General features: G+C 39.0%; 2 pseudogenes; both read left to right on the top strand.

The window, feature by feature from the left end:
* The first annotated feature begins 35,306 nt into the window (after window positions 1-35,306).
* Window positions 35,307-36,985, top strand: LOC119525346 (annotated as a pseudogene).
* Window positions 36,986-65,216: 28,231 nt separating this feature from the next.
* Window positions 65,217-65,816, top strand: LOC119525485 (annotated as a pseudogene).
* The last annotated feature ends 6,273 nt before the right edge of the window (window positions 65,817-72,089 follow it).

The raw sequence follows: 72,089 nt of genomic DNA, 5'->3' as shown, positions 1-72,089 counted from the left end.
TTCCTACATTATCTTCTAGGAGTTTATGGTACTTTCTTTATATTGAGATCTTTGGTCCATTTTGAGTTAATTTTTGTGTAGGGGGTGAGGTAGGGGTCCTCTTTCATTCTTTTGGATATGGATATCCAACTCTCCCAGCCCCATTTGTTGAAAAGACCATTATGACTCAATTCAGTGACTTTGGGGGCCTTATCAAAGATCAGTCTGCCATAGATCTGAGGGTCTATCTCTGAATTCTCAATTCGATTCCATTGATCTATATGTCTATCTTTGTGCCAGTACCATGCTGTTTTGGCAACTGTGGCTTTATAATAAGCTTCAAAGTCAGGGAGTGTAAGTCCTCCCACTTCGTTTTTCTTTTTTAGAGTGTCTTTAGCAATTCGAGGCATCTTCCCTTTCCAAATAAATTTGATAACTAGCTTTTCGAAGTCTGCAAAGTAGGTTGTTGGAATTTTGATTGGGATTGCATTGAATCTGTAGATGAGTTTGGGTAGAATTGACATCTTAATGACATTTAGTCTTCCTATCCATGAACATGGAATATTTTTCCATCTTTAAGGTCCCCTTCTATTTCTTTTAGTAGAGTTATGTAGTTTTCTTTGTATAGGTCTTTTACATCTTTGGTTAAGTTTATTCCTAGGTACTTGATTTTTTAGTTGCTATTGAAAATGGTATCTTTTTCTTGAGTGTCTCTTCAGTTTGTTCATTTCGAGCATATAGAAACATTACTGACTTATGTGCATTAACCTTGTATTCCGCTACTTTGCTAAATTTGTTTATTAGCTCTAGTAGCTTTATCGTCGATTTCTCAGGGTTTTCTAGATATAAGATCATATCATCTGCAAACAATGACAGTTTTACTTCTTCTTTTCCAATTTGGATGCCTTTTATTTCTTTGTCTTGCCGGATTGCCCTGGCTAGCACTTCCAGCACAATGTTGAATAACAGTGTTGACAGCGGGCATCCTTGTCTCGTTCCTGATCTTAGAGGGAAAGCTTTCAGTCTCTCACCATTGGGTACTATGCTGGCTGTGGGTTTTTCATATATGCTCTTTATCATGTTGAGGAAGTTTCCTTCAATTCCTACCTTTTGAAGTGTTTTTATCAAAAATGGATGTTGGATTTTGTCAAATGCTTTTTCAGCATCTATTGAGATGATCAATTGATTTTTCCCTTTTGACTTGTTAATGTGTTGTAATACATTGATTGATTTTCTTATGTTGAACCATCCTTGCATGGCTGGAATGAACCCCACTTGGTCATGGTGTATGATTTTTTAATGTGTCTTTGGATTCGATTTGCAAGTATTTTGTTGAGGATTTTTGCATCTACATTCATTAGGGAGATTGGCCGGTAGTTTTCCTTTTTTGTAGCATCTTTGCCTGGTTTTGGTATTAGATTGATGTTAGCTTCATAAAATGAGTTAGGTAATGCTCCATTTTCTTCAATGTTTTGAAAGAGTTTGAGTAAGATTGGTGTCAGTTCTTTCTGGAAAATTTGGTAGAATTCCCCTGTGAAGCCATCTGGCCCTGGGCATTTATTTGTGGGAAGATTTTTGATGACTGATTGGATCTCTTTGCTTGTGATGGGTTGGTTGAGGTCTTCTATTTCTTCTCTGGTCAGTCTAGGTTGTTCATATGTTTCCAGGAAATTGTCCATTTTCTCTACATTATCCAGTTTGTTGCCATACAGTTGTTCATAGTATCCTCTTATAATTTTTTTAATTTCTTCAGGATCTGCAGTTCTGTCACCTTTTTCATTCATTATTTTGTTTATATGGGTCTTCTCTCTTTTTGATTTTGTCAGTCTAGCTAGGGGCTTGTCAATCTTGTTGATCTTCTCAAAGAACCAACTTTTGGTGATATTTATCCTCTCTATTGTTTTTTTGTTCTCTATGTCATTTATTTCTGCTTTAATCCTTGTTATTTCTTTTCTTCTACTTGGTTTAGGATTGGTTTGCTGTTCATTTTCTAGTTTCTTCAGTTGATCCATTAGTTCTTTGATTTTGGCTCTTTCTTCCTTTTTAATATATGCGTTGAGTGCTATAAATTTCCCCCTTAGCACTGCTTTTGCTGCATCCCATAGGTTTTGGTATGTTGTGTTCTCATTTTCATTCGTCTCTATATATTTAGCAATTTCTCTTGCTATTTCTTCTTTAACCCACTGAATGTTTAGGAGAGTGTTGTTTAACCTCCAGGTATTTGTGAATTTTCTAAGTCTCTGATGGTTATTGACTTCTAATTGTATTCCATTGTGCTCAGAGAATGTGCTTTGAATAATTTCAAACTTTTTAAATTTATTGAGGCTTGTTTTATGTCCCAGCATATGATCTATTCTGGAGAAAGTTCCGTGAGCACTAGAAAAGTATGTGTATCCTGGTGATTTGGGATGTAATGTCCTGTATATGTCTGTTAAATCTAATTCATTTATCAGATTGTTTAGGTTTTCAATTTCCTTATTGGTCTTCTGTCTGGTTGATCTATCTATAGGAGAGAGTGATGTGTTGAAGTCTCCCACAATTATTGTGGAAACATCAATTGCTTCCTTTAGTTTTGCCAGTGTTTCTCTCATGTATTTTGTGGCACCTTGATTGGGTGCATAGACATTTACGATTGTTATTTCTTCTTGCTGAATTGCCCCTTTTATTAGTATGTAGTGGCCTTCTTTGTCTCTCAAAACATCCCCACATTTGAAGTCTATTTTATCTGAGATTAATATTGCTACAACCTGCTTTCTTTTGGCTCTAGCTTGCATGAAATATTTTTTCCATCCTTTCACTTTCAGTTTCTTTGTGTCCCTGTGTCTAAGATGAGTCTCTTGTATGCAACATATTGATTGTTCATTTTTTTTGATCCATTCTGCGAAACTATATCTTTTAATTGGGGAGTTTAATCTATTTACATTCAACGTTATAACTGTGAAGGCATTTCTTGAATCAGCCATCTTATCCTTTGGTTTATGTTTGTCATATTTTTCCCCTCTGTCTATTAATATCCTTTATTGTACCCATACCAAATCTCTTTAGTACTGAACCTTTCTCCAAGTCTCTCTGTCCTTTCTTTGTTTCTCTGTCTGTAGGGCTCCCTTTAGTATCTCCAGTAGGGCAGGTCTCTTGTTAGCAAATTCTCTCAGCATTTGTTTGTCTGTGAAAAATTTAAGCTCTCCCTCAAATTTGAAGGGGAGCTTTGCTGGATAAAGTATTCTTGGCTGGAAATTTTTCTCACTCAGAATTTTAAATATATCGTGCCACTGCCTTCTCGCCTCCATGGTGGCTGCTGAGTAGTCACTACTTAGTCTTATGCTGTTTCCTTTGTATGTGGTGAATTGCTTTTCTCTTGCTGCTTTCAGAACTTGCTCCTTCTCTTCTGTGTTTGACAGTATGGTCAGTATATGTCTCGGAGTGGGTTTATTTGGATTTATTCTATTTGGGGTTCGCTGAGCATTTATGATTTGTGTATTTATGTTGTTTAGAAGATTTGGGAAGTTTTCCCCAACAATTTTTTTGAATACTCTTCCTAGACCTTTACCCTTTTCTTCCCCTTCTGGGACACCAGCGAGTCATATTTGGACGTTTCATATTATCTATCATATCCCTGAGGTCCATTTCGATTTTTTCAATTTTTTTCCCCATTCTTTCTTTTATGCTTTCATTTTCCATTCTGTCATCTTTGAGGTCACTGATTCGTTGTTCAACTTCCTCTAGTCTTGTACTATGAGTGTCCAGAATCTTTTTAATTTGGTCAACAGTTTCTTTAATTTCCATAAGATCATCCATTTTTTTATTTAGTCTTGCAATGTCTTCTTTATGCTCTTCTAGGGTCTTCTTGATTTCCTTTGTCTCCCGTACTATGGTCTCATTGTTCATCTTTAGTTCTTTGAGTAGCTGCTCTAGGTGCTGTGTCTCTTCTGATTTTTGATTTGGGTGCTTGGGCTTGGGTTATCCATATCGTCTGGTTTTTTCATATGCTTTATAATTTTCTGTTGTTTTTGGCCTCTTGGCATTTCCTGAACTTGATAGGGTTCTTTTAGGATTTGTAGACCAATTGAAGTCCTTATCTCTAATTTATCAGATCTACAGCTTTGTGGAGTACACTTTCTCTAACTAACCAGCAGGTGGCGTCCACGAGCCACCTGTTCTCCACAAGCCAGTTCTCCCCTGCTTAGCCTTTTTGGTGAGTGGGGGAGTGAGTCTTGTGGGGTCCAATTGGTGTACCAAGCTTGAGTGTGTAGTTGGTGTTGCCCGCCCTGTATATGGGGCTTGTTTCTGGGCAGTCAGGGAGGGGGGGGTGGCTCTAACAATCAAATCTCCCTGGTGATCCTAGAGTTTTAAGGCTGCTGCAATAGTCTAATCCTTCAGTTCAGTCCTGCCACAGTTTGTCTCTGTCAGTGACCCGCAAGTCCTTGGTATTGACGTATGGCTCCTGAGACTTGCAAGTGGGCCCCTCTTCCAGGCCGTGCACCCCCTGGTCCTCTGTTGAGGGATGACTGTGCTATGTCACAGGTGAGTGCCATCCCCCCAGGGCAGTTTCTGGGCTGCTGGGCTGTGTAGGGAGGCTCCCAGTCTGCTGAAATGATGGCTGAATGGGGCTTTGTTAATTCACACTGCTCTACCTTCCCAACTCTGGGACAATCAGCTGAGGTTGCAGGGAAGGCTAATGTCCACGCCCTGTTTGTGGTGTGTGCCTGTTATTGAAGCACTTCCGTCACACTGGGTTGTCTGGGGCAGTTCTGGGCTATGGAGCTGGCGATGGGCAGGAGTGTTTCTTGTCCACCAGGATGATGGCTGTGAGTGGACACCCCCCTTTTCTTGGGAAGTTGTGGTGTTTAGTGAATTTTCTCAGCCGCTGGATTATTGCGTTTTGTCTCAGAGCTCTCCTAGTTCTGCTCTTGACTTGACCTGCCCAAATTGCAGGTCTTTGAAGCTTTCTGTATTGGGCTTCTTAGAGTAATTGTTTTAGAAAAAGAAAAAAGGATTAAAAAAAAAAAAAAAAAGGGCCCTCCTCAGAGATCTAATGGGTTATTGAAATGCTAAGAGACAAAGCAACCAGGGCCATTAAGGAAAGGTCCACAGGGCAGAGAGATCAGCTTTTCTTCGGGATTTGCATATGCGCCTCAGGGCCTGAGCTCGGGCCTGAGCTCTCCCCTTCCCCTTTCTATGTTCACCAGAACTCCAAAAATCCTCCGCTTTTATTTTGGAGTTTTTTGTGTTGTTTTTTTTCTATGCCTGTCTCCTCTCTGCTGGGCTGGCTGCTCTCAGATTCTCTGGTGTCTGGTCTCTGTCTATCTATGGTTGAAGTTTGGATCAGCAGAATGAGTTTCCAATAAGGGCTGCCACTGCAGTTCTCCCTTCTCCTTCCCGGAGCTGAAAGCCCCTCCTCCCACGGGACTGAGCCTGGCAGGGAGGGGCGCGGGTCCCCTGGGCGCAAAATCTTACAGATTTTGCTGATCTCAGCAGTTCCACATTTTCATGAGTGTTGTATGAAGTATGCCCAAAGTCAGATTGCTCTGTGGTGTCCAGTCCGCACAGTTCCTGGCTTTCTACCTACTTTCCTGGAGGAGTAACTAAAACATACAGCTCACCAGTCCGCCATCTTGCCCCGCCTCTCAGAGCTGTTTTTATATCTTTATTCCTTAGATGGTAGATAAATGGGTTCAGCATGGGCATGACCATGGAGTATATCACTGAGGCTGGTAGACTTGAATGTGTGTTGTGTGTACCAGCAGAAAGAAATTTCAGGCCTAAGCTACTACAATAAAATAAGGAGAGAACTGAGAGGTGAGAAACATGGTGAAAATTCGGAGCTAAATAGAAGTGTGAGGATGGAATGAGAAAAGGCAGCAAGCAAAGGAGCCAAGGCTCCTGCAGAGTCAAGGGCTATAGACAGAGCAGATGTCATGGTCTGCACATCACACATTGTTATTCCTCAGACGGTCCTGTATTTATTAAATCACAGTGGTTTTTATATGGTCTTACAGTGGATGAAGCAGTCCACTTTTTCAGTTGTCTTTCAGGCCATCCTTTTCTTTATTATTTTTATTTTTGGGTTTTGATCTGATTTTTGACAATCCAATGGACATAAGCATTTCCTAGTTCTGTACCTCATACTGTATGCAAAGGACTTCCCCAACCATTCTCTATAAAACCTGCCCTGGCCATGACTATCTATTACTCATTTATATTTTTCTTTCTATGATGTATCCCTGATGATATTTTATCACATGCACTTACTGAACTGAACTCACATCTCCAGTACAATATAAGATCCAGATGAGGAAAGACCACAGCAGCTTTGTTTGCCTGTGTGTTTCCACAGAGGTTTCTATCTGTGCATCTATATAGAAACAAATTTTATGTCCCTTTAAATAAATATATTCATTTTTTAGTCAAACAAGACTACAAGCTGGGTGATCTCTCAGCTCTGGGCTGTGGTGCATTGACTCTCAGAAAACCTCAGATAAAATTACTGGCATCCATTCTCCATGACATTTTCCTTCATCCTCTACTGGCTCCCCAAGTCACCTAGATGGTAACTCTGAGAGGAAGATCTCCCTGGGAAAATCTGAATTCCTTCATGTGTGATTTGTGTTGGAGACTGAAGCCCTGTCCCCATACCAGACAGTAGGAAGGAATCAGGTTTTGTTCCATCAGCCAGACTTAGGATAACAAAGAAACGGCCATGTCCCATCTAGCCCAAGACTGCAAAGATGAGGGACAGCAGCAGATGGGTTACTTACAGCTTTCCTTTAGCTGATGATTGCCAAATTTTCATCTGCCTCTCATTAGCATATTCCTTGTTGTTTCACCCCTAAGCTGTCTTTTCCCTTTGGGACACTAGTTAGGAGAGAATAGAAATGGTACCTACCCACTCTCTGTTCCTAAGGGAACAGGTTGCATTAGGTAAATTCAGCTTTTATCACCCCTCCTCATGGATTTTGATGCTTTTCCTAGGTCTCAGCTTCTAGCACCTTTCCTATCCTTTCAATTAAAGTTTTTACCATATCTAGGAATGATGACTCCATCCTCATTATTCTCATGGATAGCCAATGCCCTGAACTGTGATGAGGATACAGCTCCTGTTTTTCTCTACAGAACATTGCTTTTCTCTTTCCAGTAAAGTGGAGAACAGTGCTCTATGGATGTGAAGCCATAATCAGTGCATGCCTTTACTTAATGATTTTATTGTTGAATCAATTACAAATGTCCTGCCTGTAATGCAAGTTGAAAGAGGCAATTTACTCCTTCATTTATAAAATGTTTGCCAATTAAAACATATATATATATGTGTGTGTGTGTATATATATATATATATATATATATATATATATATATATGTATATATACATATATATATATATATATATATATATATCTTTATATAAAACTACTGGTGCTTAGGATACTGACAGGGACTGTCTCATTTGATTATTATAAAAATCCATTCTATAAGAACAGTACTATTGTGAAACCAGTTCTACATTTGCAGAAACATGTGGCATTCAAAGGATTAAATATCTGCTTAATGTCACAAACCCAGTAAGGACTGGGATATTTCTGGGAATACTAAAGTTTTCCCAGTTCTCAATCTCTCAGCCAGTAGTTTTTTACTATGGGGAATCTGGCCCCCAGGAACTATGTGATATTTCCTGCAGATATGTAAGCTTTATTAGTAGGTGAGGGAGGGCTACCAATAGCATCCACTGGGTAGAGACCAGAGATGCTGTTAAACATCCCCCGTTATCTCAGCAAAACTTTGGGTTCTGGTGAAATCTTTCTGAGATTGATGTTAATTTTATTTTATTTAGTTTATTAATTAATTAATTAATTAGTGTTTTTATTGTAGTAACATATAAAATGTCAAAGTTTGCACAGACACACACACATATATATATATATAATGTAAACTTTGACATTTTGACCACACTTAAGAGAACAATTCTGTGTCATCAACTACTTTTACAATACTGTGCCATACATTCATCTTCTAATATTATACATTTTTCTTCAGTCAAAAAGAAACCTCGTATTTATTAAGCAAAATCTCCCCATTCTCCATCTCCCCAGTCTCATAATCTTATTTACTTTCTGTTTATATTAACGTGTTTTATATCCACAGATAGAAACAAATCAAGGGTCTAAACAATGATGAATGGATGAATGAAATGTGGTGTGTCCATACAATGGAATACTATGTAGAAAAAAAGGAATACATTTCTGATACATGCTTCAATATGGATCATCTTGGCTATTGGTGCTTTATTTTGTATTGCTTCTACTTCTCTCCTGGCAGACAATTCTTTCACATGGAAACAAGAAATCAACAGTGCTTCCAGTGTTTCTCCTCCTTGGACTTTCTGAGAAGCAGGAGCGGCAGTACATTTTCTTTGATCAGTTCCTCTATGTGGTCACCCTAAAAGGAATCTGCCCATCACCCTGGCCATCAGCTCAGACTTCCAACTATACATAACCGTGGAGTTCTTCCCACCTCACCACCCATTCCCTCTGTTTTTGTTCAAAGATTTAGACAAATGTACTGTAGTGCTTTTCAAATGACCCCCCTAAAGAACACATCTCAATGACTTCATGGGTAACAAAAATTGTGAACTCATTTTGAAAAAGGATCTTTGCATATATAAAGGGAATGCTCTTTTCATATAATCTTGATATAATCTCTTAAAAAAATCAGCCCTCCTTATCCAAGAGAGTCCAAAATCAAACATCATGTGTCCTTCTATGGGAAACATGGGGGAGACACACAGAACAGGAAGAAGCCAGGTGAAGACCGATACAGAATGTAGTGATGCATGTCCATGAAGGCTGACAAACAGTGGAATCCAGAAGAGGCAAAGGATTCAGTCCAGCAGGTTTCCAGAACCATGAAAGAATAAATTACTGATGCTTTAAGCCACAGATTTTGTGATTATTTGCTACAGCAGACACAGGACACTAATCCACACAAACAGCTCATGCCTGCACTGTTGCCTACAGCTGTGTTCACAAATGCCACAGGGATAAGTGATTGGAAAAGAAAACACATGTTTTTCAAAGCCTAGAATATTTACTATCTAGCCCTTTACATAAAATGGCTGCTATGCCAGTTTGAATGTATTATGTCCCCCCAAATGCCATTATCTTTGATGCAATCTTGTGTGGGCAGACATTATCAGTGTTGATTATATCAGAGGGGGACACACATAGTGCAAATACATGCAAAATTATTTTCTGAAGTACTTGTTTGGGTGTGTGCTGTATACATGTCATGTGTGCATCTTGTGTGTGTGTTTTGTGTGTGTGAGTGTTGCGCATGTGTGTGTGTGTGTGTGTGTGTGCACAAAAGTGCTTTTGTGGATCACAATGTAACAAATGTCTTCCTTATTCTGGGCAATAATTTTTGGAAACCACTTCACTAAAAGCAAGACATGTTTAAAAGTAATGCCAAACCTTACTGATGGGGAAAAAGGTCTTTTGAAAGTACAAAGAGAAAGGCAAGTTTGCAGGGAGAACAGCAAGTCAGCATGGGAGCTTGGACTCCTTCCACTGTACGGACACAGATGGAGTAGAGGTTCTTGGGGCACAAGTTTTGTCATGGGCTTCAATTCAAGCCATGATCTACCTGTTATTCCTGTGCCTGTCCCATATTTATTAGAATGCACCGATTTTTATATAGTCTCCAGAGCAGATCAAGCAGGTTCCTTTTTCACCCTCCTTTCATTCTTTCTTTATTTTCCTTGGGCTTTGGGTTTTGATCTGTTTTTTTGACAATACAATGGATACAAACTAGTCCTCATTCTGTACCTCATACAAAACGCAAAGGAATTAATTCCCAGCCCATTCTCTACAAAAACCGTGCAAACAATGACTATCTACCACTCAAATTCATATTACTTCCTATGATGTACCACTGAAGATATTTTTTCACATGCACTTAGTTCATTGAACTCTAACTACTCCAGTATATTGTAAAATCTAATGATCAGAGACCACATTAGCCTTGTTCACATGAATGTTTCCACAGAGATTTATGAATATCTGTGCATTTCTATAGAAACATATTTTAAATATGTTGTAAATGAATACATTAATTTATTAGTCAGGAAACCAAGCTGGGTGTTCTCTCATCTCTGGGTTGTGCTGCATTGACTCACAAACAACCTCAGATAAAAAGTCTTGGAGTCCATTCTCCCTGACATTTCCCTGAAGCCTCTACTGGGTTTTACAGCTCACCTGGATGATACCTCTGAGAGGAAGATCTCCTTGTAAATGTCTGAATTCCCTCTTGGGTGTTTGGAGTAGAGATTTAAGGGTTGTCCACAAACAAGACAGTTGGATGTAGTGAGACATCAGTACCCAAGCCAGACTTAGGTTCTCAAAGAAACAACCATCTCCCATATAACCCAGGTCAGCAGAGGAAGTTTTATTTGCAGCCTTCTTTTAGCTGCTCTTCAGCACATTTCCCTCTGTTCCTCATTAGCACATTTCCTTGTTGCTTCACCCCTGATACATCATTTCCACTTGAGACACTGGTTTGGGAGAATGAAAATGATCCCTGCTCACTCTCTATTCCCAAGATACCAGATTGCAACAGATGAATCCAGCACATGTCACTCCTACTTCTTATGCATTCTACAGCCTTCTCTAGGTCTCAGATTTTATCACCTCTCCCAACTTTTGAATTAAAGTTTTCATGATGTCTAGAACTGATGAAGCCTTCCTCACTAGTCCCTTGGATTTCCAATGTACTTATGTGGAGTGAAGATACACCCCCTGTTTTTCTCTACAGAGTGTTGATTTTTCTTCAACAAGGTGAATGGTGCTCCTGGGATGTGAAACAATTAGTAGTCCTTCCTGGTTTGGCTTATTGATGTTTTTTTCTCATCCATTTGGAATGTCCTGCTTGTAATGCAAGACAAGGCATGCCATTTAGCCCTCTATGTTTTGTTAATTAAAATAGATACATTTTATCACATTAGGTAACATAAACAGTGTTTAATACTTTGATAGGGATTGTCTTATTTACTTCTTATAAATATCCATTCTATAAGAGCAATACTGCTATATAAAGCCAATTCTACATTTGCATAAATATGTAGGATTAAAGTATTAAGTAACTACTTAATGTCACAACTGAGTCAGTGCTGGGACATTGTTGGGAACTGTAAAGTTGTTTCCAGTCACTCAGCCAGTTGTTCTCATTGATGGGGGAATCTAGCTCCTGGAGCATTACAAAAATGCCAGTAGATATTTGTGTTTTATCAATTGGCAAGGGAGGGATACCAATAATATCCAGTGGAAACAGACAATGGATGCTTCTAAACATCCTACAAATATCTCAATAATATATTGGGTTCAAGTGAAATCTTCCTTAGATGGTTTTTAGGTTTGTTTTGCTTTTACTTTTTAAATTTAGATATTTTATTATGGTAACATATATATCACATAAAATTTGATATTTTAACTATATTTAGGTGTATAATTCTGAGACTTCAATTATTTTTGCAATGCTGTGCTACTATCTTCACCGCTATACTAAAACCTTTCATCACTAAAATCAGAAGCTCTTACTTATTAAGTAATAACTCTACATTCTCCCTCCCCCAATCTCATAGCCTAATATGATTTCTGTTTCTATGAATATGTTTAATATCCAGAGATGAAAACAAAGAGTCTAAACAATAATGAATAGATTAATGAATTATGGTGTATCAATAAAATGGAATAATACAAAGACAAAAATAAATTTCTGATACGTGCTACAACATGGATCAAACTTGATTATAGGTGCTTATTTTAGCACTGCTTCTACATCATTCTTGGCAGACACTTCTTTTACATGGAATCAGGAAACCAACAGAGCTTCCAATATTTATCCTCATGGGACTTTCTGAGAAACCAGAGATGTAGTCCATTCTCTTTGGGCTGTTCTGTGTACCTGGCCATGCTCAAGGGGAACCTGCCCATCATCCTGGCCATCATCTCAGAATCCCAGCTGCACACATCCATGAGTTTATTTCTATCTTAACTGTCATTTGTGACATCTGTTTCATCTCCACATTGATCCTAACATGCTGTGGGATATCCAGCATTTCCTATATTAAATGCATAAGCCAGATGTAATTTTTCACAATTTTTTCCCATTTGAACAATGTGCTTGACCTATGATGGCATTGTGGCCATTGTCACCACTTGTACTACAGAGTGACATTGAACCATCAGCTCTGTTCCCTGTTCCTTCTCATTACCTGGCATGTCAACATTCTTGAAAATTTGTTGTCTTGTGGCATCTGTTTGTGCAGTCATTGAAATCCCTCAATATTTCTGTGAATGCCTGGAAGTAATATAGCTCACCTTCTCCAACACATTCATCAGTAACCCAGTGATGAATATTACAACTGGCTCTTGCCTGTTTGCATTCACTGGAGCATTGTTCTCTTATTCCAAGTTTCTCTCCTCCATTCTGATAATTTCATTAATCAGGGGAAGTATAAAGCTTTTTCCACTGTGTACCTCACCTCTTTGTTTTCTCCTTGTTCTATGGTATAGACCTTGTGGTATACCTGAGCTTTACTACCACACCAACTTCTAGGACAATTATGGTGGCCTCAGTGATGTACAAACAGGTGCCACCCCAATGTTTGAGGAAGGTGGGGCTGAGAAGGTGGTCTCTCCAATGTGAGAATATGTTGGAGCACTCACCCCAGAATTTGCAGAGAAAATGGCTGCCACAAAGGCCCTTATAAAGGGTTGGACTCCTGCTTTCTCACACCTCAAGGATAAAATATATGTGTAAATGAGTCTCAGACTTTGAAATCTAATGCAGTTTGCCCTGCAGATTTTAGTAACTAACTGCTGTGATCCTGTGAACCCTGAGTCCTTTCAATTTCTCCCTATGGGAATGGAAATGTTTGTATCTTATGAATGTCCCTTTGTATATGGGAAGCAGATAACTTTTTCTAGGTTTCACAGGTCCACAGCCAGAAGGGAGTTTTGCTTTAGGACAAGAACACACATGTGACTGATTTTGATGGGATTTTGTAAATACCTATTGCTACTGAAAGGATTTAAGCTTCTATGATACTGTGATGGAATGAATGCATTTTTGTATATGGAAAGATCATGTCCTTTCATGGTCCAGAGGGTGGAATGTGCTGGTTTGGATGTAGTGTGCCTCCCAAAATGCCATATTCTTTAATGCAATCTTGGAGGGGCAGATATATTAGTGTTGATTAGGTTGGAACCTTTAGAATGAGCGTTCCATGAAAACGTGACTCACCCAAAATTGAGTGACAATTTTCATTATGGTGTGAACTTTTGATTAGATTATATCATGGAGACATGGCCCTACCCATTCAGTGTGAATCTTGGTTAGTTTACTGGAGACTTATAAGAGCTCAGATAGAAGGAGCTCATTGCTGCACCTGAGGGAGACATTTTGGAGATGGCAATTGAAAGCAGACTTTTGCTAGCCCAGAGTTTGCTCCAGAGAAGCTAAGGGAAATGAAACCCTGAGTTTACCCTGTGATATACTAAGTCAGGACTCCCAGGGGCTAACAGAGCTACATCCTGGGGAAAAGAACCAAGAATGCACAGCAGCTGAGAACTGGAACACAACCTGGGTTCAGCCAATGCCAGCCACATGACTTCCAAGCTAAAAGAGGTTTCCCAGATGCCAATGGCCTTTCTTCAGTGAAGGTATACTCATGTTGATGTCTTAATTTGGACATTTTCATGGCCTTTTGATGGTAAATTTGTTGCCAAATAAACACCCTTTGTAAAAGACCATCCACTTCTGCTATTTTGGATAATGGCAGCATTAGCAAACTAGAACATACACTGTGGTCACCCCTGTGTGGAACCCCTTCATCTGCAATCTTAAGAAGGGGGACATTCAGGCAGCACTTGGTAATTTCTTAGAAGGGCAGCTGTCATGCAGTGCTATGACCATATGAGGACTGTCCTGCTTATCAGAACTCAAAACATTGGGAAGCATTTCAAAAGTATCTTTTATGTATGCAATTGTCAGTATAGCTTCCTCTAATTTTGGAATACTTATAACTTACCAAGTTTTGATTTTGACCGTTTGTGAGGTTACCATTTAATCAGGACTGGCTTCTAATGAAAATTTGGCTAACAGGTCGTTTCTGGCCCATAGCCTATTTTGTATAAAAAGTTTTATTGACATAGCCCCATGCTCATTCATTGATGTTTTGTATCTTGCTCCCTATTTGCTACAAAATGACGGTTGAGTAATTGCCCTAAATATAATCTGGCATGCAAGGCAAAACATTTTCATTCTGACCTTTTGCAAAAAAAAAAAAAAAAAAAAACCCATCTTCACCTCTGGATTAAAGTATTAAGTTCTCTTCTCTTCTAGATTTTAAGCTCATATGACACCAATGAAAAGTAGTGATAATGTGAAATATACCACCAAACTCCCTTCTCACAGTTTATACATGTGAATAGGAAGGTTTTATCTAAATTTGACATACAAATGACACATAATTGATCCTTAATGTAATAACCTAATTAGTAATCCCATTAAAGGGGAAACCCTTTCATTTTTAATCTCCTTATGTTCTCTGCCTAGCAAACTCTCTGAAATCATAATAATTTCATTATGTTAATAAAATTCTACTAATCTATACAAATTCTGCATACAGAAGCTGAACTAATAAATCTCTGATTCTAGAAAAATGCTTAAGTATTTTGAAGTTAAATGTCAGCAAAATTATGAATAATGCCAGAAAGGAAATCTTCATTATTAAATGGCAAACTCAAAATCATGCATGTCTTAAAGCAAAGGCAGTGTTATCAGCAATAACAGGACTTGCACATACCTGCAAGGACTGAATGAATGGTAAAGTTATTGGTAACAAATCTGTGGTTAGATAGTGCCCTTCTAACTGCAATGGAGAAGTGATAGCACAATCCAGTCAATTGATGCACCGCTGACAACACAAATGACCTTTCTTCATTCTGTGTCAAAATCAGCTTCCTTATGATATCTATGTCCTGTGTAGTCTTTGAATAAATAGCACCATTTTTTTCATGTCCCATGGAACTGCTCATCACAATTCAATGACAGCTGTTGTTTCTGTTTCTAACTCTGTGAACCTTCACTGCTCTATAGATAGGAGAAGTTCATCTATTTATAATGTCCTGTTCCACTAATATCCTCCATATTGAATCTGGTCTGTTGCACTTTCTTCTAAATTGTTGGATGTAAGAGTGGAATTTATCACCCTAGGTGTGTAAGGTGTGATAATCCTCAAACTCTCTTCTCACACTGGATAATCTGCAGGTCAAGATTGTCAGGCATATGTGTATTTTTGAGTTTGTACATGGGAGTGTGTGTTGTGAATTTGTGCGTGCATATATTCAGAAGCCACATGAAACATAAACATTAATAAGTGAAATGGTATAATACTAAATTTCATATTGTTTGAAGGACATGGTCAGTGGAGGCGCTGAATCAAAGGAGAAAGAACTTTGTGAAAGAAATATTCAGAATTGAAATGTCACACAGTAGTTAATTAAATAATGAGGAGTCTTCACTGTTAGTGCATCTGTAGTGATGTGGACAGTTACATGTTGGTGTATTGTTAAAGGTAGTTGCAAGATATGGAGACCAAATAAAGCCTTACCATTTCCAAATATGGTGGAAGTAGTGGTTTCTGAAGCAATAGAATTCACATCTATCCTGGGCAGCAGAAGGGACAACTCTTCCTAATGGATGGATAAAAGGAGGTAATATCACAGCAGATACACAGTATAGTTCCATGAAGAGGAATATTGGGGAATCTGTTCAGCATACCTTCTGGGAGGGAATGGAATGATTTGACAGTAAGTTGACATGATTAGCATTAGGAGGATATGAATGGATGTCCTGCCAAAGTGTGTGAGTTGGAGAAGTAGTTGAGGAAACCAGGAGGCAGTGATGGAATCAGGAAAAAGAGCCCACATTCTGACAGACACCAGAATCTAGAGATGGGAAGACAATTGAGGGCTGTGTAAAGAGAGTAATATACTGGAGGTCAGGACTCAGTAAGAAGATAAATTCCAAGTGGCTTTTTCTAAGATCTGACCATGCCTCATACACTCTAAAGTACTTTTTAATGCACCCCTATTATGCTCTTCTTTCCTCCTTTCAAACATTCTTCATTTTCCTCCTTTCCTCCTATGTACCTCTTATCTCCCTTCCATTCTTCTTTCCTTCCTCTTTCCCTCCTCCTTTCTTCATACTTCCTTCCCTTCTTTCTTATTTCTGCCTTCGTTTATATCCTCCCTTACTCCCTTCCTTTTTCCCTTCCTCTACCCATGTATATATACATAGATACATATATATGCACATATATATGTATACACACACACATATATATACACCTTCCTTTTTTCATCCAACCTACAATCCCATGTTCTGTGATAGTCAGGATTTTCCTTAAACCCTCACCTTCCTTGTCCCATTTCACATCACTGTACCCTCCTGGCAGAAACTCTGCACTGCTGAATTCTAATTCTCCACATTCCCTGTGCCTTCGTATGTGCCCTTCAAAGTAGCTGGAAAAAGCTCACAACCACACCAAGTGGATTAATTATAAATTCATTATCACAAACCACAGAGGCTGCTGATGCTATTAAAAAATACAATCTTTTCATGGTCCACATAAGTTTTCAACTCCCTAGGTGACAGTTCCATGCTTTCTGTGTCTTCAATCTTCAAAGCTGACACAATATTTCATTCCTTTTTGTACACACACCATTTGCTCTGTGACTCTGGGGCTTTTTTCACAAATTCTGAATGGGTTTGGCCTCTTGACTTGTTTTTCAGAAAAAGAGGAAGCATGGTGTGCCCTTTCAAAACCATCAACTCATGAAGCATATGGGCTTCCTCTCACACTTGACAACCAGCTTCCCATGCAAGGCCATCCTACACTGGTCCTCAGTCAACTGAGAAATCAAAATATGAGTGAGCAATGCCTGGGGGAGAAGAAATGACTACAAATACAAGACCTCAGCCAAGACTATAAAATCCAAGCTTACCAGGAAATAAGTGCTTATTGATTAAGCCTCTGCATGTTCTTATTGTTGATTACACAGCATTAGGAAGCCAACATACTTAGTTTTCCCATTGAGAGTAACTTGCAAGTACATAGAGAGGGAAACTGGATTTGTCAAAAGGGACTTTTTATTTTATACCAAATATAAGTGTCTGTGATTATACTAAAAGGAATAAATTATGCATAACAAGTGTAAATAAAGCATGCAGGTATTTTGGAATTGGTTATTCATTCTCCACAATGCACAGTGGTTTCTACCATGATAATGTATTGGTCCCTGTACTCTGCTTTCTCTAATGGCATGTGGGTGGAGGTGCCATCATGCCATTTCTGAGCCAAGCTCCTAGGGGGTCTTAGGCATTTTCATTTCTTTCTCAAGACTCACCATTTCAATGAGAAAGCTGACCCTGGAAGCCCATGAACTAGACACAGCAGCAGAGGCCCCCAAGTGACCCACAGCTTGCAGCTGATCTGCCCAAACTCCTGTAGCAGGAAATGAACCATCCCCACCAGTAAATGTGAGAAGGTGTACCTGTACCCACAGGTCTGAAAGAGCAGGTAACTTAGCAAATGCTAACATGTGCCAGGTACGGCTAAACCTGCACATCTACACTAATTTTATTCTTATCACTGGATAAGGAAACTTAGCTCAGTGATCCCAAGTCTGTCCTTCAGTCACTGGGGTGTTCAGTGTGGCTATAACATAATCCAGGTGATCTTCACTCCTTATGATCAGCAAGGATCTCCAAAGGGCTGTACCCAGGAATATTAGTAAGTGAATTGCTCCTCTGGCTATCATAGCCACTAGCTCAAAACCAAAAGCCAGCACTTTGTTAGGTTTCTGCTCACCCTCTATGGAGCTCAGATGTGAAGTTCTTGGTGGCAAAAGGAGCAGCAATGCTGAGAGGAGGAGTTTCAGCAGGTGGAGGATGTGACAATTAAATGATTCTGGGCTGATGAGTCAGGGCAGGGCCTGAGGGATGTGACCATTGTGGAAACTCAGTAAGTGAATGTCACTAGAGAAAAAGAGGTATGTGATTTCTGTCTTTAATTTTACAGTGTCCTCTGTGATATTCCAGCTCTTTTGTCTGAACATACTCTCTAAGTTTGGGGTTAGCCAACTACAGCCCATTGGCCATCTCCCACTTCAAGACTGTTGCAAAAAGTTTTGTTCCAACACATTGTATGGCCTTCATGGGGTCCTAAAAGATATGTCTGCATCCTAATGCCCTCCCCCCAGAACAATAATTGATAACTAAATTGGAAAAAAATATCTTTACAGATATAAAGTGAAGGATCTCTTGATATATTTATCCCAGCTTATCCAAGTGGATCCTAAATCTAGCCTCAAGTGGCCTCATAAGGGAACCATAGGGTAGATACACAGAAGGAAGAGGAAAAGACCTGGTGAAGACAGAAGCAGAAATTGGAGAGTTGCAGCTACAAGTCCATGATCTCCAACAGTCAGCAGTATCCAGAAGAGGTGAAGAAAGATTCAGTCCAGTAGGTTTCAGATGGAACATGTCCCTGAAGGCACCTCTTTTTAGAATTTGGACATTAAGAAATGTGAAAGAATAAATTACAATTGTTTTAAGGCACACAATTTATGATTATTTGTTACATCAACACAGGACACTAATCTACATGACCACCTCATGTCTGTACTATTATCCACAGCTGTGCTCACATACAACACAGGGATAAGTGGTTGGAAAAGAGAACATGTGTTTATAAAGCCTCAAATATTTACTATCTACCCCATTACATAAAATGACTGCTGACCCATTCTCTAAGCCCTTGTCAGGAACTGATATTATATCCAAAGTTGTCTTCCAAAGTAAAGGAATACTCTGAATATTCTACCTGGTTTATAGACAGATAAAATATTTCCAGTAAGTTGGAATTAAGTATGTGTTTATCCCACATACCAAGACTGAATAACTGGACCTGGGGGACATGTGTTTTGAAAGATCTTTCTCTTTAACCATAATTGAGCCTCTTTTAAACCCCCCAAAATGGAATACCCAACCAGCTTCTCTAGGGTCTGCCAGTGTTTACACTAGATGTTAGGATGAAAGTTCAGGGAGGATCCTGTGTGGGTTGAGTGTGGACAGGGGTCATACCCATCTCTGAGTCATGTGTGGGGATTCAGTGTTATTTACAGAACATTAGAGCTCCTTGAATGGTCCTTGTGGTGATCCCTAGTGGTGATGGCATATTAGCAGGGAGAGGTCTTTTTCAGGAGGAATGGCAACACTGATAGGGACAGAATATGCATTCAAAACTGAAAACCCATGGGGGGAGAGTAGGCAAAAATAATTACTTTTATTTATTGCCCCTGGGCCTCCAGAGAACACAGTCACTGAGCAAATAGTGTTTAAAAAAATTACATTTAATGAGTTGCTCTGAGAAATCAACCTCTACATCTCCAGAGACAGTAAATTGTCTCACATGCAGGTCACCAGGCATAGGATAAGAACACCCTCACTGAGGTTGAGAAAAATGTCCTTCCACTGCAGAGAACTAGCAAAGCATACCACCTCCCTGCCTTTCCTGCATTCAGTATCCAAGTAGGACATTCCAGCACAGCCAAAATCATCCAGTCATGGTGTTGTGAGAAACCAGGTATCCTGGTAAGTCTTGTGTTCATGGAGGTTTGGGAGAAGAAAAGCTGCTATTAACACTGTCTTCCTGGGAACAGAGATGAAGAGTGAGTTAATAAGGAATAGAGTATATTTGTAAAGCAATCACTGGCACAAGTATTGGTTACAAGTTTTGTAGCATCTGTAATATTAAAACAGTCTACTTTGCTAATAGAAGCATGATGTTTCCATATATCAATGCAGAAAAAGGCATTGATTTCCATGATTCCCTTGAAAAGTGCACATTGTGTGACAAAATGAGCAACATCTTCAGCCCACAAACTTCAAGAAACCCCATCATGAATTTCAAATTTCCTAAAGTGTTTCTTACTGTGGGCTGAAGATCTCACCCACAGGAACTTCCTCTCAAGGGGACAGGGGCAGGGACACATATCACGGCCCTGACACCCAAACATAATAAATAAATCAGCAGGAAACCATCACCTGAGTAACAGTGCAGCACCCAACTCAGTGACAAGTGCCTTCTGACTCACTGGTAGTAAAGCATTAGAAATGCACCATCCAAATTTGAAAACAGTTTCCTCTAATATAAACATAATTTTGATGGATTCAGTTAAGTCAACATCTGATCCTGCTTTTATTTGCAGTTGAAATTGAAGGGTTTGCCAGTGCATAATTCAAGGGGTGTGACTTTTAAGCAGCAATCATATATGAGTTGGGTAAATAAACTTTCCCTCTCTAATATCTGTAGTCTCTACACAGGACTACCAGGTCAGGAAGGTGCTGTATGTGGAGCTGGAGATAACCCCATGATGTCTTTGGTGAAGCAATGATTTCCCTTGTTTGGGGTCCACATTCAGGAGATCTAAGTGATGGTGATGGTGAGATGTTCCTGCATGTTCTAGGTGAGGCTGGGTGTGTTCAGGAGGCATCTCCATATCTCTGAATCAAGGCACTGGGTCCCAAAGACTTTTGAACCAACACCTGTCAAATTCCCTCTGGGTTTGGAGAAACTGCAGCTCTTTGGCTCTGTCAATATTTACTTACAGAATTGTGTATGGTGAATGATTTGTGAAAGAATACTCCTGCAGGATGAAGATGTCTTGTCCTTGGGGATTCAATCACTGGGCATAAACATGCACCATGTGATTTAATGAGAAAACAAAAATTTCTATTTCTTTGGACCACTTGCTCCTCTTAAGGTAAAGTGCTCAAAGCCTATGGGAACACTATAAGAAATGAGAATTTAACTCTGAAGCCCAAGACTGCAAATAATACCTGATGCCCTTTATCTACAACCCTTTCTAACAAGAATGAGATTTAAGTCACTTGTGACTCCCAGAGACATCACACTGGGGCAACTGGCAGCTAAGCACCTCTGCACTGTCTACTTCCTGTTTAGAAGAGAAATGGGTGGAGGAAAAGGATACTGTGGGGAGCAGTGACTCCCAAAAGACAGAGGAATAAAAAGAGGTGGGAACGACCCATGCATTAAGACTCCTGTACCTTTTAAATCCCTAGCTCTGGGTGACATTTTTATCATCACTGTATTCCATTCTCTCTCAGTTTCAGTCTTGCTCATTCACAAACTCAATGTCACAAGGCTTCTCTTCCTCCTCAGCTACAGCCTCCATTCTCTATACTGTTTCTCTTTATGTTGCCTCAAATAACCAGTCTCTTCTCTTTCCCATTACTTAGTCACCCTTTCTCACAAGTGAGAACTCACAAATTAATTTCTTCATTTTTGTCTCCATTTATGCATTCATAAACCCTACATAAGTTACAGGGTTGTGGGATGATGCAATTAGATAATGCTTAAAATGATGCATTTTTCATTAGGCCAGGAAAGAAGCATCATCCAAATGAGTATAATCTACCAGTGTTACTGAGAATTGAATAATTTCCATGTTAGTATTCTGACTGGAATCCTTTTCCCATTCTTTGCCCTAACTGATCAGTGCAGAACATATTAAAGCAATTATTTTTGTATGTTACACTGAGATTCACATGCCAACTTCATTTATTAGTTTTTGTAACTTAAGTGTTGATATTTATCAGGGTTTTCAGTTGTCAGACATCATATGTATGAGATCATTTGCATTTCCAACACAGACTTTTCTAAATTCTAATTGGTATCCCCTAATGCTTGTGAGAATATCATCAATTCCCCAGGTGGGGAAGTTTAATATTACCACATTTTCCCCCAGTCACTCAAGGGGGCTTTCAAAATACATTTTATTTCCTGCCCAAATTACTCTGGGATGTATCAAACCAAAGCCTATCTCACCCACATTCAAGGTTCCATGCAATTATGGTATTTTAATAAAATGATCATACAAGATAAATTGTATAGGGTGCTACATAAAGTATAGATTTTTCTCCAAATAAACATCTCTTCCTTTGGTACCACATGGAAGTTGAAGTTTTAAAACACCATCTGTATCATCCTTAAACCTTTATCTGTTTTACCTTAGTCCCAACCAAGTCCATTTCATTCATATTTCTTATTGAAATCTAATCCATTTTTGAGCTTTGTTGACAGTTGCTGTAGGCATTAATGCTGGCAGTCATAGCTGCCAAACTCTGACTCTGAGTCTTTGGTGTCACAAAGATACCTGAAGTTACAGGAACCAACTAGGGTATACACAAACAGCTCAGCATCTCAGATTTTAGAAACAGCCATTATAACACAGGAATAGATGTAACTGCTGTAAAAGTTTACAGTTAAGGAGACTTAACAATAAGCCTTCACCTGATAGACTTTGCTCTCAAATTCAATTCTCAGAGTTTGGCCATTATAGTTGGTTCATATTAGCCAGGCATTGTAATATTTGTCTTTTCATTACTAGGTTTATTTCACTCAACATACTATCTTCAATGTCCATACCTCACAATTTCATTCCTTCTTGTAGCAGCTCAATATTCCATTGTGTGTGAGATATATATATATATATGTTTACAACAGTTCACCATTCTGTTCATCAGTTGATATACCCTTAGGCCACTCCATAATTGCAAATTGTGAATACTGCTGCCAGAAACACCAGTGTGCAATGTCCACTCATGTTCCTGCTCTCAGTTCTTCCAAGTCTATACCCAATAACAGGGTTGCAGGACTGTATGGCAACCCTATTCTTAGCTTTCTGTGGAACCACCACACGGCATTCCAGATGGGCTGCACCATTCACCTCCACTGGGAATCTGCTCTCCATCTTGGCAATCATCTCAGACTCCCACCTCCACACACCAATGTAATTCTTCCTCTCTAACCCATGCTTCATTGACTTCAAGTATGCCTCAACTGCTATCCAAAAATGTTGGTAAACCTCCATATAAAGGATAAAGTTATCATCTATGCAGACTGCCTCATCCAGATAACTTTTCTGTTGTTTTGGGGTGCATGGACAATTTACTCCTGACTGGGACGGCCTATGACCTCTTCATGGCCATCTGTCACCCCTGGTACTAGACAGTCATCATGAATCCTTGGCTCTGTGGACTGCTGGTTCTGGGGTCCTGGTACCTAAGTTTCATTGTCTTCCTGATCCAGACTGTGACAATGTTGAGGTTCTCCTTCTGCACACACACAGAAATCCCATACTTTTATTGTGAACCTTCTGAAGTCCAGAAGTTCACCTGTCTGACACCTTCTTCAATTACATATTGGCATATATTGAAACTTGAATTCTGGCTTTGATTCCTTTAACTGGAATATTATGTCCTTTTTCTAAGGTTGTCCCCTATATTCTGAAACTTCCTCAGCTGAGGGGAAATATAAGTCTTTTTCTACATGTGAGTCTCAACTGCTAGTTTTCTCTTTGTTCTATGGCACAGACCTTGGGGTCTACCTGAGATCTGACAGCACACCATCTTCCAGGACCTGTCTGGTGGTCTCAATGACATACATCATGGTCATGTCCATGCTGAACTTCTTCATCTATAGCTTGAGGAACAGGGACATGAAGGGGGCTCTGGGGAGGCTGCCATCCAGGATGGCCTTCTTCAACTAATTTGTTGTTGGAGGAATGTCATGAGTAGCAAGGTTGAAACAATTGAGAGACCTCTCAAAGATCTTGGATATGTCCATGCTTCCATTTATCCTCAAATATTTTTGGCATCAACATTACTTATCATGCAACAATTTTGAACATTTTAAGACACCAGTTCATCAGGACAAGATTCAAGTACAAATTATAACCAGCAGGGCAAATCAAACCCTTCACTTTTTTTTGTAAATAAAGTTTTATTGAAACATATCAACACCTGTAAATTTGCCTATTGTTTCTGGCTTCCCATTACAAAGAAAAAGTTGCACAAATGCCAGAGACCATCTTGTCAGCAAAGCCTAAAACATTTACAGTCTGGCTCTTTGAAAGAGAAGCTTACCAATCTGTGATTTACTGTGCTGTCCTCTCCTGTGTTTTACATTTATATTTTTAATTATATCCAGACACGCAAAATTTTCCTAAAGATAACATGAAGTTCTCCATTAAACTCTTTTCTCATGACTAATACATATAACAAGAACCATTTTCTGAGTATGAGGTAGTGAAACAAAGAAATAATGTTCCCAAAATAAATCTAAATAGTAAATTCCATGACACCTTATTCCTTTTATTGTGTGGTGAAGGAAAGCTCAATAAATTCTAGATGAGTGAATGAATCTTAGATCATCTCTACAAATGAGTAAGTTAACTGCATTAACAAAGTCTGGAGCTAGAAAAATTCTCAGCTATTTGTTATTAAGCTTCATGTGGATTACATGTAATGCCTTGATGCAAAGACTTTGTTGTGAGATGACTTCATGGTCTTTCCCCATGTTCTTCTCTCCTCCTATTGTCCCCATTGTTGAAAGTGGGCTCCCTTCCCTAAAATAGTATGAAATGGTGAGCACACAATACCTGAGACTGGATCAATGAGATGTACAGCAGTTTATTAGTCAGTTATACCAATAGGCCTAGAGAGGAGGGCCCCCCACCATGAAAATCTGTGTGGGAATTGCTCTTGGGAGCAGAGTGAGCTAGTTGCAGTACTGGAGAAAAACTTTGTAGTATCAGGAGGGTGCAGTGTCCTTCAGTTACTGGGAAATGATGTAATTGATTTGTTTCAAAAATTCCATGGGCTGGCAATTAAATGAAATACATTGGATTGAGGACTGGGTGGAATGCAGTTTATCCAGCTAATATGGGGTCTGAAGTAGGGAAAGTGAACTTCCTGTGCAGTTGGAGTCATATCAGGCAAAAACATGGGCGCTTATGACTAGGTCTTTGGGATCCTGTTAGGTTCCAATATGTTGAGGCAGCATTTGAGATTTTATGCATTTCAGTGAAAGCATGTTAAAGCAAGTGGAGTGTTATCAGCTATAAGGGGACTGGTGAGTAAGACTGTTGGACTATCCATCATAATGTAGGAAAACTCATTCTTTACTCAGTCAATACCAGTTTCTCTGCAACATCCATAACCTACTAGTACTTCGGATGGAATGTGTCAGTTTTAACCATCCTTTCATGGAAACACCTGTCAACTCTTGGATGATATTTCTTATTTCTGTCTCCACCTGCATGAGTCTTCAATGCTCCTTTAAATATAAGAAGATTTCCTTCATCTATAATTTCTTGTTCTGATGATGTCTGCCATATAAACTTTGGCCTGTATTTGTTTGCTTCTAAACTGTGGTACACAATAGTGTACCTAATATTCCAGGTGTGCACTGACTGATAAGCACTGAATGTCCTTCCCACACCCTGTCTGTGCCAGTTTGGATAAATGATGTCCCCCCAAAATTGTCATGATTTTGTAACCCAGTCTTAGGTTGGAAACTTTTGATTGAGTTTTTCCATGGTGATGTGACTCAACCAAATGTGGATGATAACTGAATTATTTCCATGGATGTGTGGCCCCAACCATTCAGTGTGTGTCTTGATTAGTTCACTGGAGTATGTAAGAGAGAAGCTAACAGCTGACACAGACACAGACTCTTGCTGATGTTTTTGAGATTCTTGGAGACATTTGGAGATGCTAGCTCAGAGTTTGCTCCAGAGAAGCTAAGAAAGGACACCAGTGCTTAGATACACAAGATCTGAAGGAGCTAAGAGACAAAAGCCCAGAGACATTTTTGGAGAAAGCCATTTTGAAACCATAACCCAGGAGCAGAGGATTAGTAGATGCCAGCCACAGTCCTTCCCAGCTGACAGAGGTATTCCAGATGCCTTCAGCTCTTCTTCAGTGAAGGCATTCTCTTGATGCCTTAGTTTGGACCCTTTTGTGGTGTTGGAACAGTTAACATGTAACCAAATAAGCCACCTTCATAAAAGCCAATGCATTTGTGGTATTTTGCATAATGACAGCAGTAATAAACTGAAACACTGGAAAATAATTTCCATGGAAATTATCTAATCAGAGTTATCACCTACAGTTGAGTGGGTCATATCCCCATGGAAATACTCAAACAAAGAATTACAATCTAATCAACACTAATGTCTGCCACGCAAGATTTCATCAAAGATAATGATGTTTTGAGGGACATACTACATTCAAACTGGCACAGGGTACATCAACCAATAAACAGAATGATGAACCATGTTGTATACATGCAAAAGAATACCTAACCACAGCAAGAAGAAATGAAATTTTGAGGTATGCAACTAGGTGAATGGAACTTGAGGACAGTATGTTGATTGAAATAAGCCAGAATTAAAAAAGACAAATATTATAATGCCTCACTTATACAGACTAACTACAATGTTCAAACTCTAGGAATTGAATCTGATGGTGTAGGTTATCAGGAGGAAGTCTTATGATAAAGGCTGCTAGAGTGTAATCTCTTACAAACATCACATCTATTCATGAGTTGTAGTGGTTACCTCTAAATTCTGAGATGTGGAGCTGTTCATGTATAAACTGGTCAGTACCTGGAATTTTCTGTAGTTATGTTATACCTGAGACTAAGAGGCAGAGTTCAGCAGCTATGACTTTCAGCATAACCCCATACAACAAATGTTAGGGTCAGAAAAAGAGATCAGACTTCAATTAGAGACATGAATGAAATGGTCTTGATTAGAACTAAGGTAAAACAGATTAAAGGGAAAAGGATGATATTGTCTGTGTTTTAAAACTTCAAATTCTGTGTGAGAAGAAAGGAAGAGATGTGTATTTCATGAAAAAATAAATAATTTAACTTGTTTGGTCAGTTTATTCTAACACCGTAATTGCATGGAACCTTAAATAGGGGTTGAGAACTGGTTAGTTTTTGTAGATTAGCATGAAAGACCAATATATCCCAGAGAAACTTGGGCAGAAAGTAAGAAGTATTTGCCAGACCTCCTTGAGGGCCTGGGGAAAAATGTGGAAACATTAAATAGTCCCACTTGGGGAATTCCTGACATTCTTGAAAGCATTGGGGACTACAATTTTAGTAGGCCAAGTCCCTGATCTTGGGGCTTGCCTTTATGAATCTTGTTGCTGTGAAAGTGAGGCTAAGCCTACTTATAATGGCACCTAAGGGTCACCCCCAGAGACCTTCTTTTCTTGCTCAGATGTGGCTAGACTTTCTCTAAGCCCACAAGTCAGGTAAACACACTTCCCTTACTCCTATGTGGGAAATGACTCCCAGGGGTGTAAATCTCCCTGACAAGGTGAGACATGACTCCCAGGGATGGGCCTGGACCTGGAATCATGGAATTGAGGAAGCATGCTGTTTTGGTTTGCTAATGCTGCAAAATACCCAAAAATGGATTACATCAAAGAACATGGCTTTTTCTGGAGGACATAATATATACAACCTGATACATTCCAACCCTGGACACCAGAAGAATATGTTTTTTCCACATACAAAATACAAACATCCCATTAAAATATCACAAAAACTTAAATCACTTCAATCATTTCAGTAACAATAAGAAAGTACAAGGTCCCATCAAAATCAGTCACATTTGTTGTGTGTCCTAAGGGAACGGTGAAACTCAAACAAGTCATCTCCTTCCAATGTACAAAGGAGTGACAATCATATTACCACTGCTGTAAGGTGAAACTGAAAGAATAAATAGTTCACAGGACCAAAACAGTTCCTAAATCCCACAGGGCAAATTCTATTACATTTCAAAGTTTGAGAGTTATTTATAGAATCATGTGGTATCATTGGGGCTTGCAATAGTGCCAGTCCCACAATTTCCAATGGCTTACACAGTAGCCCATTTCTCTCCAAATGCTGGGGTGAGTGCTACAACCTATCCACACATTGAGGAGACCACATTCTTGACCCCAACCTTGTCAAATATTGGGGTGCCACTCAGACTCAGCCTCTCCAGGGGCAAAGGCCCTTCCCTCTCTGAATGGTGGGCTGGCACCAGGCTCTCCCCAATCACCAGGGAATGTGCAACCCCTGTCTGGGGCCTGGGGTGGCAGCACTCTTCCTGAGCATTGAGGCAGAAAGCTCACCCTCTGCCTCCGAGGCAAACTCACCCTTTCCTCATGCATGGTCCATGCCACACTTCTTGCCGGAGATTTCTTGACTCCACAACTATATTTCCATGACTCTGTCTTTAAAGAAATTTTTCCTTCAATTTGTTCCTTCAGTGTCCCCTCCAGTCTTTATAGGCTCTGTGTATACAGACTTTGCAAAAATTCTGTAGGCTTAGCATGCAGTTTACAGTGGTCAAAACCCTCAGACAACAGGACTTTCTACAAGGCCTTTCTGGATAACTCCATCTACAATCTTGGCTTGTACTGAAATGGCAGTTGGGTTCCATGTTTGGTTAAATCCTCAGGTGGGGTGGTAACTTCTGTGGTCTCACTTTTTGGGAGCCCAGAATTCTCTAAATTATCAGTTTCTGCTTTCTTTGTACCCAAGAGTTCAGTTCTAAGTTTATCTCTCTCTGCTCACAATTTACTAAAAGCTGCAAGTAGAAGCCAGGCTATGTCCTCAATATATAGTCTGCAGATCTACTCAGTCATGTATCCTGGCTTGTTACTTTCAAATTGTGCCTTCCATACAACACCAGGACACAATTTTGTCAAATTCCCTGCCACTTCAAAACAAGGATTACCTTACTTCATGTTTGCATCAAAACATATGTCATTTCTGCTCAAGTCCTCATTGAAAGTATCTTTAGGGTCCATATTTTTACCAACAGTCTCTTCAAAGCAGCTAGGCCTTTTCCATCAAGCTCCCCATGATTCTTCTGGCATCTTCCCCTTATCCATTTAAAAAGCCATTCCAACATATTTAGTATTTGCAAATTCAGGGCACCAATTCCCCGCTTCTGGTACCAGAATCTGTTTGGGTGGCTAATGCTGTCACTTGCAAAATGCCAGAGGACATTGGGATCCAAAAATCTATTAGCTGGAAGGCACATGACTGGTGTTTGCTTGCTCTCAGGTTGCATTTCAAAATGGCAGTTTCCAAAATGTCAGTGTCAGCTTTCAATGTCCATCTTCAAATTGTCTGTCTCAGCTGCAGCTCCAAAATGACACTCTCTGTTGCTCTCCAAAATGTCACTCTTAGCTGCTCTGAGGTCCCCCTGCTGTGAACTCTATATGACTCCATTGATTTAATTAACACCCACCATGATTGTGCAGGGTAACATCTCCATGGAAATTATCCAAATGTTTTGCTCACAGTTGATTGAGTCACATCTCCACATCCCCATGGAATCACTCAATCAAAGGATTCCAACCTAATCAACACTAATACATCTGTCCCACAAGATTACATCAAAGAACATGGCTTTTACTGGGGGACATGATATATACAAACAGGTACACCTGCTGACCAAAAGGGAGAATATAAATTAAACAAAATGAAGTTTCAGTGGCTGAGAGATCTCAACTAAAGATGAGCGGTCACTCTGATGTTTATTCTTATGTATTATATAGAGATTTCATTTTAGTTTTTACCATACTAGTATGGTACTGCAAACCAGTGTCCTTGATTCTTGAAGATGATCAAAGAACTATATACCCTATACAGTGTGACTGTGTTTGAAAACCTTGTGGCCCACACTCCCTTTATCCAGTGTATGGACAAATGAGTAGAAAAAAAGGGTCAAAAAATAAATGAATAATAGGGGTGAAAAAAAGTATGAGATGTTTTGGGTGTTCTCATTTATTTTTATTCTTTTACTCTTATTTTTATTTTTTGGATTAATGAAAATACTCAAAAAATTTGGTGATGTATGCACAACAATGTGATGATACCATGAAAAATTGATTGCACAGTTTGGATGATTGTATGGTATGTCTATGTATCTCAATATAATTGCATTTTTAAAAAGTTACAGTAATGGAGTAATGTCAGCAAGATGGAAAAGTAAGAAACCCCATGGTTTTTTCCTCCAAAACATCTTTGGAAACTGGCAAAAACTAGCAGAATCAATTTTCATAACTGAAAAACAGTTAAAGGGTTGCAGTAACTAGGCAAGCACTGACTCAAGAAAATTCAACTTACAAATGGTAGGAAATCATCATGGCATCATGGCTGAAATTTCCCTTAATCCCTCCCTTTCTTGGTGGGCAGCACACTAGCCTTCCAGTGTCGGTCTATGGATCTATGGTTCTGGGTTCAGAGAGATCAGATTATTCCTTTTGCAAATATTGGTGTTTGTACAATCGAACAGTTGGCAAACTGAAGGATTGGTTCAGGATGATTGTCTGTGTCTCATCTGTCCCAGAACTTGAACTGCACATAGTAGTGGTTAACTGGAACAATAAGACAATGTGAGAATACAACCTACACCTACCTGTGGCCAAGGGTTTCTAGTCACAACACACAATATAGCATTAGTACTAAGACAAAACCTTCAACTTAGTGGTGTAAGAGGAGCCTCTGGAGAATCCTTCTTTATGGAGGAAATCATAAATTCTGCAGGAAAGAAGATATGCTTATAAAATTCCTGAAAGTCTCTATGCTTTCAACATGGGTTATTTGTCAGGCCAATGGAAGACTGCCAAATAACTAAATGAGAACACAAGTACAGAAATAACCTGCAAAGAATGGGAAATGTATATTCTTTTAAGTTTTTGTTGTTGCAGTCTCCTGGAATTCAATGAACTCTCCATTATAACACTTGCTAAATAAAAGTTTGATGAAAAAGACTTCAGTAAATACATATGACAACGGATATATCATTTCAATAAAATTTTGGACTAATCACTAATGAAATAGCTCTCAAAACACAAGAAGATTAAAAATGTATCAATTCCAATTCTTGGTATATATACAAAAGAATTGAAAGCAGGAACTTCTACAGATATTTGAACACAAATCTTTTTAGCAACTTGTGCCAGTTTGAATGTATTATGTCCCCCAAATGCCATTATCTTTGATGTAATCTTGTGTGGGCAGACCTATTAGCGTTAATTATATTGTAATTCTTTGAGTGCTTCCATAGAATGTGCTCCACACAGCTGTGGGTGATAACTCTGATGAGATATTCCCATGGAGGCGTGGCCCCACCCATTCAGGGTGGCCCTTGATCAGCGGAGCCATATAAATGAGCTGACTCAAAGAGAAGGAACTCAGTGCAGCTGCAGCTGTAAGTGACATTTTGAAGAGGAGCTACAGCCAAGAGGGACACTTTGAAGAAAGCACAGGAGCTGCAGATGAGAGACAGTTTGAAGATGACCTTTGAAAGCAGACTCTTGCTCCAGAGAAGCTGAGAGAGGACAAATATCCCAAGTGCAACTAAGAGTGACATTTTTGAGGAACTGCAGCCTAGAGAGGAACATCCTGGGAGAAAGCCATTTTGAAACCAGAACTTTGAAGCAGATGCCAGCCACATGCCTTCCCAGCTAACAGAGGTTTTCCAGACACCATTGGCCATCCTCCAGTGAAGGTACCTGATTGTTGATGCCTTACCTTGGACACTTTATGGCCTTAAGACTGTAACTGTGTAACCAAATAAACCCCCTTTTATAAAAGCCAATCCATCTCTGGTATTTTACATTCTGGCAGCATTAGCAAACTAGAACACAGCTATATTCACAATAGCCAAAAGATAGAAGGAATCCAAATATACATCAACAGCAGAATGGATAAACAATATATGGTGTATACACATTGTTTCTCCTTGGTAAAGCTTCAGGAATGCAATATACCATTAAAGCATTGGCTTTTAAACAGGGATATTTTTGCTTACAAATTTACATTTTTAAGGTTGTGAAAATTTCCCAAATTAACTCAACAGGATGATACCTTCCAAAGAAAGGCTTCCGGCTTCTCTGACACTTCTGTCATTTAGCCAGCATCTGCTGGTCCTTCTCTCCTGGGTTTCATTGTTTTCAGCTTTCAGCTACCATGGTTTCTCCTCTTTCAGCTTCTTTGGGTGTGTACTTCTCTCTCAGCTTCTCTCAGTCTTCTCTGAGCTGTCTGGTCTTTTCTCTATCTTTTATCCTGTCAAAAAAATGACACCAGGTAATTGATTAAGACCTGCTTTGAATGGGGTGGATCACATTTCAGTAGAAATAACTTTATCAAAGGGTCCCACCTACATTTCTGCACCAACAGGAATGGATTAAAAGAGCAGGGACTTTTCTGGGTGCATAATAGTTTCAAACCACCACAAACACAATGGAATATATTCAGCCATATGAAAGAATGTAATTTTGATGCATGCTACAACATGAATGAACCTTAAGATATTAGGTTGAATGAAATAATCCAGAAAAATAAAGACAAGTACTATATGATCTTGTTTACATAATACACCTATAGGAAGCAAATTTCAGAGTCAGATAACTGACTCTGTTGTCATGCTCTGGAGAGGGAGGCAAAAGTATGTTATTGCTCAAGGTGGGCATTTTCTCTTTAAGGTGATGAAAAACTTGTGGTTATGGATATTGGTGATGGTGGCATAATACTGTGAATGTAATTAATACTACTGAATTTGTGGCAGCTTGATTATGCACTCCAGTAAAAAAAGTTCTTAAATTTAATCTATTCCTGTGGGTATGAACCCATTATTATTAGTTAATGTGTGGCCAACTAAATCAGGATGGGTATTAATCCTATTACCAGAGGTCTTAGAGAAAACCATGGAGAAAGTCATGGGGAGAAGCCAGATGTCAATGGAACCCAGGTCAGAAAAGAGAAGGCATTGCCATGTGCTTTGTGTATGACAGAAATGCCAAGGACCAAGGATTACCAGCAGGCAGTCTCAAAATACCTCAGACATTAATGAAAAACTATCACCTTGCTGATGCTTGGATTTTTAACTTCTGTATCAAAATTGTGAATGTATATATTCCTGTTGTTCAAACAAACCCAGACTATGTTATTTGTTTCTGCAGCTGGGAATCTAAGACAGAATTGTACACTTTAAAGTGGTTAAAGTAGGAAATTTTCAGACATATATATATTAAAAAGTGAAATAAATAAAAGAAATAGCATCTGTGGAAAGGGGGGAATCTCATTTCCATAATTAACAAATATGAATATCTAACATAAATATTTCAACAAAAAATCATATGACAAGGAAGGAGGCAGGATAAGATGACACTTTCAAAAGAATGAAATAACATGACAGAAATGATTGGTGAGGAAGGCAATTGTCTTCCTCTTCATTTGACAAGCAAGACAGTATTTTAAGACCATTGTCTTATACATGTTCAAAAAACTAATGAAAAGCACAGATAAAGAACTAAATAGAATCACAAAAATTATATATGAGAAAATTGTGAACTTACTAATGATATAGATGTTATTATATGGAACCAAACAGAAATAGTAGAGAAGAGAAATAGTGGAGAAGAAAAATACAGTAAGAGAAATAATTCCTTAGATGTGTTAAAAAGTATAATGGAGAAAAATTAGCAAACCTGAAGATAAGGCAATTGAAATTATCCAATCTGTCAAGAAGTAAGGAAAAAGAAGGAAGAAAAGTAAATATTAGGGAAGTCCCAGAATGAGAAGAAAATAATAAAGTGGCAGAAAGAATATATGAATAATCAATGACTTAAAACATCATTCCTTTAACTAAAGATATGAATATAAACATCCAAAATTTCAATGAAATATAAACAGGACAAACTTGAAGAAATTCACCCACAGAATATACTAAAATCTAAATGTCAAATGCTGAATGAAGCAAGAGAAATGCAATGCATCAAATATAAGGGAGTCTTACTAAGAGTAAGTTCTGATTTCTCTTCAGGAATTATAGAGACCAGAAGGCAACAGGATAATAAAATTGATGAAAGACAAATTTTGTCCCCCAAGAATTCTTTGCCCAAAACATTATTTTCCAAAATGAGGGTGAAGGATAGCATTATAGCCTGCACCATAGTTTACCCAGGGAACCCTAGCACCAGTAGTTGATACCACCCTGGTGGGCATGGAGGAGCTTCAAGAGGGCCTGCCAGACACATTCACTATCTGCTGTATGGTTACTTTGCTGCTGTAGCTGGACAGGAGGGGAAAATATATGATGATGAACAGCAGAGATGTCTGACACAGTTGAGTATTGCCAGAATGCACAAAACTTTTTTAAAGGTTTGTCAGCTTGTGGTTTCAATGCTGGATAGAGACATGCCAGGAACAATGGATTTCAATGAATTTAAGGAAATCTGTGCTGTATTGAGTGGCTGGAAATCACAGTTCATCAGTTTTGAGAATAATAGATCTGGAATATGTACCCTCAATAATTGCAGAAGGCCCTGACAACAATGCAACTTAGGTTGACCCCCCCAGGCTCTATATTCAATTGCTAAGCAGTGCAGCACCAATGGAAAGGTTATCTTTGAGGACTACAGTGCCAGCTGGGACAAACTGTAGTCCTCAAAGATACAGTTTATGATCCAGAAAGCTGCTTTGCTTCCATGGGTCAAGATACCATTTTTATTGTCTTTCATTTCTCAGTGATTTGAATTTTGATTCTTCCCAATCTATTTTTTTTCTTATTGTCAGTGAATTTTTAGCATTGCTATTAGGCATATCTAGCAGAATATTTTTTCAGAATCCTTTCAGGTTAGTAAGTAATTTGCCATTTCAGGAATCTTAAATAAATTTTACTAAAGGGTTCCAAAACATCATTATATATTTTGTGCATTTTTGATCACATTATGAGAAAAATTCTGTGACTTTTCTATAGAGTGTGAAATATTTGAATTTTGGCTCTTTTTCCTAATCCCCCCACTAGAAAGTAATTTAAAATGGTGGTTGTCTGTTTAATATGTATTTCTTAAAAGAAGCAGTTTCAATCATCTCTACTTTCCTGTTTTTCTTTTTCTTTCTATTGTATGTTTTCTTCTTGCTCCATTGTCTCTTTTGTTATACTCCTTTTAATATCTGGTTCTGTGATTCTTTGCATCCTAACATCAAGGACAGATTTCTTTTTATTAAAGTAAATCCTTTCTAGTAGGGAAGAGCTCAAATAGATTGGATATTTGATCACAGATTATTTGTGGTATTCAGAGTCCATTCACGTATTTCTCAATTAGACAATATCCATGTTATTAAGAAGTTTGAAGTTCATTACTTCTACCACAATTGCATTGCACAGCTTTTACTGACTTGTCATTAAATGTTTTCTTCAGCTCCTCATTGCTAAAGATAATTGGTCAACTCCTGCTTACTATTGTACTTTGTTGTATATTAAACCTATTTGTACTCAACAAAATGAGGGTGACACACTGGCTGTACGTGAGAAGGAGGAAAGTGGCCATGAGCACAACTCAAAACAGACCTGTAAATGAGGTTCCAGAAATTCTCAATCCTATTATAAAACAAGTCAGAAAGGTAACTGACCAAAGGGCAGTGTCAAAGATGAGAAGATGAAAGAGATCTCACTTCATAAACATTCAAGAGGAAGATCTGCATGGTCTCAGCTACCAAGGTGGTGCCAGCTGGAAATAGTGACACAGAGGGGTTCCAAGCTGGTCAGAAATGGCTTTGAGGAGACAGCACCACCACCACACAGAAGAAGCCTCCCATCAGTATCTCCACTGAATCACTCAAGGACCTCATCTCCAACATCAAACTCCTGGGCATGCTGATGACTCCCACATTTCCAGTGATGAGGCAGAGCATAAAAGTGATGACTGGACTCATGACAAGGGACCAAAGATATGTCACAATCACTCAGGTAGTATCTGCAGAGGGCCAAGAGGATGGGCAGAGTGAAGGAGAGGGAGAGGAGAAGGAAACTGAAGCAGAATCTCCTGTAGCTCCTCAGGTTTTAATAGAAGTAGCCTTGCCTTCACCTGCGGAGCATGAACAAACAAAAGAGGTTTTTTGAGATAGTTTATCCTGATGATCCATCAGCCAGCAGAGGCCTGGAGTTTCCATTAAAATTGATGACATTGTCCAAACTTCTCAAGTAACCTCCCAACCCTGGGAGCCAGATTAGTAACATTGTCCATATCTCCAAATTGGTCTGGCCCTTCACATTAGGCCAATGAAGGAATTATTAGACTACAGAAACCTTGGTGGAAGAGGCCTTCTGGACTGACAAGACCAAATCTTCTTGCTTTGTTGCATACTTAAGAATAGAGGAAGCCCTTGCCATTGGCACAGCTCTGCATGGGGTCAGATGGCCCCAGTCCAATTCCAAATCCCTCTGTGCTGACTATGTTAAGCAAGATAAGCTGGACTATCACTGGGTCCTCCTGGTGGACTGTCCCTCTGAAATTAAGACAGGAACAGAGTCACAGGGCCCCTGCACTGCTCACCCCCACCCCCAGGCAGAACAGCAGGAGCAGGAAAGGGCAGAATGGGGGCAGTGGGCAGAGTGGGAACCTGAAATGTGGTGGCTGGAGTTAGCTCCATCACAGTGTATATGGGATCTGGACAAAGTAGGAGAAGGGCCTGTTTCTAATCACCATCATATGACTGCCAGCACAAGGAGCATGTGAAATCTATGGAAGAGTGAGAAGAAATAAGAAGCACAGGAAAACCAACTGCAATCTGCTAGATGACTTTTTCCATAAGATTAAGGCAGCTCCCTGTATTTATTTGCTCCCACTGACCAATAGCCAGATTGTTCAGATGGAGGCAGAGAGCACAGCTGAGAGAGGGACAGGGAGAGAGAGAGAGAGAGAGAAAGAGAGAGTGACAGGGGCAATTGAGATGAGAGTAGAGAGGGACCTGGAAAGAGGCTTGGAGAGGGATCAGTGAAACACCAACACCATAGCAGGAGACAGGATCAGAGCACACCTGTGCAGGATCCAGGTACCCCCCCCCCATCTGGAAGAATATTAGAGAGAGCTGTTGGCATCAGACACTGTGCCCCAAGGGGTAAAAGCCATGGAGGGATAGGTACAATCTCCACCACCCTGGAAACGGACTTTCACACCAATTTCCTAGGCTGCATATGGCTGCCAGCTGTCCCCACACAGTGAATGGAACAGGGGCCATCTGCCACCCCACCTCACCCCCATAACCTGTCTGGGACTTTAGCCCTTTCCTCCCTCTCATTTCCCACTGTTATGTCTGTGAGAGGGCAGGACAGAGCTAGGCTCAGGGCTGAGGTGGCTGGCCCAGTGTTGGCAAAAGCAAAGTCACCCAAACCCCTTGCGGTTTTCTTCTGAATACTGCTCAGCACTCCCCCATGTGTACTCACTCACAGTCCCTTGGTAACAGCCATATACAGAAGTGGGTCACTAACAGCCTGAATCAGCATTTCCTCCTTAGTCTCAGTCTCTTCTGTCCTGCATCCCCTGCCTGGAGCACACAAGTTCCACTTTATATCCATATTTTCCTTTGGTTCATTTTTTATTGTTTGTTTTATAATGAAATGATATGGTCTATGGAAAATAATTTTTAAAAATCTTAGTTTAAAAAAATGAGGAGATCAAGTTAGACCCAGATTATACTGCAAATATTGTAGGATTTTACTTATGTGAAATATTAAATATATCCATATTCATAGAGTCAAAAATTATATTTCAGGTTACCAAGGATGGTGGAAGGCAGTGTGGGATTATTGCTTTATGGATACAGACTTTCTTTTTGGGATGATGAAAAACTTTTAGTAATGAATGATGTTGGTGGTAGCATAGCATAGCAAATGCAATTAATATCACTGATTTTTTATATTCTCACACATTAGGGAAATGCAGGGTTGATATGAATATGTGTATATTGGTATTCCATATAAGTGAAATCATCAGCAATTGACCCAGGAATGAGAGAGGCCAAAACTACTCAGAGATGGTGGAGGATAGATGCAAAAAGACATTTTGGGTAGTTGAAAAAATCAATTAGATATTTTAATTATCTCTGTCACTCTAAATAATCACAACACTTAAAGACATGCAAAATACATGGGCTAGTACAATTTCTTTGGTGAAGTGGAGGGTTATGGGGGGGCAATGTCTAAAAATATTTCTTAGGGGGCAATAATGTAAGAAAGTTTGAGAAGCCCAGAGATACAGAGGTAGGGGAGCAACTATAGGCAGTCATTTCCAGAAAAGAGGAAAGCAAAGAGAGAAGCCCAGTTACTAACACCATTTGATTCTCCAGCTGTGGGTGGGGATTCTGCATTCACTGCCTTCCATTTTCTATCTACACTGGTTCTGTGCTTTGCTCTTTCAAAAATTCAATGCCAAGGGTTCTATTCATCATCACCTAGAGTGTATCAACAGTCTGCTTAATATTATTGCCTAGTGGTGCCCAATGCATGGATTCAGCACAGTTTATCTGTTTACCAGTTGTTGGCATTTGGCTTGTCTCCAGTTTTGGGCCATTATGAATAAATCTGCTATAAGCATATATGTACAGGTTTGATGTGAATGAATTCCATTTTTCTCATGTAAATACCTGGTAGTGGGATTGCAGGGTTGTATCATAAGTGCATGTTTAAGTTTATGACAATCTGCCAGACTCTTTTCAATGGTCTGTCCCATTTTACATTCTTGCCTGCAGTGCACGCATATCCCAGTTGCTTCAGATCTTGGAACCAGTAAGAATTTTCAGCTTTTTAAGCTAGTTTAGGGTGTAGTGCCTTATGTCATTGCAGTTGCAGTTTGCATTTCTCCAGTGACCAATGAGGCTGAGCATCTTCTCTTGGGCTTGTTGCCCATCCATTTAACTTCTGTAGTGAAGTTATTTAAATCTCTTACCTATTTTGTAAAGAATTTGATTCTTGATTTTTTACATAGACACATGCTCATTATAAATTCAGAAAATGCTGAAAAATAAAAATAACAAAGTAAATCACCATAAATCCCACCACCAAGAAATAACTACTTTAATATTAAGTTAACAGTATTCCAGGCATTTCTGCAATATGCAGATTGAAGGGCAAATAAATGGATGAATGAGTGGTTGGACAGAGGAAAAATATATATATATATACACACAGATATATATGCATATGTCTACACATATATATATACACACACACATACATAAATAAATGGGATCATATAATACAGGCTGGTTATTGAAATATTCATATACCATGAAATTCTAAATTTTCACCTGTACAATTCAGTTTTTTATATATTCCAATGTTGTGCACTTATCACCCCTCTTAATTTTAGAACATTTTTCACCTCTCCCCCAAAACAAACCCATACCACTCCTCACCTTTTTGGCCCCTGACAACCACTAATTTACTTAGGTCTCTATGGATTTGTCTTTTCTGGACAGTTCATATGAGGAGAATCACATAACATGTGGTCCTTTGGGTCTAGATTCTTTAACGCAGCATCATGTTTTCAAGGTTCATTCATGTTATATCACCTACTAGAACTTCATTCCTTTTTATACCTGGAAAATATTCCATTGTATAGATAAACCACATTTTGTTTATCCATTCATTAGTTGATGGGTATTTTGATCGCTTCCACTTTTTGGCTATTATAAGTAATGCTGCTAAAAACATTGTGTGCACATTTTGTGTGGATGGATTTTTCAATTCTCTTGGGTTTAAATACTCCAGGGTGGCATTGCTTGTGCCCATTGTTAACATTGTTTTTTTTCCTTATGGAATTCTGAGGTATATGAAGTTTTAAATGTTGGATTAACAGGTAGATGTATCTTTAAAATCCTTTATCTACAAGGTAGTTCTCTCTTCAAAGTACCCAATTTTTTTTTCATTTTTATTGAGATTGTTCAGATACCATACACTTATCCAAAGATCCAAAGTGTACAATCACTTGCCCCTGGGTGCCCTCATACAGCTGTGCATCCATCACACTTAATTTTTGTTCAATTTTTAGAAACTTTTCATTACTCCAGACAAGAAATAAAGTGAAAGATGAAAAAAGAAAAAAAAGAAAAGGAAACTCTAATCCTCCCCTATCCCTAACCAACGGCCCTCAATTGTTGACTCCTAGTATTGATATAGTACATTTGTTACTGTTTATGAAAAAATGTTGAAATACTACTAACTGTAGTATATAGTTTGTAATAGGTATATAGTTCTTCCCTATATACCCGTCTATTATTAACTTCTAATTGTATTGTCATACATTTGTTCTGGTTCATGGAAGCAATTTCTAGTATTTGTACAGTTGATCATGGACATTGCCCAGCATAGGATTCAGTTTTATACATTCCCATCTTTTGACGTCCAGCTTTCCTTCTGGTAACATGTATGACTCTGAGCTTCCCCTTTCCACCTCATTCACACACCATTCGGCAGTGTTAGTTATTCTCACATCTTGCTACCAACACCCCTGTTTATTTCCAAACATTTAAGTTCATCCTAGTTGAACATTCTGCTGATAATAAGCAACCACTCCCCATTCTTAAGCCTCGTTCTATATCTTGGTACCTTATATTTCATGTCTATGAGTTTACATATTATAATTAATTCCTATCAGTGAGACCCTGCCATAATTGTCCTTATATGTCTGGCTTATTTCGCTCAGTATATTGCCCTCAAGGTTTTGTCATCAACCCATTTTTTTTTTAATATGGTTTTGTTCCCTCACCATACATTCCATCCCAAGTAAATAATCGATGGTTCTCTGCATGGTCATACATTTATGTGTTCACCACCTTCACCACTATCTATATAAGGGCACCTACATTTCTTCCAAAAGGCAGGAAGGAGAGTCAAAGAAGGTAGAGAGGCAAAAGAAAGAGGGAAAAAAAATGACAGCTAGGAAGCAGCAAAAGGAGAAATAACCTTAAATGAAAGTAGAATAAAGAATCGGACAATACCACCAATGTCAGGTGTCTAACATGCCTCCCCTATCCCCCCTTCTTATCTGCATTTACCTTGGCATATCACTTTTGTTACATTAAAGGAAGCATGATACAATGATTCTGTTAGTTACAGTCTCTAGTTTATGCTGATTGCATCCCTCCCCCAATGCCTCCCCATTTTTAACACCTTGCAAGGTTGACATTTTCTTGTTTTCCCTCGTAAAACAACATATTTGTACATTTTATCACAATTGTTGAATACTCTAGATTTCACCAAGTTACATAGTCCCAGTCTTTATCTTTCCTCCTTTCTTGTGGTGTCTCACATGCTCCCCACCTTCCTCTCTTGTCCATATTCATAGTTATCTTTGTTCAGTGTACTTACATTGTTGTGCTACCATCTCCCAAAATTGTGTTCCAAGCCATGCACTCCTGTCTTCTATCACCCTGTAGTGCTCCCTTTAGTATTTCCTGTAGGGCAGGTGTCTTGTTCACAAAGTCTCTCATTGTCTGTTTGTCAGAAAATGTTTTGAGCTCTCCCTCATATTTGAAGGACAGCTTTGCTGGATATAGGATTCTTGGTTGGCAGTTTTTCTCTTTCAGTATCTTAAATATATCACATCACTTCCTTCTTGCCTCCATGGTTTCTGCTGAGAGATCCGCACATAGTCTTATTAAGCTTCATTTGTATGTAATGGATTGCTTTTCTCTTGCTGCTTTCAGGATTCTCTCTTTGTCTTTGACATTTGATAATCTGATTATTCAGTGTCTTGGCATAGGCCTATTCATATCTCTTTTGGTTGGAGTATGCTGCGCTTCTTGGATCTGTAATTTTATGTCTTTCATAAGAGATGGGAAATTTTCATTAATTATTTCCTCTATTATTGCTTCTGCCCCCTTTCCCTTCTCTTCTCCTTCTGGGACACCAGTGATACGTACATTATTGTACTTTGTTTCATCCTTGAGTTCCCAGAAATGTTGCTCATATTTTTTCATTCTTTTCTCCATCTGCTCCTTTGTGTGTAGGCTTTCAGGTATTTTGTTCTCCACTTCCTGAGTGTTTTCTTCTGCCTCTTGAGATCTGCTGTTGTATGTTTCCATTGTGTCTTTCATCTCTTGTGTTGTGCCTTTCATTTCCATAGATTCTACTAGTTGTTTTTTTGAACTTTTGATTTCTGCCGTATATATGCCCAGTGTTTCCTTTACAGCCTCTATCTCTTTTGCAATATCTTCTCTAAACTTTTTGATTTGATTTAGCATTAGTTTAAATTCCTGTATCTCAGTTGAAGTGTATGTTTGTTCCTTTGACTGGGCCATAACTTTGTTTTCCTTAGTGTAGGTTGTAATTTTCTGTTGTCTAGGCATGGTTTCCTTGGTTATCCAAATCAGGTTTTCCCAGACCAGAACAGGCTCAGGTCCCAGAGGGAAGAAATATTCAGTATCTGGTTTCCCTGTGGCTGTGTCTTAGAAAATTGCTCCAGCCTTTGATGCCTCAGGTCACTGCGCTTTTCTGCCCAGCAGGTGATGCCTGTTAGCCTATAATTCTTGACTGGTGTGAGGAAGTGTGGCCGTGTTCCCCCAGGCTCTGGGGTCTGGTTCTATATGGAAAGGGCCCCACCCCTTTCCTCCTAGAGACAACAGATCCCCCAGGTGGAGGTCATTAGCATTTCAATAGTCTCACTCTCTGCTTGCGCTGTCCCCACCCTTCCCTGAGTCACAGTCCTGGAAACTGAAAATGACTGGGGCTTTCTCCACTGAGCCCAAAAAGAAACAGATAGTCCCCTTCAGACCCAGTCTAAGGCAACCCTCTGGCTCTCCCAGGTCAGTCGTCACCCAAAGCCTCTGTCTGTTTTTTCGGGATGCGTACCTGTAGTGAGCAGTTCACACACACTACTTAAAACCCCAGTTGGAGCTCAGCTGAGCTATATTTGCTTGCTGGGAGAGAGCTTCTCTCTGACACCACCAGGCTTTGCAGCTCGGGCTATGGGGGAGGGGGCCTCACAACTTGGATCCGCAGGTTTTACTTACAGATTTTATGCTGTGTTCTCGGGCATTCCTCCCAATTCAGGTTGGTGTATGATAAGTGGATGGTCTCATTTGTCCCCCCACAGTTATTCTGGATTATTTACTAGTTGTTTCTGGTTTTTTGTAGTTGTTCCAGGGGGACTACTTAGCTTCCACTCCTCTCTATGCCACCATCTTGCCCCGCCTCCTCCAAAGTACCCAATTTTGATGTAGATTTAATGAAGGGTTTGTAAAAGCTTGATTGTCTAATGCTCTCCAAATATAACATTATTAAATCAGCCTAAAAAACCATCTTATATTGATCTGAACTGTAAAAAACTAAGTTGTCCCACTTCAAGTTTTTATTTTATCTTAAATATTTCTTCAGATTTTCCTTCTTTCTGTAATTCACTTAGTTGCCCATTATAAGTATTTATTTATATAGCCTTTTCCACATCAAGCATTCTATCTACTAAGGAACTGGACTGAAATGTTCAGGGAAATGACTTCAGCTGCAGTTTTGATTTGTGAAATGTAGTCGTGATGATTTTTAATATGGATGGCTGTGATTTTGATCATGATTTCCTGTCTCTCTCCCTCATCTAACAATGCATATGGGTCCTCACTCACTCTCTCCATGTCTTGCTAAGCATGATGTTTCCATCCTTTCCATCTTCCCTCCCTCACTACCTTCTGGCCTCCCTTCTCTCTCCTAATTACTGGCAATTTCCTTTCTTCTTGTCACCCTCCACCAAGGAGTAATGATCAGTGGTATGCTACCACCTTATCCAGTCAATTAATTGATCAGTTACGTATTCAACCTACTCAGGGAGCAACTCTCAGAGGCTGGGAGTTGAATTGATTCCTATGGAAGACAGTGATCACCAACTCCACAAATTAAGTGATTGTCATGTGCCTGGTATGACCTTAGGTATGTGGCAAAAAATTCATTCTCTCAACATCCCCATAGGTTTCCACTTCCTTTAGAGAGGATGGACACAATATTAAAGGTAAAGGAACTGGTTCATTATCACTTTTCCAGTTAGCTAATGATGCCTTTATGCAAAATACCAGAAATGGGTGGTTTTTATAAAGGGGATTATTTGGTTACAAATCCACAGCTCTCAGGCCATAAAAGTGTCCAAACTAGGCATTTACAGATGATAGTTTTACTGAAGGATGGCCGATGGTGTCCAGAAAACCTCTGTTAGTTGAGAAGGCATGTGCCTGGCATCTGTTGATCAAGGGTTGTGCTCCAGCCCCTATCTCTGCTCCTGTTCATTCTTGGTTGTTTCTTCCAGGATATTTCTAAGTGACTGGGGGTCCTTCTTAGCATACCCTGGGGAAAATTCTGGGCTTCATCTCATAGCTAAACATCCTTCTGTCTGTATCTCCATGTATCTCTAAGCTTCTCTCCAATATGTGCCTCTCAGCTGCTCTAAGCTCCTTCTTCTGTGAGCTCCTTTATAAGACTCCAGTGATTAAATCAAGACCCACCCTGAGTGGGCAGGGCTCATATCTCCATGGAAAGAATTTAATCAAAGGTTTAGCCCACCATTTATTAAGTCACATCTCCATGGAAACACTCAATCAGCAACATCCTAATCAGAAAGATTAATAAATCTTAAAGCTTAAAGACTTGAGAGGCAGAAAAACTCAGTAACGTTAACACCAATCCAAATTTAAGACAAAAGCTGCATAATTTAAAAGCTACTTCTAGGACTCTTTCCCTTGTGGACTGGCTGATTCTAGCCTGCAGAGATTATATAATGACACCTGGTGAACTTCCTAATCCACGCACAGGTTGGTAAACTCTTTAAGGAGGTCAGGGAATGTTAAAAGAATGAGGCACGAGAGGCAATATATGACCAAAGGCTTACAGGTCCTGACCATACAATGTTTACAGGATAAATTTGGGAAAAAGATCATTAATTCAGGATGTAGGGAATGGTATGGTGCTTTAGTGACCCTCTTGGGTCCCCAAGTGGCTCAAGAGAGTTATGTAGTGGGAGAAGCTCTGACTGACCTTAGTGTCTAGACAAGAACAGAGAGCAAGTAAGAAGATAATAATGGAATCAAAACCCAGGTGTTCTAGTTTGCTAATGCTGCTGGAATGCAAAAAACCAGGAATGGATTGGCTTTTATAAAAGGGGGTTTATTTTGGTTACACAGTTACAGTCTTAAGGCCATAAAGGTCCAAGGTAACACATCAACAATTGGGTTCCTTCACTGGAGGATGGCCAATGGCATCTGGAAAACCTGTGTTAGCTGTGAAGGCATGTGCCTGGTGTCTTCTCAAGTTCTGGTTTCTTAATGGCTTTCTCCCAGGACATTCCTTCATAGGCATCAGCTGCTCAAAATATCACTCTTAGTTGCTCTTGGGACATATATCCTCTCTTAGCTTCTCCAGAGCAAAAGTCTGCTTTCAAAGGCTGTCTCCAAAATGTCTCTGTAAGCTGAAGCTCCTCTCTTAGTTCCAGTGCATTCTTCAAAGTGTCCCTCTTGGCTGTAGCTCCTCTTTCAAAATGTCACTCTCAGCTGCACTAAGTTCCTTCTGTTTGTCAGCTCATTTATTTGACTCCAGTGGTTTAATTTAGACCCAACCTGAATGGGTGGGGTAACACCTCCATGGAAATTATCCAATCAGAGTCATCACCCTCAGTTGGGTGGGGCACATTCCCATGGAAACTGTCAAAGAATTACAATCTAATCAACACTGATATGTCTGCCCACACAAGATTACATCAAAGATAATGGTGTTTTGGGGGACATAATACATTCAAACCAGCACACCAGAGAACAAAGTCAAGAACAGCTCAAAGAAAAAAATAAATCTTACAAAGGGTCCCATTAGAGTGCCCCATAAACAAATGTGGGCCAATCTCTTGAGAGCAGGCACTGCCTATGCAGAAATAGATGGGAAAACAAATGTTGGTTTAGCTGGTCTCTGGAAAATTTTAAAACCTGAACAAAAATTTACTGAACCTGATACCTCTGAAGGAGAAGTAACTGTGATGCCTACACCTCCACGGAGAGATGACTCTCTGGGAGACACACCCCTGGAGCCTCTGCTGATAAGAAGACCAAGGTTGCCCACATGATATGGCCCTACAATGTGACCAGAGGCCATATGTGGAGCTCACCATATGTTTGGCACCCTGAAATAAGGAAAAAGAATGCGTATTATTAGATACAGGGACTAAATAAATTTTAATATATGTAAATCCTGAAAAAACTTCAAGGATACTGGGTTACTGTTGATGGCTATGGCAACTCTGCCATATGGGTAAAATGAACATGTTTAACTCTTGTAATTGGTAACTACCCCCCAAAGGGATATATAGTGTGTGTGTGTGTGTGTGTGTGTGTGTGTGTGTGTGTGTGTATCCACCAAATATGAAAATATTTTAGGGATTGATGTTCTAGTGAGTCATACTCTGCACAATACTATAGGTGAGTTTCTCCTCTGAATATACATAGTAAAAGTGGTCTTGTGGGGATGGGCTAAATGGAATCCAGTCAGTCTGCCAAGCCCATGGCAAATTGTGCACACCAAACAATACCAACAGTCACATGTGCAAAAACTAACTGATACAGTTAAAGAATTAGCAAAAGTGCAAATTGTATGATCAATGCAGAGGCCCTTTAACATCCCTGTCTGGCTAGTAAAAAAGCCCAGTGAAACTCTGAGAATGACTATAGATTATCAAGAACTAAATAAAGTTGTCCCCGCCCACCATACACACTGCTGTACCCAATATAGCTGAACTACTTGATCAAGTGATCACTAAGTTGGGGACCACTCATGCTGTAATAGACCTGGCAAAGGCTTTCTTTAGCTTACTCTTAGATTCTCAATCCTAAAATTCATTTGTCTTCACATGGGAAGGCCAACAATGGACATTTACCTTCCTGCCACTAGGATATTTACACAGTCCTTTTATCTGTCATGGAATGGTTGCCTGGGATTTATCAACTCTAGATCGAACATCTGCTGTTACATTGTTACATTTTATAGATGATGTTATGTTAACCTCTTCTTCTTTCATAGATTTAGAAGTTACCATAAGAGTTGTCTGCAACAGGTAAAATCATGGAGGATGGGACGTCAACATGACAAAAATACAAGTTCCTGGGAAGGCTGTAAAGTTCTTGGGTGTCATCTGGTTGGGTAAGGTCTGAAATATTCCAGAGTCATAGAGAAAATTCTACAACAACCTGTCTCTACCACTGTTAAAAAATTACAAGTTCCTATAGTACTTTTAAATCACTGGAGGATGTGTATACTACACTTAGCCCAAGTTCTTCAACCATTATATGCACTTATTAAAAGAGAGAAAACATGGGACTAGGGGAAGTAATTATGGGAAGCTTTTGATGCAGGAAAGCCCTTGGTCTCCCAAGCCAAAGCTTTATTTCCCCTCTATCCCAACAACCATACATACTTGAAACAATCTGGAGTGATGAAAGCATGAGTTGGGGCTTGTGGCAAAACAGCTTACTGGTACTGTGCCTGTGGGGTTTTGTTCACAACGCTGGAGAGGGACAGAATCCAAATACACAATAATGGAGTAACAGTTATTTGCAGTATATAAAGCCTTTCAACAAGTTGAGTCAATTACAGGAACCCAAACTGTAACTGTAAAACCTGCTAATCTGATTACAGGATGGAGAGAAGTTTTATTGGGTAAACCTCAATCTGGAATAGCTCAATTATAAACTTTACAAAAATGGCGTGCATACTTAAGCAGAGATGAATTTTATCAGCTAGTCCTCTCAGCCAGGCTCTCCAACAGATTTCAAGCCCTAATTTGTTTGAAGAACCAGATAATCTGCCTCATATGGACCCCTTGCTTCAGTTTTACCCACAGTATATGAAGGCCAACTCCCCATACCTGATGATGCCTGGTATACTGATGGGCCAAATCAAGGCCATATTCAAAGCTGGGTAACTGTGGCTATTCTGATGAACAGATAGTATCTGCTTAGACTCTGGTTAAGACAAAGTAGTCCAGAGGGCTGAACTGTGGTAGCATGGGTGATAATGACAGGAGAATATTGGCCTCTTGTGATATGTACAGATAGCTGGGCAGTCAACCAAGAGCTCATGTTATGGATAAATCAATGGCATAAAGAAATTTGGCAAATTATGTACTGTTTCTGGGGAACTACTATGTGGCAAGAAATTTACTCATGCCTTTCAGCTCCTGAAGCAGCTCTGTTTATCATGTACAAAGTCTGCCAGAAAGTTCTCCCACCCTCCCCAGGCAACAAAGAGGCAGACACTTTGGCCCGATGCATCTCATTTGTCCAACATCTGATGAAGAAACCACCAAATGGCTGCATAGGAAAAGTGGACATATGGACAGAGCCATGGGGGGTGTATTGCAAAGTCTTTAGAAGTCACTATAAAACATTCTTGCTACATGCTGTACAAAATTATACCTGTTCTCCCTTCAACCATGCTCTATACCTTATAGTTGTGGGCATGAGTATAAAGCTAATATGCCATTGAGAAATTGGCAGATAGTCTAGGTAGGACCTTTACCTGTTTGTGGTGGCAAACATTATGGCTTAACCCATGTAGATACTAATACTGGCCTTTGCAAGCTTTCCCAGTGCGGCGTGCTACCCAGCAATAGACCATCAAAGGTTTCAAATGACTCAATGGAGAATAAAAATATATGTGCAGCCCCCCCCCCCCCCCGAGGAGCTGGCAGAAAATGCAGAAGTGATGGACATCCTCACCTGGATTGTTGCTGATGTTCTTATAAACATTGAGGACTGGCTCTTTGGTATACCGAGCTTTCTATCTTGGTGCTTGACCTTATAGAACTTGTTACTGCAAAGGAGAGGCTAAAACAGCTTAGGATTGTGCCTAAGAGTCTCCCCCTGAATACCTCTTTGTTGCTCAGATGTGGCCCTCTCTCTAGCTAACCCAAATTGGCAGGTGAACTCACTGTCCTCCCCCCTAAGAGGGACTTGACTCCCAAGAGTGTAAATGTCCCTGGCAGTGCAGGATATGACTCCTGAGTTTGAATCTAGATGGAACATCATGGAATTGAGAACATCTTCTTGACCAAAAGGGGGATGCTAAATGAAACAATCAAGTTTCAGTGACTGAGAGATTCCAAATGGAGTCAAGGTCACTCGGGTGGGCACTGTTACGCACTTTATAGGTAACTCTTTTTAGGTTTTAAGGTATTGGGATAGCTAGAGTAAATACCTGAAACTATCAAACTGCAACCCAGTAGCCCTGAGTCTTGAAGATGATTGTTTAACAATATAACTTACAAGGGATGACAGTGTGATTGTGAAATCCTTGTGAATCACACTCCCTTTATCCAGTGTATGAATGCATGAGTAGGAAAATGGGGACAAAAACTAAATGAAAAATATAGTGGGAAGGGGGTATGATTTGGGTGTTCTGTTTTATGTTTATTTTTTACTCTTATTTTTACTTTTTCTGGTACAAGGAAAATGTTCCAAAAATAGATTGGGAATGAATGCACAAGTATATGATGGCACTATGAATAGCTGATTGTACACCACAGATGATTGTATGATATGTGAATATGTCTCAATAAAACAGAATTTTTAAAAAAGGCTCAGTAGCTTATATGGAATCCCACACCACGTAAATAGTGAGCATGATGCAGAGCCAAGGGCTAAGGAACAAGAAATACATTGGCATTTTCACTTTTAACCCTCACCCCTCCAGGACTTGGGTTAATAGAATGAAAAACATGACTTATTAAAACAGCAAGTAAGACAACTCAATAAAACCCATAACCTGCATAATTGAACTTCTATATTAACATATTATCTTACCTGCTTATCCAGGTTCCAGTACTGCACATGGTGTTTCCCCATTTGAGATATTGGCAAGGCTGATTTCCGTGGCCCTCAAAACTAGAAAGGTATCAGCCACATCTTCTGGTCATGCCCCACAGGTGGATGGACATGCCTGTGGACACCTGTAGTCCTGCCTGCAGAAAGGGCTCCATCATCTTGGCTCTTCAGGGACACTGCCTCACTGGCTGTCTTTCCTAGTGCCAGAGGGTGCTATGAGACAGGTGAGTGGAACCCTGGAACCCATTTTCCTGTGCTCAACAGGACTGATGATGCTACAATATCAAAGATGCATGAGAGATACATCCACTAAGGAAATAACAGCCAGAGTGATGTGGGCAGGATCTAAAAGTATGCAGGTGGCACTAAAACCTGCTCCTATGGAGTGACAGCATGTGTGGTGTTGTAAGCCTGGCACTTGCCCAGTGGAAGCCAATGTCTTGGACCAATGGGAGAAAACTCTATTATCATTTTGCTTCCTGGCAAAGACCTTCCTATTAGAGTACCCACTAAACATTTATGTTTATGCCCTTAGGCTCCTTTCCCTGCTGCATGCAAGCTCCTCTAACTTCTTCCTGGTATGGGCCACAATGGTCTGTGGTCCACAATCAAACTGACTGTTGGGTATGTGGATATGCACCAGCTTCAAGAAGCTCTGGCATACCATGCAGTAGTCTCCCATTGTCTTTAGTTAACTGGGGGACTTGGATAATAACTATTATACATGTCTCCCAAGGTGGCAACTACATGATTCTAATGCTCTCTATAACTATTCTATCTCTATTCAACATGTTATTTCTCTTGAGAACATCTTAGCAAGACACACCCATTTGTGACATTTCTTTGGGATGGCTTGACCTGGATGGTTGCTGATTGTTGCATCCTAAGTGCCAGAACTCCTTTGTGTATTGAGAGACATAATGCTTCTGATTTAGCTGTGCACTGACACCTGAGATGGCTGTCCACATTGGAATGTGGTCAGAGCATCATTGTATGGCAGAACAGGTGGACAGGAAGACAAAGCAGCTCTGAGCATGCCGGAGTGTACATGCCTCTCCCAGGTGCTGATTGGTTATGTGGAACACAGTTTTGGCCATATCTCCTTTACAATTGGACAGGCAGAAATAATCAAGGATACCCCTTCCAGCAAGGGAACATTCATAAAGTTTTACCTAGCACACCACCAAATTTCCCATCTTTACAAGATCACTTTGGTCTAAGAGTAAAACACTCCTTCACCTGATAGGAATGACTGCTTATTATCCATTCCCTCCCCCAGTGCTGGAACATTAGATGCATTAACACAAGGTACAGCATTCGCAAACTTTATTGCACATGCCCTTAATGATACTAAACATGGCATAAGCCTTTTAAATGAAGAAACAACCCATATGAGAAAAGTAGTGTTACAAAACCATTTGACCTTAGAGTTGCTTACTGCCGCTCAAGATAGTACTTATGCCCTGATTGGCACAGCTTGCTGCTCATGTATACCAGATGAGCATGTGTTTGTCACCATTGCCTTAGCATATGTAGAAAATTCTATAAACCATATCAATAAGTTCAGGTTCACAGACTCCTTTTCCTCATGGCTCACTCACCTTCTCTTCCATTGGAGTTATACTCTCATTGCCCCACTGACTGTATTGATTATTTGTCTGTGTTGTTGCTTTTTATATTATAGTTATGACCTTATTTCTAAATTTCACAGGCTGTAAACCTGTACCCTCTTGTTCCCATGCTCAGGGACTTCTGTGGAAGAAGTAGCAGAAAGATTGTAAGAGTTGTGGGACAGGTTGGATTGTAATATAGTAATGCTGTCACACTGTCCAGTATCCCCCAGCTCTTCCAATGTTGTCAGCAATTATGCACATTCATGCACATACTCTCTTAGTTCTGTGCCTTCATTATATTTCCCCAAGGTTAACTTCATGGGGAAGTTGTGCACAGAGGCACAAACAGTAAGAAACACTTAACTTTGTCTGCACTTACTTGTGTGCACTCTCTTGGCTCCATGCCTTCTTTGTCCATTCCCCCTATAAGACCCTGTCTTCCCCTATGGTCAGTGCAGACCATCATAGCAAGGAATTTCTCTTTCCTCCTGCCACTGAGGGTGAAGACCCCGTGTAGGCCCCCAGTAAATATCTTGCTCACCAATCTGGACATGTCTGAGTCATTCTTTGGTCTGTCATACCTCACATTTGGTGGCAGGCTGTGTTTTACACAGTCCTTTGCCTTACTTGGAGCATAGTCTGTATCAGAACTTCATTACATTTTATGGTTCAATAATATTCCATTGTATGCATATGCATCCTTTGTTTTTACCAGTTCATCTGCTGATGGACACTTGTGTGGTTTCCAACCTTGGGCTGTGCTGCTGTGAACATTGGTTTGCAAGTATCTCTTTGAGTCCTCTGTTTAGTTCTTTAACATAACATATCTAGTAGTTAAGTGGGTGCTCATACAGTAACCCAACATTTAACTTTTTGAGGGATTACCAAACTATATCATACAGTGGCTGTTCTATTTTACATCCCTACCACCAATGTGTGGGGTTCCAATTTTTTCACATCCACACCAACATTTTTTTTTTCATTTTTAAAAAAGAATATTAACCACCCTAATGGGTATAAGTGACATCTTATTATGGTTTTGATTTTGCATTTATTTACCAACTAATGATGTTGAGTATCTTTTCATGTGCTTATTGGTAATTTATATATATTCTTACAAGAAATATCTACTCAAGGCTCAGAAATGGATTCAAATCCAGGAGTCCATGCTCCAATTCAGCTACTTTACCTAACAACAACCATGTTATTTTAACACCATCTCACTTTTGAATGAATATGATAAAGCTGTCAAAAAAAACCTATTGGTGACTGTCTGAGTGTGATAGCTTTCTCCTAAAGGAACCAATTTCCTGGCTGGGAAGTGATACCTTGTCAAATGAGATGAAACACAGTTACAAGGGGTGGTGGTGTTATTTATTATGAAGCCCTGTGTTCCAAAACCTAATAAACAATATCATTTTGTATTATTTTTTCATTGTAAATATGTGCCCCCATTGATATACTCATGAAGTTATGGAATTAACCATAAATTAACTTTTGAAAAGAGCTCTGGTTGAAGAAGCAGGAAAACTGAGTCCTCTTTCTGATAGTTGAAGCACTTAAAATTGAAAATATGTCCTTGCAGGATTATATTGTGTGGGTGCAGGATGGAGGAATGTTGGGAGGGGACTGTTTAGGAGAGAGAAAAGAAGGAACCTCACAAAAATTTTGTCAGGTTTGTTCCTGCAATGTAGGCTACAGTTGACTGAAAGAGAGATTTAAGCATTTATTAAATGGGTAATTATCAAATGACCCTAGAAATAACTGAAAAAAATTCTTGAAGTCTGTAATACAAGAAGTGTTTATCACAAAATTCCAACCCTTTGGTTAAAACTTGAAGAAGGAAAAAGAAAGCCGGAAAATCAGGTCAAAAGCAAGACATTCATCATAAAGTTTTCAGGAACTCAACAGGGGAAAGGAAATAGAATTAGACCTCTGCAGAAACATGAAACATTCTCTTGGCTAGAAGAGCTCATTGATGGAGATACATGTGTTTACTCCATTCCCAGATTTCCTAATCTCATATGACTGCTGTTCATTTTAAAAAGAGAAGGGACAAAGAAGGAAACATGAAGGGGAGAAGGCCATGAGAAGGTGGAGGCAGAATCTGGAGTCACAGCTACAAGCCATGGAACACCAAAGGTCCCCATCCTCCCCCAGGAGCCAGGGAAAGGCAAAGGAGGACTCTTCCCCTGGAGCCTTCAGAGAGAGCATGCCCTGTGATGCTTTGATTTCAGACTTCTGCACATTTATTTCAACTAATAAATGAATTAGTTTGTTGATGAGGTATATAACTGCCTAATATAATTGATGATATATTGTCTCCAGTGCTTACCCAAATGAGGGGATTTTTTGTGCAAGGGGCTAGGAAACAGGTAATACTACAGTGTCCTAAGTGGAGAATTTCTAATGGCCCCAGTTTGATAGAAAAATAAGAAAAATATAGAATGAGAAGGACAACAAAAGTAGAAAACAGGTCATTCTTCTGATGTCACCTGGAAGAGTAATGAAAAAGTATCACAAAACATGTAAGAAATATGTACCCTTTGGAACAGCATTCTACAGGCTGTGTTATGCATGCAGCCCATATTTCCCATATTTAGGCAACATTTGGAGTGAAGTAGAGAACTTCCTTCTCTGCTGCTTCCTCTGAATAGTAAATGAAGAATAAGTTAGAAAATAGAGGTAAAGCCCTTTGAAAAATAGTGGTACAGTGTCAATGATGAAAGGATTTTCAGTGAACAAATCTGGAAGGATATGCAAAACTTTTTCAGTTGTTACTGGAGAGGCAGAACCTGGGCAGCTGCAGAAGTGAGAGGGAAAGTCACTCAGATTTCAATGTACAAGTTGTTCATACATTTTCAATTTTCTACAAGTGAAATGTTTTTCTTGCTATTATGCAAAAACCCTAGTCTCCCAAATAGTGGAATGAAACAATCTTTTCACTTTTCTTTTATATCATGGGGTTACGAATCCAGAGAGGACACTGTGGCCATGTTCAGTTGTGCTCTTTGATGACTGGTGCCTTAATGGTAAGACTCACTGGGGATGGCTTGGAAACATCTGGTTTCCTTCACCCGTGTTTGAGTGGCAGCTGGGTTTTGACTATAAGCCTCTGTGAGGGTTTCCCTATGTATTTGTTACCATAGTGCCCCCTCTTCCCAGTACCAAATCTGTATTATGGGGTTACCATAATAAATTGCCACTAACTAGGTGGCTTAAACAACAGAAACTTATTCTGTGTCAGTTCTAGAGACATGTCCAAAATCAAGGTGTCAGAATTGACATGCCATCTCTGAAGAGTCATTCATTGACTCTTCCAGGTTCTGGTGGCTCCAGGTGTCCTGTGCTTGTGGTAGCTCAACTATAATCTCTGCCTCATTCTTCATACGTCCTGTGTGTCTCCATCTTCACCCAGCCTTCTTCTCTCTGTCACTTCTCATATGCACACTAGTCATATCAATTTATGGCCCACTGTTTCAGTTTGCTAAAGCTTCCAGAATGCAATATACCATAAATGGGTAGGATTTTACCATGGAATTTATAATTTTACAAATTTACAGTTATACAGACATGAAAATGTCCAAATTAAGGCATCAGCTGGATAATTCCTTCTCTGAAGAAAGGCCACTAGCATCCAGGGTTCCTGTCAGATAGCAAGGCACATGGCTGGAGTCTGCTGCTCCTTGAATACTGGGCTTCATTGCTTTCAGCTCATGTTCTCTCTCAGCTCTCTCTGGGTGTTTCTCTCTCTGAACTCTCTGGGATTTTTGCTGTCCTTTATCCTTTCATAAAAGACTCCAATAAGACCCACCTTTAATTGGGTGGGTCACATATCAGTCGGAACAACCTAATCAAAATATTCCACCCACAATAGGTTGATGTTAAAAGAACATGGCCTTTTCTGATGTACATAAGAGTTTCAAACCAGCACACCTACCTTAGTTCAGTAGACCTCATCTTAATGACATCTGCAAACTGCTTATATCCAAATGAGGTCACACAGGGAAACAAGGATTTCAAAACATAATTTTGAGAAACATAAAACAACCCTTTGCATTCTGCCATGGTGAAAATAGGCCCTTGTCAAAACCCACAAAGCTGTACAAAATAAAGAGTAATTCTTCATTAACATGTATCAATAGTTCCCTTTAATTGTACACACATACCACAGTAATGTGAGATGTTAATAGCAAGGGAAACTGCTGGGATGGGAGGGGGAGGGTGACAGGGGAACATCTGAAATGTTTTGTCCTATCTGCTCAATTTTTTATATGAATCTAAAACTGGTCTAAAAATAAGTGTCAATTTTTAGCAATCTTGCAGCACTTTTTTAGAAGTCTTCTATTTCAGGTAATATTCAACAATAGACTAATATCTAAACATTAGCTTGAAATGCTGTCTACTATTAAATGTAAACCAAACTTGAGTGGTAAATTCATCTTTAATTCTGCAGTTGGGGCACCTCTGATTGACTTAGTAAGTTAAATTTTTCACACATCTTTAAAGAAGGAACATGGCTTACATGTTTTTTAGTGTTTTCCTGTATATAGCACATTGAATAAACTACAGTCATCATTGTTGAATAAAAATAACAATTGCACTTCCACAGTAGTCTTTGGGAACAGTTGTTTGGGGGATACATGATGATGCTCCATCTTTGGCCAGAAGGTGGTTTTGATGTTGCTGACCAAATGGGAGTGGTGGGCAGTAGATTTTTCTGAGTGGGGGAAAATTTTCTTCTTTTATACTTGAGGCAATGACCTGGGAAATGAATTGACAATGGAAATATCAGTTTACATCTTACTGACAGAGGAACTTAGGAAAACTTTTAATAATTTATTTACAGTTCAAAATTGGATGCTCTCATTCACAAGCTGCCTGGGAGACCCATGTGAATCAAAGTTGGGTTTCAAGAAAATCTTGTAGTTTTATGTTTAGTTAAAACACTCAAAGGTCAGATGTGAGAGCAAATACATTTATGTAGATGAGACAGCATAGGAAGGCAGCACAGCTTAGCAACTGAATGCATGGGTGCTGGTGCCTGAATGGCTGCATTCAAACCCCATTTAGAGGCCACTCAAGGCAGGGAAAGTTATATAATCTCTTGGTGCTCAATTTGCTGCACTGTCATATGAAAATTTTAATAAGGCCTATTTATTAGTGTATGCTATGAGATTAAAATTAGTAAATGCAAGGAAATCCTTAAGGAAAATGGCAGATATGTCATAAGGACTGTAGAAGAGTTCAATTTCAAAGCTTGGTAGGGATAGGCAATACATTTTGTAGAGGTTGCCCCAGAGAGGGTGCTTCACGGCTCCAGGACAAGGGAGGGTGTCAGGACATGTGTGCTGTGCCCTGCATGGTCACAATACTACCGAGTGCAATCACAGATAGAAAATGTAGACAGTTACATCACTTAGAAAATTCCAGGGGTTACAACTTACCTTCCAGGAGCTGTAACAGGCTTTCAGACTTCTCTATTCAGGGAAGAGATGGGCTCAAATCCTCATCCACCCTCCTGACTAAAAGTAAATGCCTTGACCAAAAATATGACACAGAATTCCCCCAAATGAGGTCCCTCTGAAGGGCCAAAGGATGTCCAAACTTTTGGCCCTACTACCCCAAGATATTCACACTGTCAGCTGCCTTGTGTGAGTCTTCCCATGGGTCACTCCCCCACTCCAAGTGACCAACATTCTGCTTGGCTCACAAGCTTGCTTAGAACAAAGGACAATGGCAGCTCTGCAGCTAATTAGCTTTGCCTTCAACTTACTATCCTGGAAGAGCACTGGCAGGAGAGAGAGTCCTCTCTCCACTTAGAGGACCCTCTGTAGCCACAGCCTTGTTAACCCACCCAGGAATCTCCTGATCACCCACAGGCCCTATTTCCCTAAGGTCCCATGTGCTCATCCACTAAGGGGCTGTCCCTTCTCACCACTCTCCAAGGCTTCACTCACTAACCTGTGTCCTCATACATCACCCACAGAAATCCCAGTTTCTCTCCTTTCTATTATCTGCATCCAGATTGAAAATATTTGGTGTGCATTCTATCATCCATGATCAGAGGACTTTGCCCTGTAATTTGCCTTTCCTGCTGAGTCCTTTCTTGTGTTGGTAACAATATTCTTATCTGAGGAAAGTATGTACCCTCTGTATATATTCATTGGAACTGCTAGTAAAACATAGGCATTATTTCTCTCTTAAAATTTCATAGAAATCAGTGGAAGCCACAGGGGCCTGGAGATTTGTGAAAAATTTACTTTTCATATTTCTTGTTTTATAATTGATGCTTAATTTATATATTCTATAGTTCATAAAAAGTATACAGGTGGGTGGCTTGTTGGGAATATAAACAAATATATTGCTAACACCCTGATCAATATAAAGAACATGTCCAGCCCCTGGCAGCCACTCATTTGCTGCTTCCCATCATTACCAATATTCTGACCATGATCATCATACTTTAGACTTCTCTGTTTCTCACATCCTATCAATGGCAGCAAACAGTATGGACTCACTTGAGTCTGGCTGAATATTATGTCTGAGTATTCTCTGAATTCCGCGTTGTTGCTGACTAAATCAAAATTTGTTGTTTGGAATGTCATTATATAACATTGTAAGGATATAGCACAATAAGTTTATTCCTTCTACATTTTATATGCTGTATTGTTTCCCCAGAAGGATACTCAGAATAATACTGCTTTAAAGGAGGCCTTGTGGGTTTTTCAGTGGACTCATTCAGGCCACAGGATATACGTACCAGGAATGGGGTTGCAGGGTCACAGGTGCATGTAACTGTAACCCATGCTGGAAAGCTGTTTCCCAGAGTGGCTGAAACAGTGTGCCCCCCATAGCATCATGGGGGAGTTCCAGTTCCTCCACATTCACACCCACCCTTGGTCTTGTTCATCCTTACAACCATGTATTCTGGTGGGTGTAGGAACCTCCCCCATAGTACAGGAAACACAAGTCTCATGAGTAGATCTTGCACAATCAATATATTGTTCAGGTGACACCTGTACCATGAACATGTTAGACTTGAGACACAGATCCTGTATTTTTATTCATCTCCTTTATAGGTCTTAAAAACTTCATACAAAGTTCAGAGAATGGGACTTTTCAAGCTAACATTGTAGTTGCATTTGTAGGCTGGCAATAACCTGAGATGAAAGAAAGCTATCTGCCCTTTTTACCATGAGATAGGTTTGTAATTAACACTCTTAAACCATGGAACCAAAATAATCCCAATCAGATCTTCAACATTTGATAAAATTGTATGTATTTATGTAAGAACAGAAAATCCACTAATAAGAAAGAATTTAAAAATGAATCCTTTGATTTAAGCTCAGCATTTATCTTACTTTTATAGTCATGCTTCCTAACCAATGAAACACCTTAAAATTTTAGTGCGTGTTATTGTGGATAACATACAAAGAAAGTCAACATCAATTTATGATGTAGAGCAGAAAGAAAAACATGAGTTGTTATTTACAATGTTGATAACTAGATAAAAAGTAAAAGAAAAGCAGGCAAAGGAAAGCATGGGGAAAGAAATGAGAGATGGATTCCTTGGCTTTCCTGTAAAGCATCCTAAAATGACAAGAAATAATCAATCTAAACATGACTAAATACTGAAATATAAATTATGACAAAAACTTGGTCCCATAACTCCACCTGCCTGTTTGAAGCACAGCCTAAATGCCAGCATCTTCTTCCAAGACCATGCCACCTTCCACAGATCATCTATGCAGCCTCTGCATTTGCCATCTCTTCTGTGAGAATTTACAATCTATTGAGGGACTGGACTGAATTATAGGCATGATATTTTGTGTCTATAATTCAATATGTGATTCAATATTGAAAAGTTGAAATATTGAAATCCTATCATTTAAAAATAACTACTATTTTTCATATTGTATTTTCCTTCTAGACTTTCTTTTTTATTCTGTGTGTTTATTCATTGAAGTAGGTGCCTCTCTATGTTGGCACTAGAAAGCCCACATTGGAGAGTTCATTAAGGAGAGCATGCATGCCCTGAGGACATTTACAGGTCTTTTGGTCTCTAACCTAAGAGCACAGGATTGTTCAACAATGTTGACACCTGCTAATATACCAGGGGAATTTTGAGTTCTAACCAGCTGCTATGCATAAATCCTGTAACTAGCAAAATTAGAGCATTTGTAGGGTTCATGGCAATAATGTTATCAAATACATGAAAGTGTTTCCCCAATTCTTATCAGATATTGGCCAGGCATGTTAACAGATACTGAACTTATCCTCCTAAGTGGTGAATTTGAACACTTACATCTATGGCTCACCAGAAGCAAGTGAAAATTGCTATAAGATCCACTGATAGGTGACATGGATTATGTCACACTGATATTATCTTATAACCATGGCAGTCTTTGGGAAATCTGTAGGCCTGGGAAATCTCAGGAACTTGCATGGATCTCCTATTGTCTAGGTTTCCCATGTACATTGTCTAATAGTCTCATTTCTGAGTTTTAAGTGCACGTTCAGAATAACAGCATTGAGACCACACTCCTGGGTACATTTCTTGGCTGTAAGGCATAAGAGCTGGTGAGGTTGTTGGCATGTGTCTCTGTGCCTTCGTTTTTCAATCTGAAGTGTGTATGGTAAATACACCCACCACATGCGACTAAGGATTGAAAGAATTACTATGTGTAAATTATGCAGTCCTTAGATGGGATTGTTTTCTTGGCACAGTTGACAGATACTTGTCCTGTTGAAAAAGGAATGTCATCTAAGAGAAATAAGTACAAACACTCATGTGCACACAATAATGCATATACTCAGATTGACAATCACACCCTTAACATCAATTAATGCTAATCCATACTGCAACAGAACCCAGCTGCTTCCAGGGACTCTAGAAACATCAAAGTTCTTTTCCTGGAAATAAGTTTCCTCAATTTATGCCCAATTCTCATTCCCACATAGAATTGGGAATTGCCATTTCTCTACACATTAAAGCCATCAAGGAAACCCAGCCATATTCATCTAGATTTCTTTCATCAGCTAGTTAGTGATTCCAGAATATGCACCTTTTCCTCCTGTTCTTAAGGCAACCTATAATGAAGGAAAACAAATGGTGTGAGGATCGGAATATGCTGTGAAGTCTTTGCACAGGTCTTTTGCTCTGTTGGTTACTCTAGGAAACCAGTTGTGAAACCATGATTGAGTCAAAGAATACAAAGGGAAGAGGAGAGGACACCACTTGGAAAATTGTGAACTTTCCTAGAGGGTATTTCTTTCTATTCCTTTTTGGTGTGAAGTTTCAAAATTCCTAATCCAAGCAGCAAAAATTACCACTAAGGATAAAGGACTTCTACCCTAGGATCTCTCACCTGATACTGCCAACATTGAATCCTCTTCTAGAAATAGGTCATAGTTTTGGCCCAATTCCCCCACCCATGGGTAGACAGTACCTAAATTCTATGATCATCCTGATCAGGGTTTCAAATCTGAACTAGAGTGACATGGAAAGAAACCAATAAATCAATTCAACTATCTTAAACAAAGAAAGGCAAGCTTACCTTGGCATTAGGTTGGTTCTCTTCTACTGTAGCATTAGGAAGTTTTTTCCAGTGGGTCTGCTGGGGGAGTTGGGAGGACAAAGAGTAACTGTCAGTATATTGGTTGTGCTTCTCATAAGTTACTCAGGGAATATTGCTTGATTGAAAAAAGGGTCCTCTGTTTATGGATGTTGTTGGTTGACAAGCATGATTTGAATTGCTGATGGGCCATCCACATCATAAATTTTATTAACTCTTATCTATATATTTTTCCTGTTTTTCTGTGTGTGTAACCCTCTACAAACTTGGTTATCTATCAAAATAGATATGGTCATTGGGAGGAGAATGAGGGGTGCAGGACATAAGAAATACTAAATTTTTCTAAATGGAGATTCATTGTAAGGCAACCAGCTGCATAGAAGAATAAAAAATATAAAGTGTAACAGCAAACTATAAAATACATCTAAAACCCTCCATGACAAACTGGAGGAAACTGAGAAAAAGTGAGACATACTTCGTGAAAAGGTAACTAGACCATTTGGGGGGTTTGAATTAATTAGGCAGGTCCATATGAGCATTCCTCTCAAGCAACAATTGACATTTCCCATCTCTATAGACCGTAGGAACAAAGCTCAGGAGTTTCTCTTTTTGCTGCAACTTTGAGTCTCTCTGGGTGCAGAGTCAGAACCATGAGTCATACATGCATCATGAGATAACCATGGTGATGGGTCATCAGAGTTTTCAGAGTGAATCCATTCTCTACTTTATGAGGTGCAGCTGCTGCAGTGTAGATGTGTGGTTTTACATGGACAAGTGCATCATTTAAGAGTAAACATTTTGTTTTAAAAACTGAGTCTCATATCCATACATTATTTTTTCATTTTGAACCAAGTTATATGAGGGAAAATGACCAACCCAAACCCTGACCCCAAATATAGTTAGTAATGAGATACCAAAGTGAAGCAAAACAAGCTGACAGGTTGAAACATATAGAGTTTTCATTTTTGCTGAGAAATACCACCTGTATTATTTAGGGTTCTCTGGGGAAACAGAATCAACAAGAGATACCTGTGAAAGATTTTATAAAAGCATATTTCACAACTGTGGGGATGCATGAGTCCAAATTCTATAGGGCGGGCAGCAAACTGGCAACTGTGATGAAGGTGTGTGATGAACAACTCAGGAAACTTCACTGGCTACCTGAAGAGGTGGTAAAGGTTCTCTCTTTCTCCTTTAAAAGTCTTCAAGTGACTGTATTAAATCCAGCTGATTGAATTCTCTCATTGAGGAAGACACACCCTTCCTTGATATAATCAGTCACAGCTGCAGCCAACTGAGTAATGATTTATTAAACCAGTCTTCTGATTTACTACCCAGCCACAAATATCCTTGCAGTAATGGTTAGGCCAGTGTTTGCTTCACCAGACACATGGACACCATCACCTGGCCAAGTTGACACATGACCCTAACCATCACATCACTCTTGAGCCATTTGTACAATTCCTGATTCACACAAAAGTTATGGAAGAAATAATTTAAAATATTTTCTAGATTAGACAAAAAAAAGCTGAAATATAAATTCGGTTTTGAAAAGTGATGTTTTTCTCTCCAAGAATACAATTATCAAATTATATGTATCCATCTCTCATTGTCTGTATTACCTAATTTTTCTCCTCATTCAACTAAGTCTATGTACTGAGCCACCTCTCAATCTCTGTAAATTCACAAGGGTCTCCATCATTGTGCCTGTCAAAGGCTGGCTATTCATTGTATAGTTAAGAAACAATCACTGTGTTTTCACAACTGCATTCCTCTGGGTGGAGAGGATGTTGAAAAAATATTTAATTCAGATAGAGTTAGAATTAGTTGTGGGCCCTGGTTCATTTGCTGACTCTCAATCACACACATTTTTATTATCTGTTTACAAAAACTACCTATACAAAGGGATGTGATCTTCACCCCTCACCCCCATGGATGGAAAATTTGAAAATTTTAGAATAAGATGAGAGTACTGCCATCTTGGAAACAGAGTAGGTACCCCTCATGGTTTAAGATGCTTCTACAAATCACTGTTTTTGTGGATTCACCCCAAATTTCTAGAAGCAATAAATAAGAAAGGTCATTGGTGAGACATCAAAACTGTCAGTAATATAGATGTCACATGTTTTCCAGTGAATACACAAATGAGTGTGGTGGTTGAGCAGGTGCAGAAAAAAATAGTTAATATTTTATTGCCTAAACAGAGAATTTCAAATACCCCAAGATTCACAGAAAATTATAAATAACAGTCTCTCTATCTTTATATATGTAAATGTTTATATGTATATGGGGTAGAAGGGATGGACAGGCCTTGAGATGGGACCAGCAGGTTCTGCTCTTAGATGAGTAAAAGGAACAATGTAAAATGCCTGGGGAGGAGTGGAGGAGTGGGTGGGAGGGGAGAGGGTGTGGAGGGCAGCACCAGGGGCTGGAGGGAAGGGGCTGGGTTGGGGACTTGGTCACCACCAGGAAAACAGATGCCTCGATGTCTATGTATTTCGGCAGTAATTGATACATTTAGTAAAGGAATGTGGAATTGTCAGGCTCTGATCTGCACACCTTTCATGCATGGAGGACAGAGGATGGGTCTAGGACAGGATGGCCACAAGCAGCTGGCCACAAGCAGGGACAGCAGAGTTCTGAGGGACAGGACAGATCTGAGAGACAGGGAGGTTTCACTCCCCAACTCCCAGCTCCACAGTGAAACTGAGGTGTGCTCCAATGCAAGTGGAGAGCAAATTGAGACTGGACATTTTAGAATAATAATTTGCAGGCAGTAGCATCTTCATCATTTTTCTATGTTCAAAAACCAAGGGAAGGAATGAATTTGATGTGAACAGCCTCTTGCTGTCTCAAAACCATCATTTAATTGAAAAAAATGTTGCTATTAAGGTGATTGAGCTGTTAAACTTTTCTACAGGGACTTCTTTTTCTTTGGTGTGCAAGTGCTTTTATAAGGAAAGGAAACCTTATTTTTCTTCTTTACATGATATACACACACACACATGCACACATACACACACACCCATATATACATGTATATATAGTCATTTAACTATTGTAAGCACAATTATATCCACAACATTGTGCTGCCATCACCAACAACCACTAATAAAACATGCTTTTTCACCCCACACAGGAACTCTTTACCCATTAAACAAAATCCCCAGACTCAGCTCCCAGGCACCCCAACAGAAAGAGTTCCAATGTCCTTGTTGACACTGAAGAAAGTGGACTAATGAGCACTGAGTATATTAAAATTACAACTGAGTGATTTGAATCCATGCTGTATGTCTCAGGAGTTGAGTGACTGTTCTGGCTTGAGGAGCAGCCCATCCCCTTCCTATACTAGGATGTGTTTATTCTCTATGTTGATGTGCCACTGTGTAGTTTTCCTCATTTAAAAATAAAGCTGCAATGTATAATTTTGCATTTGTGTTTAACTGTTTTTACTTGAATTTGGAATTTTTAGATCAAAGTAATGATTAACTTTGAAGAAAGTGAGAAGATGTTTTTCAAAGTGGTTGTAACATTTTATGGTTCAACCAGCAACATTGAGAGCTCCACTTGTTACATATCCTACTAATATTCGATGTTAAATTTTACAATTTTAGAAATTTCCATGGATGTAAATTGGCCATTCATTAAACTTTTTTTCTTACATGATTCATAGGTTTATAGAAAAATAATGCAACACTATACTATAATTTTTATTTTTATTTACCAGATAACAAGATTTTGGGTAACTTTTTTGCATACTAGCTGTTCATCTGTCTTCCTTTGTGAAGTACTTACTCAGACCTTTTTTCATAGTTTTTCATGGGTTTGTCTTTTAATGTTGAAATTCTGATTTTGTTTGTAAATTCAAGATAAGTATCATTTAGTGTTTCATCCTACTCTGTGGCTAAAATTTTCATTTTCTGAATGGTATCTGTTTTGCTTTGCTAGAGCTGTTGGAATGCAATATACCATAAATGGGTTGGCTTTTACAGTGGGAATTTATTAGCTTACAAATTTACAGTTCTAAGGCTGTGAAAATATCCACATTAAGGCATCAACAGGCTGGATGACTTCTCTGAAGAAAGGCTGCTGGCATCAGGTTTCCTCTGTCAGATGGCAGGGCATATGGCTGACATCTGCTGCTCCTTCACTCCTGGGTCTCATTGCTTTCAGCTTCTGGTACCAGTGGCCTCTTCTCTGAGCTTCCCTGGGTCCTCTCTTAGCACATCTGGGGCCTTTCACTCCAGGCTCTCTGGATGTTTCTCTCTGAGCTTTCATAAAAGACTCCAGAAAAGGATTAAGGCCCACCTTAAATTGGGTGGGTAACATCTCAATTGAAACAACCTAATCAAAAGGCCCCACCCACAATAGGTTTGCCTTGACAGGAATGGATTAAAAGACATGGCCTTGGTGGGCAAAACAAGATGATGGCACTGGAGGAAACTCTGTGGCTGGAGAGAGATATTTGTAGAGCAATTGAATTGTTGGAAAAACTACAAAGGAGTGAAGTACCACCACAAAAACTTCAGGCTTTACAAAGTGTCCTTCAAAGTGATTGTTAGCATTCCTGCAATGCTGTTAGGGAGGTATGTGAACACATCTATGAAACTGTGGGCATCAGTAACAGTTCTGAAGTGAGAGCTAATGCAACTGCGAAGGCTACAGTCACTGCATTTGCTGCCAGTGAAGGAGATTCTCATCCTCGAGCGTTTGAGCTACCAAAAACAGAAGACGGCCTTAGAGTCAATATTATGGGAGGGAAAGAATGAAACTCCCCAATCTATGTATCTTGAATAATTCCAGGTGGTATTGCTGATAGACATGGGGGCCTCAAATGAGGAGACCAACTCCTTTCCATTAATGGAGTTAGTGTTGAAGGAGAACATCATGAGAAAGCTGTAGAGCTACTGAAAGCAGCTCAAGGAAAGGTTAAATTAGTAGTATGATATACACCCAAAGTCTTAGAAGAAATGGAGTCACAATTTGAAAAAATGAGATCAGCAAAATGCAGGTAACAGACCTAATGCAGTTCAAAACTTTATATTCCATTTTGCTTTTAGCTGGAGAAGGTTTACTTGTGACCTAGCCAGGTCTGCAATGTCAGTGATTGTAAAAAACAAAAACTTCCCATGAAATTCTACTTGCTATTTTATAAATACCTATTTTAACATCATGTATGGCTCCAGAGATACATCACTTTTTCTGACAAGATTAAGTAAAAGGTGATGAGGGCAATTCTGTCCTGCCATTTTTACAGGCCTTTTGCAAATGCAGATTTTGTCATGAAATTGTTACAGATTTTTAAAAATGCTTTTTTAATATTAAAATGTACTTTTACATTTTTAATCTTTTTTTTAAAAAAACCTTTCTTCATTTGGCTGCTTATTTAAAAATAACAATTCTCCAATTCCTTTTTTTGCTTACTCTATTTTTTTTTTTTTTTTTACCCGTGAGATTCCTTTACAGTTCTCTGGGAAATTAAACATACATTCTCAGCTACAGAAGTTCGTTACACTGACAATGTTAACATCACTGCTGCATTTTGTACTTTTGAAAACATGTAATATATCTAATGAATGGTAAATCATAACTAAGCACAGTGGAAGTTTTTTACTTTTATTTAAATGTAACATATAATGAATATCCATTTGTACTGATTTATAAAAGTAAGTTTTTAAACACTGAACAATCATTGCTAAAATATGTATTCTTTCATAATATTTGAGCAGTTATGCAAGAGGATGTAATTTGATTGTTAGCATTCCTGATTACAACCTTTTCTATCTATTTATATTCAATAATATATCATAAATCACAAGTGCAAAAACAGGTTCAAATTTCATCTTTTACAATTTTTTTTATCCTGTTCATTTTTATTTAAATATATTTCCTATATTTTGTTTCTGTCATTCCTAGAGATGTTAGTTTGTAGTGGGAAATAGCAGAAGCGAAGGTTATACTTCTAACCTCACTAGCCTTGGGAGTTACACACTCTTTACCCATTCAATTTAAAGGTGTGATTTTAAATAGGAAGAAGAGAGAAGGATATATTCAAGATGTATAGAAAGCATGAGGCTGATGTATTCATAAGAATCTGCAGACTTCTTGTCAAAATGTACAGGAACTAATTCCTATTTAAATTACTGGATTTAGAGAATGTGGTCTTTGTTTACAATTCAAATTATGAAGGGAATTTTGAGAGGTTTCTTTATTTCACTTGTCCACTGTTTACCGAAAGGCAGCTATTAGTGTATGACTGTGACTGAACTCATTTTTCAAGGCTGAAATTATTTTTTATTTTTTATTTCAAGGCTGAAATTCATTTTTGATCAGATCTTTCAGAACTTACAGGAGAATTTGTACATTTAAAAAAAAATTAGCAAGTGACAAATCCTGAAAAAAAAATAATGGATTGGAAGATAAGGGAAAATGGAATTGGACTTAATTATCTAACCTGTATAAAAAGAGGGCATTTTGTAACATTCCTTCAGGAAGACCAGAAATATATACCTTTTCTGCATGTTTGTGAGCACCATGACTCTCAAAAGATTATTCCAGTTTTCACAGATTTCAGAGTAAGAAGTCAGTCAGCATGGTTATTTATCATTTAGGTATTGAACACTGGATTCTATGATTGAATACATCTTTAGTCCACTACAAAATGTGCCTGTTATTGATAGGATCATGTTGTAAATTGTATATTTTCAAAATTAATCGATGTTTTTAAAATGTTGAGACCAAAGTAGTGTAGAAGCATTATGGACTTATTTTATTTAATTGTAAAATTATTAAATGTATTTGTTGTAGAGATTTATATATATATTAAAGAGAGGCATTGGTGCATATAAAAACAGTAATATTATTGTTAAGCTTGTATTCTTGCATTACAGGGTAATGAAACCCTGAAGAAATCTTATTTTTTATAGCTACAACTGCAGTAGTTTTTAAGGGTATGTCAACATTTCATTATAAATTACAGCTTCCTGGTTCAGTATCTCAGCAGTTTCAGAACTTTCAGCCAAGTTAAATCTTTATTGGTGTTAAATTTAGTAAATTGAGTAAACTATTTTTCTTCCTTCTACAGTAATCCACAATCTGTTCTTTGTTTAGGTTGGCACCTATTTATAATTCTTGAAATTAGGCTAGCTTAAAGGAGCCAAATATGGTCATTTTACTTGCTACTGCTGAGCATGAGTAGCAGTATTTTCATTAACACAGTTTTCACAGTGTATCCCAGAATTTTAAGTCTTGATCATAGAAAAATTCAGTGGCAAAGTTGTACATTAGTGGTCTAGTATAGGGAGAAAATGAAGGCAGTTTTGGTCTTAGAAATGCATGATTCATGAACATAACTAGGCAAATAGTAAGTACATAATAGGTGTTTAATTTATAAAGTTATAAATACAAATTGTTCCCCCTTCTCAATTTCCTTTCATTTTTTTGATGTTTCAAATTGAGGTGACTCAGTGGTTTTCAAACTTGTATACATAATAGAACACCCTGCAGAACATTAAAAAGTATTGATAACTGGGTCCCATCCCACACCAACTAAATGAAAATACCTGGAAGTGGGGCCCTGACATTTATTTTATTTTTTTTTAATTTTATTTTGAAATAAATTCAAAGTTACATGAATCGTTGCAAAAACAATACTAGCCCCATACACAGAATTCCATCATACCCTGACCCCCCTCCCCCAATAGCTTAATCCACCAACTTTAACATGCTGTCACATCACTATTTCTTTCCCTCCCTATCATCCATCATATATTTCTCTGTCTTCTGAATATATGAGAGTTAGCTGCACACATCCTTGAACATCCACTATAATTCACGTATGTACTCCCCATGAACAAGAACATTCTTTTATGTAATTCCATTAAGCCCAGTTAAGAAGTATAAGAGATTCAACAATGATACAATGCTTACATTCTATATTTCCTTTTCTTATGTCTAAACTGTGTCCCTTCGAGCCACCTGTCCTCCACCCTCCAATCCCATCCAAGTTCATCCTTAGCATTCAATTGTCGTCTAGTTAGATAGTCTTTTATTTTTTTTTCTTTTTTCAATTGTGGAAACATATATACAGCCTAAATCTTCCCATTCCACCCCTTTCCTAGCCTTCCATTATGGGATTAATCACATTTAGAATGATGTTATGCTCTTTCCCACCATCCATTACTAGAAATTTCCCTTCACCTCAAACAACAACCCTACACTCCTTTCTTAACTTCCCATTGCCCCTTCCCCCATTTCTCTTAATCCAGACTCTACTTTTCATCTCTATGGTTATATTCTCTGATAATTTCTTTGTGTTTACTGTGGGGCTTAAAATTAACCTCTTAAATCCATATCAATCTTGTTTTTCTTTGATAACACCTTCACTTCAATAGGGCACATGAACTATGTTACTTTACTCCTTCATTCCCCCACCTTTATATAGTTGTCTAAAATTACGTATTTTACATTGCGTTCAAAACCATTGATTTGTCCTTAGAGTTTGTGTATTTTTTATCATGTAGGAAGTAAATAGTGGAGTTATAGTTCAAAAATTATTGACTTCTATTTGTATTCCATTGTGTTTGGAGAATGTTCTTTGAGTATATTCAATTTTTTTTTTTTTTTTTAATTTCTTGAGGCTTGTTTTATGTCCCAGCTTATGGTCCCTTCTGGGGAAAGATCTGTGATCACTAGAGAAAAATGAGTGTCCTGGAGATTTGGGATCTAAGGTAGTATATATGTCTGTTAAAATTCTCTATATCTCTGTTGGTAGGGCTTCCTTTAGAATCTGAAGTAGGGCAGGTCTTTTATTGGCAAAGTCTTTCAGCATTTATTTGTCTGTGAAGAATTTAAGCTCTCCCTCAAATTTGAAGGAGAGTTTTGCTGCATAAAGTATTCTTGGCTGGAAATTTTTCTCTCTCAGAATTTTAAATATGTCATGACACTGCCTTCTCACCTCCATAGTGGCCACTGAGTAGTCACTACTTAGTCTTATATTGTTTCCTTTGTATGTGGTGAATTGCTTTCCTCTTGCTGCTTTCAGAACTTGCTCCTTCTCTTCAGTATTTGAGAGTCTGATCAGAACATGTCTTGGGGTGGGTTTATTTGGATTTATTCTATTTGGAGTTCACTGGGCATTTATGCTTTTTGTATTTATATTGTGTAGAAGGTTGGGGAAGTTTTCCCCAACAATCTCTTTGAATACTCTTTCTAGACCTTTACCCTTCTCTTCCCCTTCTGGGATACCAATGAGTCTTAAGTTTGGACATTTTATTTTATCTATTGTATCCCTGAGATCCATTGCAATTTTTCAATTTTTTTCTCCATTCTTTCTTTTGTTCTTTCATTTTCTGTTCTGTGGATTTCTAGGACACTGAGATGTTGTTCAGCTTCCTCTAGTCTTGAATTGTGAGTATCCAGAGTCTTTTTAATTTGGCCAACAGTTTCTCTTATTTCCATAAGATCTTCTGTTTTTTTATTTACTCTTGCAATGTCTTCTTTATGCTCTTCTAGGGTCTTTTTTACGGCGCTTATATCCTGGGCCATGGTCCTCTTGATGTCCTTCAAATCCTTTGCCATGTTTTCATTCTTTGATTGTACCTCTTTAATTAATTTTGTGAGGAATAACATTTCTTCAGAAATCTTGATTTGTGTGTTTGGAGCTGGATTCTCCATATCATCTGGTTTTATCATAGACATTAATAATTTCTTTTGTTTTTGGCCTCTTGGCATTTGTTTTGCTTGATAGGGTTCTTTCAAGTTGTATCAGAAAAAAAAAAAGGATATTGATCTAATTTTTCAGAGACACAGTTTGATGACATGCACTTTCTCTTGGTAACCAGCAGATGGCATCTGTGAGCCACCTATATCCCTCCAGTCAGTAGTGTGGGGAAATGATTCTTGTATGTTCAGTTGGAGAACTCAGCCTGGGCACATGCACAGGTGGCCAGAAAGGAGGGGCAGCTCTCTCTCAATGTCCCATAAACCACCAGACTTGGCATAGCACCTCTGGGTTCTCTGAGCAGATCCTCCCCTCCCAGCTGCGATTCTCCCTCGGCCAAGAGAAAATGCCATGCTACGTCATCAGTGTGCGCCGTCCCTCTAGGGAAGCCCTGGGCCACTTGGCTGTGCCGTGGGGCTCTCAGCTCACTTCAGAATGCTGATTGTGTGAGGTTGTCTCCACTGCAACTCCTTGTGGGCTGAGAGCAGCCGAGGTTTTCTCCACTGAGAGAGAACGAGAGACAGAATATTTCCCCCAATTCTCCCAACGTCAGCCATCACCAAAAGCCTCTGTCTGCTTGTTGAGGATTCGCTGCCTGTATTGAGCAGTTATTGCTAAAACCTCACTTGGGGCCGGGCTGAGAAATTGCACGGCACAGCTTCCGTGAGGGAGGGGCTCCCGGCTCTAGGTTTTTGGCTCTCAGCGCGGGTCCGCAATTTTACTTACAGATTTTATGCTGTGATCTCGGGCAGTCCTCCCAAATCATGTGGGTGGATGTTGAGTGTACTGTCACATTTGTCTCCCCGCTACCATTCCAGGTTATTTACTGGTTTTTTGTTCATTTATAAATTGTTCTGGGGGAGACTAAGTCTTCCACCTCTTTCTATGCTGCCATCTTCCCAGATTCTGACATTTATTTTTATTCATCTTTCCACTGGTTCTAATGATATCTAGGGTTGAAAACCTCTAGTTACCCCCATTTATAAAGTATTCTAATTACACTGGACTCTGGAAGTAACAGAGTAATTCAATTTGCAGCTATGTAATGAATGATTATATTTCTTAGTAATTTCTTTAGGAAAAAAAGGTACAGATGTTCCTTACCTGGGAATAATTACAGTATACCTTCATTTTTTATTTTAAAAGAAAATCTGCTCATAGAGTAAGTGTAAAATTTTAATATCTGGCACCTTTCTGCTCCCCTCACCTTTAAAACTTACAAAAATAAATATTATTTGAAAAAGCATGTTTAAAAATGCAGATGAGAAATAGTATCATTGGTAATTACCTACTTTCTTATATGGTCATTATGTCTGTTGGTGTAATGCTAGAGTATAGTGGCCTAGTTCTTTGGGGTTTCATGATTCAAATGTGCTTTTTAAAAAATAATTTTCCTTCCACTTTAAATTTTTAAGTCATTTTACCCAAGTACTTTGTTTACAATTAAAATGGATACTATAGCATTTAATAGAAGAAATGGTTATGACTTCACTGAAAAGAACGTCTGCATGATTTGGTGTAGATTTAAGAGAATACATGTGAATATTTTATGATGTGGAAAGATCATTGAAATATC

Source organism: Choloepus didactylus, assembly GCF_015220235.1.
Source record: "Choloepus didactylus isolate mChoDid1 chromosome 25 unlocalized genomic scaffold, mChoDid1.pri SUPER_25_unloc1, whole genome shotgun sequence".
Classification (NCBI taxonomy): domain Eukaryota; kingdom Metazoa; phylum Chordata; class Mammalia; order Pilosa; family Megalonychidae; genus Choloepus; species Choloepus didactylus.
The sequence above is the reverse complement of the archived record's forward strand: the minus strand, read 5'-3'. Positions and strand labels throughout refer to the sequence as shown.